Source organism: Lactuca virosa, chromosome 4, assembly GCF_052849685.1.
Source record: "Lactuca virosa cultivar CGN04683 chromosome 4, Lactuca_virosa_CGN04683_v6, whole genome shotgun sequence".
Lineage (NCBI taxonomy): Eukaryota > Viridiplantae > Streptophyta > Magnoliopsida > Asterales > Asteraceae > Lactuca > Lactuca virosa.
Window position 1 is genome coordinate 70,711,554 of NC_136429.1, and position 72,089 is coordinate 70,783,642.

The following is a 72,089-nucleotide window of genomic DNA, read 5'->3' on the forward strand; positions in this document are numbered from 1 at the left end:
AATTTCCTTCACATAAGAATTCGCAAGTTTATCCATATACCATTTCTCGTTAGCGGCTATGAAATGCGCACACTTAGTGAAGCGATCAACGACCACCCAAATCATGTCGTGACCGTTCCTTGTTCTGGGCAGTTTAGTCACAAAATCCATGGTAATGTCCTCCCATTTACCCATGTGTACTGGTAAAGGTTCTAAACTCCCATACGGTTTCTGATGTTGTGCCTTAACCCTAGCACAAGTTACACACTCAGCCACATACTTAGCAACATCGAGCTTCATCGTCAGCCACCAGCAATAGGGTTTTAGGTCCCTATACATTTTCGTACTGCCGGGATGAATCGAGTACATGGTTTTGTGAGCTTCTTCCATCAGAAGACCTCTTACTCCTCCCGTCTTAGGTACCCAAATCCTATCTTTGAATACCTTCAATCCTTGACCGTTTGTATCAAACACCAACGTTTTACCCAAACGTTCCTCCTTCCGGTCATTTTTCTCCAAAGCTTCCTCCTGAGCTTTCTTTATACTTTCCACAATTGTAGAGACAACTTCAATCTTCAGCGCTCTTGGCCTTCTCTTTTCAAGATTTACCTTCCGACTGAGAGCATCAGCAACAACATTTGCTTTACCAGGGTGGTAAAGTATCTCACAGTCGTAGTCCTTGAGTAGTTCCAGCCAGCGCCGCTGTCTCATGTTCAATTCCTTCTGATTAAAGAGATATTGAAGACTCTTATGATCAGTGAAAAGTTTACACTTAGTACCATAAAGATAATGCCTCCATATCTTTAAGGCGAATACTACCGCTGCTAACTCCAGATCATGAGTTGGGTAGTTCTTTTCATGCTCTTTCAACTGCCTCGATGCATACGCTATCACTTTATCCCTTTGGGTCAGAACACATCCTAACCCAACTCCAGAGGCATCACTATAGACTGCAAAGTCATCAACTCCTTTAGGTAACGAAAGAATCGGTGCTTCACACAATCTCTTCTTTAACTTCTCAAAAGCTTCCTTATGCTTCTCATTCCAAGCATAAGTAGCTCCTTTGTGGGTCAAAGCTGTTAATGGAGTAGCGATCGAAGAAAAGCCTTGGATAAATCGGCGATAATATCCGGCTAATCCTAAAAAGCTTCGAATCTCCGTGGGACTTTTTGGTTGTTCCCACTTCATCACAGCTTCAATCTTTGCTGGGTCAACCATTATCCCTTCTTGGTTAACCACATGACCCAAAAATTGGACTTCTTGAATCCAAAATTCACATTTGGAGAACTTTGCGTACAGCTTCTCCTTTTTCAGAACTTCTAGCACTTTACGCAGATGCTTCTCATGCTCCTGCTTGCTTTTCGAATAGATCAAGATATCACGGATCAAGGTATGGTTTACAAACCCTGTTCATCAAATCCATGAAAGTTGCTGGGGCATTGGTTAATCCGAACGACATAACCAAAAATTCATAGTGTCCATATCTTGTTCTGAACGCGGTCTTCTTGATATCCTGCTCCCTCACCTTTAGTTGATGGTACCCCGACCTAAGATCGATCTTCGAAAAATAGCTCGATCCTTGTAACTGATCGAACAAGTCATCGATCCTCGGCAACGGGTACTTGTTCTTTATCGTCGCTTTATTCAGCTCTCTGTAATCGATGCACATTCTCATGCTCCCGTCTTTCTTCTTTACAAATAACACAGGGGCTCCCAGGGTGATGAACTAGGTCGAATGAAACATTTGTCCAATAACTCCTGAAGTTGTGTCATAAGTTCTTTTATTTCGGTTGGTGCTAATCGATATGGTGCTTTGGCTATTGGCGTCGTTCCTGGTAACAAGTCGATACGAAACCCCACTTGTCGATCAGGGGGCAATCCGGGAAGATCTTCGGGAAAGACTTCCGGATAATCACACACCACTGGAATATTCTGCACCTCCTTCTTTTCCTTCTGAGCATCAATCACGGACACTAGATATGATGTACACCCCTTGGCCAAACACTTTCTGGCTTTCATTAAGGAAATGATTCCAGAATTTACTCTGCGTTTGTCTCCATACACCATAAACGACTCTTTCCCTGGCGGGTTTACTTTAACTATCTTCTTCCTACACATTATTTCGGCATCATTGGCACTAAGCCAATCCATTCCTAAAACTACGTCGAATCCATTTCACTCGATAGGCAATAATTCCTCGTGGAACTTATTCCCATCCAAGTCAATGATGATGTTTTTCATACGATGGCTAACAGGTACAAACTTGCCACTAGCAATTTCGACTAATAAAGCATTAACTAGTCTATCAACAAGCAAAGCTAGATTTCTACCAAATTCATGCGATATAAAGGAGTAATTGGCACTAGAATCAAACAAAATTTGGGCAGGCAATTCGTTTACGAGAAAGGTACCTGAAGCGACATCGGCTTCTTCTTTCGCAGCTTCGAGTGTCATCTGAAAGGATCTCGCCTTTGGATTTGGTGGCAGATTGGGTTTCGCTGCGTCCTTCTTCTTCGGGCAATCCCTCAAAATATGCCCTTCTTCATGGCACCCATGACAGACGTTATTAGTGAAGGTGCAATTATTGGCATAAATGCCCTGGCTTTCCACACTTGTAACAAGTGATTTCCACACTGCACTTCCCAGCATGTTTCTTCTTGCACCTATCACACCACTTGGCTTCGGCTCCTCCTCCGAATTTTCTCGAACCAGACTTCGAGAATTTGTTCTTTTTGTTGGAACCTAACGTTCCTTCAAACTTTCTCTTTTCGCCAACTTCAACCTTGATGGCGGCTCTCCCCTTGATCATATCTTCAACAGACTTGGCAGCCCAGATAGCTGCCTCCAAAGTAAGTACCTGACGTACTGGCACCGCATACTCCCATGGAAGTCCCTTTGCGTACCTGTCAATTTTCGCCAGCTCATCTGGGACAATACGCAAAGCAAACTCCATTTTGTATGTGAAGTTATTCGTATACTCGTCAACGGTCATACTCTCCTTCTTCAACGTTAGAAATTGGTTTTCTAACTCAAGTATGTTTTGGGCCGAGCAGAACTTGCGCTTAGAGTGCACCAAGAACTCTGCCCAAGTCATTTGCAATGGCTCATTAGGGCTTAGGGGTTTCCCCAATGTGTTCCACCAACGAGCAGCACTACCCCTGAACTGACGTACTGCAAAGGTAGTTTGTAACTTGCCTTGGCAATCACAAGTCATGAAAGCCAACTCCATTTCCGAGATCCAGTCCATAACTCCGACAGGATCTTCTTTTCCAGTGAAGGTCGATGGCTTGCAAGTCATAAAGTCCTTATACTTGCACCCATTTCTCTCCACTCTACCCTCGTGGTTATTCCTCCCAACCACAAGTGGTTCACTATGACCAACCGATCTGCTGTTGTTCCCTTCTTCAGATCGATCGTCATTTAGTTCACGTTGTTCAACAGGAACTGAAGGTTCATCCCTATTGTTCAGCAACATTTGCCTCAACTCCTCCATCTGATCAGCCAACATGGTCTGAATCATAGTTCGTACGCCAGCCATAGTGATGGGTTCTGGTGCAGCTCCTACTATAGGCAGCTGTTCCACCACTTGGGGTTGAGGTTGTTGGTTTGCATTTCCCGCTCCACTTCGAGTTCTTGCCATTACAATCTATATACCGAATAAGGCGAATTTAGGTCTTTATCCTTGTTAGACATGTCAATTCCCTTATCACTCCGAAACGTTTACATGTTAGTTCTAATCTCGTAATCATACGCTTAGAATCCTACACACATAAGGTTTCCAGATCCGGTCGGCAACAGACCATAGATCCGAACACATAATGGCATATATGGCAACATATAGCATTTAGCACATAAAGGCATTTTAGGCACCTTTCCTAAAATAAACTAGTGCTCATGTCTAAAATATGGTAGACACTCACCTTACAATCATCACTTAGCATTCTAAGTTCAAGTCTAGAAATTTTAAAATTTCTTAGTTCGCTTAAACTAATGCTCTGATACCAACTGTGACATCCCCTAATTTCTCGGCCAGAAAAGACCGATTTAATTTATGCTTTTTAAAATAAAATCAGAGAAATCTTTTCAAAAGATGTTGCGGAATTGGTCCCCAAACAACATATGATAAAAGTTTATCAAAACCCTTCTTTAAGAAGGTATATATTTTCCCATATATATATATATATATATATATATATATATATATATATATATATATATATATATATATATATATATATATATATATATATATCAAAACTCGGGATGTCATGTTCCGATACAGATCAAAAGCATAAACAAGACATTAGAAGCCTTTCAACAGTTATTTACAGCTACTGGCCTATAATCAAAAAATCTCTCATCATCCTCCGACTATGCTCGGGGTCCACTACCTGTAATCATAAAAAAACTGAGTGGGTCAGGCTTGGGAGCCTGGTGAGCATATAGGGTTTTCAACCCACAATAATAATAATTTATTAAGTTCACCAATCAACAATAACCCTGATTACCCATTCCCATTGTCCTCACTTTACGTCCCTAAACACCTAACACAAGGGACTTAGCCTAAGGAATATTATCGGGTTGGACACTACTGCTAAGGGGACTCCTCAACCATACATGTCCTAAAGGCAACCATGAGGGGGGGGGGGGGATTGGAGTACACCAATGAACATTTAGTTCATCAACACCTACAAGTTGCGAACTTGCTAGTGTACCACTGGACTGTCTAGAAAGGTCCGTGATCGTCATCTATACTCCGCTAGACGACTACAACGATAACACCAACAACAACACCGATACCGAGGCCTCTCATCATTTTTAACACCCACCGACTATTTTGTCTATCCATGTTTTACCCAACATATTTGTAGATAAAATACATATACAGTTTAAAACTTGTATAAAACATCAATTCAACACTCACCTCAAATAAACAATTAACATATTTACACATAACACGTATTTTAAGGTAAATACTTCATATCTATGTGTAAACTGAAAGTAACTACACACTCACATGATTTGATGATAATCAGACAGCAATTCGTTTCCTAAAACGTTCGTTTCTAATAAAACCGGGAGTTTTATTGAGAAACCGGGCTCTGCAAAAGTCGGGCTTCAAAACCGAAAAGATAAATTTTTCAGGCTTCATGGGCACTTCGTGGCGTATTCCGGGGCTTATAATTGATACCGGGGCTTCGGGGGATGATAATATGAAAGAAATATGGAGAAAGGGGCTAAAAATGACAAGTTTTCAAAATACCCCCGGGAGGTCTCGCACCCCCCTATTTATAGGGGCCGAAGCTCCTGATCCAACCGCTGAGAAGAGGCCACGCGTCGCTGATCCGGAGCTCACAGGGGATGGCTCGCACGAGGCTCGCACTTGCGAGGGCTTGCTCGCTTCTTGTGATTGGTCTGAAGCTTAGGTCCGAAGTCGGTTCTGGTAGTGGGGTCCGCAGGCGAGGGTACATAGGTGGCAGCACGTGTGAAGGCCTCGGTGGCAGTTGCTGATTGGACCGCGGACTCGTGACCCATGTGCGAGGCTCGGAGGCTAGGCGGTGCGAGGTTCGGTCCATGTGCGAGCTTCGGATTGGGCCTCCCTTCGGTCGAATCAAAATCCGACACGCAGCCACTATTCATGCGAGGATGACTCACCAATTTCGGACACGTGGCACCTTCTAAGCGAGGGTGACGTGGCAAATCGTGACTATGCGAATTTTCTCGGTTTTTGTGCAAAAACTTCTAAAACCCATAACTTTCGCATACGAGCTCCGTTTTTGACGTTCTTTATATGCATGGGTAGGTAAAATTACGCTCTACAACTTCCGTTTAGACTTCGTCGGCTAATTTTGACTTTAATTTTTATATTATTATTTTTAACAGACCGGGACAGGAAATCCGTTAAAAATTCATAACTTCTTCATCCGACGTCAGATTTGGGCGTTCTTTTTATTGAACTTCTCGGTTTAACGAACACTACGAGTTTCGTTTAGATCACTAAGGCTAAAAAGTAGTTTATCGTAAACTCACTTTTTACGACATTCAACACCGAGCCGGTTTTGTCGTGAAACTTCGACAGGTCATAACTTCTTCGTTATAACTCGGATTTCGGCATTCTTTATATATCCGTAATCCTTGTCACGACCACTACAACTTTCTTAATAGATATCGGCTTTATCTAAAATTTAATTTTTGACGCTCATTTTTATTCTTAATTAATTAACTCCTAGTAATTAAGCATAAAACACATAAAATTCACATAATTCCTTTTTCATTTCTTCAAAATGAGTTACAAAGGTTAACCTAGACTATCACCTTAATATTAATGCCTAGGCTAGAAACACGAGTGTTACAAAGATACCATGTAATAACATTTCAGAATATCTAGAATATTTTACTAGAACATACATTATAATAATTAGAATAGTTAAAATATAGTATAATAACAATCAAGAATATAAAAAATAAATATCAATCCAAAATATACATAGTATTCAACTAAAACATACATTATACTTCATATAAGAATTAGAATATCACATAAAAACATTCCAGAATATATAGATTTTAGTGAAATTATAAAAGTTCATGTTTTGCAAAGTGGAGATTCATCATGTATATAATCAGAATATGATTGTGTAGAATGAGCAATTTTTGTGATCATTTTAGTGTTTTGTTGTGATGAATATGAAACAAACTAACTTAAATTAACTACAAACATCAAATATTAGTAACATTCTAAAGCTTTACAACATACAAGAGATTCAATTAAATACCAAATCAAAAAATTAAAGTGATAATCCATTGATTAATATAAATCAAAATCATGTAAGAACATATGGAATACTAACATATCAACCCATATTATACAGATTTAGTACCAGGTCATGTCATTAATCAACAAATCTACTTCTAAAATCAAATCTATAATTCATCAAATAAGCAAATTCAATATTATTAAGACATTACAAGGAGATAAAACCTAATTTATCAATTATTGAAACCTAAAATACCTGCAATAGATGGAATTTCCTCATGTTCTGGATCTTTTAAGTCATCAGTGGAAGTTTTTTGTATGAAAACTTAGATCTGAAGCCTTTGATTGAGAATCAACTACTTCTGACGAATCATCACACAAACCAGAGCTAAAATTAGAATCAATTTTAGCAGAACGAGCCACGATTAATGCTCGATTAGAAAAAAAAATCTTCAAATTGGTGTACCCGAGCTTTGATTTGGTTGAATGAAATCGTAGTTTTTAGAATAAGAATCAGAAACAATTTCTTCGTGTTTTTCTTGAGAGATTGGAAACAAAGTTTAATCATGAACGAACTTTGAATCGATGAAAGCAAAATGTAATCACGATTCAAGATCAGAATATGAATCAGAACATTAAAAATCAAAATGATAGTGAATCATAATCAATTTTTAGGGTTTTAACGAGAAGAAATTAGAATATTTTAACTCAAAATCACTCATGTATATAAATTCAAGAAGAAGTTATAGTATTATACGTCACCTGGATTAACTCTGGATGCAAAATCTGAATCTGATTCTGAATGACCAATTTGTTGTAAAACCAAGCTTCGATTTCGTTTCATTCTGGAATGTTGATGCTCGAGAACTTGATTCGATTATATGATTAATCGGAAACAAATTTGTGAAGGAAGCAGAAGATGTCGATGATCGAGATTTGGATCAAATGGGTTTTAGTGTTCTTATCTAGGGTTTTTAGGAAGAATACCGAGTGTTTTTTGTGAGTTGAATGAAAAAGAATGTAAAATTCCATTCCTGCCCCTCCGTGTCTTATTCTAATCCCAAAGTTTCATTTATTTATAAAAATATCACCGCCTACTTTATGCTCATTATGGGTTAATCTGATTTAATATCAGTCTTTGATTATTCAAGATGAGTGGTCAAGATTTGGTCTCCCCGTCTGACAAAATATAGTGGTCTCACATTAACCTAACCCTATATATATATATATATATATATATATATATATAGAGAGAGAGAGAGAGAGAGAGAGAAAAGTTCAATAGAGAATCATTATTAATCAAGGAACCAATCCAAAGGGTCGAAATTTAAAGCGATCAACGGCAAAAGGAAGGGTTGTAGACTTTTACAATGGACACACATGCACCGAATTATAACAAAACCCACTTCCTTTTTTTCGTTTTAAATTTTTTTTACGCCGTGTTTTTTATCAAAAAAAAAAACGAGTATACCGTTGTTCACGATTTTTCGTCCTCTTTCCAAAAAGATCCATGATGATATATAAAAAACAAACTTTTTTTTTTCGAAAAAAACTCACTTCATTTTCTTTGTTGAAAAGTTAAGGTCTATTTTTTATAGAAAAAAATTAATAAATATATCAAAATTCATGATTTTTGTACTTTTTAAACATAGATTTATATTCATGTAAAAAAACGATATTTCAGTTCAGATTCACATTGTGAACCTGTTCAGATTCACATTGTGAACCTGTTCAGATTCAAATTCTGAACCTGTTCAAATGCACATTGTGAACCTTCTCATATTCATATCGTGCATAATAGTAAGTCAGATTCACAATGTGAATCTGAACTGATCGAGCTTTTTCACATTGTGAATGTTAAAAATTGAAATATTTACAGTTTAGATTCACAGTGTGAATCTACACTGATCGAGGTTTTTTTTTGTGAACCTTTTCAGATTCATAGTGTGCATAATAGCAAGTCAGATTCACAATGTGAATCTGATGTGATCGAGCTTTTTCACATTGTGAATGTTAAAAATTAAAATATTTACAGTTTAGATTCACAGTGTGAATCTACACTGATCGAGGTTTTTTTTTGGTCGGTGTCGATGTTTATTAATAGAGTACAAAAAATTAATATTTTTTGGTATAATTAGTTTTTTTTTGATAAAAATAAACTTAAATATTGAAAAAACTAACAAAATAAAGTGGGTTTTTTTCGAAAAAAAAATTCGTATTTTATATATCATCATGGATCTCTATGGAAAGAGAACGAAAAATCGAGAACAACGATATATTCGGTTTTTTTTCGATAAAAAATGTAACCTAAAAAAAGTTTTAAACGAAAAAAAAGAGGTGAGTTTTTTGGTAAGGATGTATATTTTTTGGTATAATCCAGTGTGTGTGCGTCCAATGTACAAGTGTACATCTATTTCCTTGGCCGTTGATCATTATGATTTCCGACGCTCACGATTGGTTCCTTGTTAATTATGGTTCTCTATTGAACCTCACCATATATATATATATATATATATATATATATATATATATATATATATATAGAAAGGATCATTTGAGAACCTATAGTTTCCCGAGAACCCGAGAAGTAAAGGTGGAGCGTTAGATCAAAAAAAAGAAGGGTCAAGATGCAAGGTGGCGTTTTGTAAATAAGTAGAAAACTAAAAGGCTGGGGGTATCATAATTAAATGAGTAAAGGGTATTATAGGAATCAAAAATATAATTAAAAATTATCCTAATCTTGCAACACATCTCCCTCAAAAACCCACAATCATTCGTCCTCCTCCTATTGACCTTGTTCTCCGATGCTTCTGTCTACAACCTTCTTCTCCGGTGGTGATGAACTACATTGTTTCCTCATCTCAACCTCCTCCATCGATGATTCGTTCATCGACTCTTTCGATTTCCCCCAAAATCAACATCACCTCATCTGACATTCAGATCTGGAACTAATTTCGTTCAAAAAATGAGATTGTTTTCAGCGATCGATTTCATTTTTCGGAATATTTTTGCCAATCGAATCTTAATCTTTCATTCTCTCAACTAGAATACAATGATCAAATCCTTATTTTCACGTCAAACGAACCCTCATTTTATATGTGATAAGCTTCTTATCAAAGATCACTCCCAACTTCCTCCTCCGATGATACACTCGTTAACTCCATTATCTCTCTTAATCAATCAATCAAAACAAGAGTTATTCATCTATCTAATTTCGAAATCGATTGTTGGAATCGATTTCCAGTTAATTAGCTAAGTTGTCACCATATATTTGGATCCAAAGTCCATCGTCGTTGATTTATTCGGTTAATCAGAAGAGAACGAAGATTGATTTCGAAAGACTACATAAAACTCTATTGCTCGTTTCCTCTGATGCCTATGATTATGTAAGTTTCATTTTTCTATTGATTTTAGTTAGTTGTTTCAGTCCAGGAAGAAGGTCAGATTTACATTCTATTTTATTTTATTAAACTGATAGTAATTATGAACTGATAATTTGTTTTTGATTTTTGATTTCTTCTATTTCTTATAACAAAAATAGCGATAATATTATGTAATGCTATTCTAGTTTCAGATTTATTGTACTATTCTATGATATAAGTTTAGATTTGTTGATTGGTTAATCCATTCCAGGTGTTTGTTAAAATGCATCAATGAAAAAGACTATAGAACGATTAGTTATGGTTATCTGTGTTGTAAACTAGATAATTTTACACAAATTTCTTTTCTTTTCTAAATTCAACTCCTACCTATTTTATGTGTTATTAACTTTGCTAATTCTTATAGATAAAGAGCTTCATTTGAAAAAAAATCATTGACTTAGACGCAATTTATAGGAGATAAAAGACATTGATTGATGTTTCAAGACTAAACATGTCACATAGGGATCATTCTTCTCATCAGAAAGTCATTGATCTGGTTAAAGAATACAATGTTCAACATAAGGATAATGTCATTACAATCATGCTCGACACCAAGGCACGTGTCCTCATATCACCAATTCCAATTTTTTGTCCCACCCACCCAATTAACTCAACTTTTTTCCCTAATCAACTGATGCCTTTTTGCAGGGACCTGAGGTCAAGAGTGGGGATTTGCCACAACCAGTTAACTTAACAAGTGGCCAAGAATTCACTTTCACAATAAAAAGAGGTGTTGGTACAACAGATTGTGTTAGTGTTAATTATGATGATTTTGTTAATGATGTAGAAGCTGGTGACATGCTTCTGGTTGAAGCTATGTTAACATGTCTATTCAACTCTAAGTACTTGTGATCTAGGAGATGTAATGGAGACTATTCAGAAATATAAAAACTCCAAGATTAGGTGTTCAGTTATTGGTCTCTCTGTAGAACTTTATATATGCAAGTATTTATGCCAAGAAACTGGAGGGATATATTATGTTGCTTTAGATGAGGTGAGGTCAAAAAAGTAATTTCAAATATTTCAGTCCAAAATACATGTAAGAAGTTAGGTAAATTACATTTTTGGTCCCTGAATATAGCTCTATAGCTGGTTTCTTCAGTTTTGGTCCTTTGTTGAGGTTTTTGAAATGTTTTTGCTTCTGTTTCAGGTAAACTCACTATATTTTGGAGCAATATTACATTTTCAGTCCATGATTTATTTTTTAAAAAATTTGGTCCAAAAAGTTTGCTCTTGCAGGTTTGATTCTTGTTCCAAGAAAAATAACTATATGTTTTGGGACCAAAAATTGGTATTTTTACTTGAAACAAGGACCAAAAGTGTTACAAGAACCTCAAATAAGGACCAAAAGTGGAAAAACAAGCTAGACTTTGGGACCAAAATTGTAATTTACTCAAATGACTACATTTCAGGACCAAAATTGCAAAAGTCTGCTAAAGTAAACGTTACAAGAACCTCAAATAAGGACCAAATTGCAAGAGAAAATCTTTTTAGGACCAAAATTGAAAAAAATAGGCTATATCTAATACCCAGGGACTAAAAATGTAATTTACTTGAAGTTATCTAACATGTATATTGTTTTACAGGGACATTTAAAAGAGCTAATTCTAGAGCATGCACCACCATCTCCCACCATAGCCGAATGTGCAATTGCTAATTTAATAAAAATGGGATTCCCATGAGGTCCATGAGGTGAGTAACTGACTGTGAGTCTTTTTTTATATATAAAAAAAATCATTTCAATTTTCAACCCCATTCAGTCCTATATTAAGTACTTAATCAGACACAATGTTTGTCTGGAACAGATGTTACATCCAAATTAGATAAAAACTCAAAGATTATAGTAGCTTGCTCTTTTGGAGGTACAATGAAATCTAGAAGCAAATATTATCCAATGTTATGGTGTTATTCAAGTAATGCAGTTGACTGGATCCTCCTTACGATCTAAACTATCAAGAGTGAGTTTTATATCTTTTAATACTTATTCATTTGAAGTTTATAAAAATGAATGATGTTGTAAATAAATTCCTTTTCTACAATTGGAGGGGACAAATTGGGTGGTTTCTGAACTTGCGATTGTAGTAGCACAAGATATAGCTCTTCTTGATCAATGTGAAGCTTTATTCACTTGTGCATCTTCTCTATAGGTAAATATTTATATTTTAAATTGTCAAAAAAGTTTAATAAAACTACAAAGGAACAACATTTACATATTAATATTAGCCCCACCACTTTTTAGTAAAGCATAATAGTAACATTTACATATTAATATTACCTATAAAATGTTGATTAACTTATACATGAATATGATAAAAATTGCAGCTCATTTGTTAATAAAATTATATTTTTTCTATTAGCTAATTAACCATATCTAATTTGTGGTAATTGCTTCTATATTAAGCTTCATGAATCACTTGTGATTTACATGTGAATCACTTGAATCACAAGTGATTCACATGTGAATCACTTGGATTTACATGTCAATCACTTGTGATTCACATGTCAATCACTTGTGACACATGTGAATCATTTGTGATTTACATGTGAATCGCATGTAATTCACATGTGAATCACATGTAAATCATATTAATTATTTATTTTTTCTAACCATATAGTTTATTTTAATTATATGTGATTCACATGTAAATCACATGTAATTCACAAGTAAATCACAAGTGATTCACATATGAATTACATGTGATTCACATGTAAATCACATGTGAATCACAAGTGAATCGCATATGAATTACATGTGATTAACATGTAATTCACATATAAATTACATGTTATTCACATGTAATTCACATCTAAATCACATGTAATTCATATGTGCATCGCCTGTGATTCATATGTTAATCACATGTAAATCACATATGTATTTTTTTGAGTGTTTTTGCATCAATCAATTTTTTATTTAAATTTCTTGTAGATTTGGAAGAAATTGTGGTGAATATTGAAGAAGTGAAAAATGATAAATTGAAGAAAATATGGAAATATCGACACGAATACATGAAAACGCTTTGAAATTTTGTATCATTTTTTATTTTTTATATTTTATTTTGTATCGAATAAAATACTTATTCTATTGTGTTTATAGATTAGTAAATAAAATGAGTTTTCTTATGATTTCCTTACAAATATTATAGTATATGAAAAATGATATATGCATTTGTAAAAATATGCATATATGTACCTAAAATGTTGATTTTTTCGGTTAAAAAATTATAATATATTTTTTAAATATTCCAGTTTTTTTTAATTTTATTGATTTTAAATGCTTTTAAAAAATTGCAGTTTTAAAAAAAAATATTTTTTTCAAAAATTCATGTTTTCTATAAAAAATAAAAAAATCTGCACTTTTTTTAAAAAAAATTGAAAATTACTATTTTTTTAAAAATCCGAAAATTTGATTTATTATGTAATTTTTTAGACATTTATATTAATATTTCCAATAACACAAAAAATTAAACATTAAATGAGATTGGTATCATTACGATCATGCCCTTAATGAATTAGTTTTGATCTAACGCTCCACTTTTAGTTCTCGGGTTCTCGGGAAACTATGAGTTCTCAACCGATCTTCTCCCTATATATATATATATATATATATATATATATATATATATATATATATATATATATATATATATATATATATATATATATAGAGCTAGGTTCAAATGTTTGCAGCAATTATTGTATGCATCTATGGACCAATAAGAATTTAAGAAAAAATAAATCATTAATAATAAATATAAGGGTATAATAGTAATCTATACTATAATTAATTATGGTAAATTGATAAAATCAAATAATATCCCCCTTTAAATTAGGTTATCAGTTTTAAAACCTCACCCCCACCAGATTAGGGTTTTACGCTCCCTCTTCATCTCATACGGTACCCACACACACATAAGACGATATAAAATCGAATTACAGAAATGAATAGTCTCCTCTTCAAAACTTCTTCCAAGAGACTCACTAATCTTGCTTCCATTACTACTTGCAACCCACTCAAACACCTTCTCGTTCCTTCATCCACACCACCCTCACCCGCAAATCGTAAAGAATCTCCTAGCCGGTCTCAAACTTCCCATCCAAAGTTTGGGTTTTTGAGGAGTTTTCATGGGTCACGATGGGCGGGTATCAGTGCTTCCGATGTGTCAACACAAGCTGCGGGATTTGCGGTTGCCGCCGATCACGCATACGACGGTGAAAGGGGTACGTCTTCTGATGGTCTCGAGATCTCTAAGCCTGGGATAAATCAAGAGATTGTCTCAGCTCTGGCGAAAAAGGGTATAACCAAGCTCTTTCCCATTCAGGTAAATGAACATTCAATACATGTTTTCTTTATCGTTTCTGTTTTTGTGTTTTAATATTTACATATTGTTGTTCATCAAGTTTCGTGTTTGATTGCTACCTAGCTTTCATATGTCTAATTGAAATTACAAATGGTAGTTGGTGTCAGTTTCTGATTCTTTATCGAAGTACAAATTGTCACTGCAAATGGAAGTTGGTGTCAAAAGGTACAACCTTTAGGGGGCGTTTGGACTAGGAGACTTCAAAGTTATAATCTTTATAATGCTTTTTTCTTATTTTTTGTTAACAAAAAGTTCTTTAATTATATTCGGCTAATGTATACATACATTTGAGTACAGTCAAAACTATGCATTGTATATACATAAATCATATGAAATTTCATTTGATTTCTACTGACAAACCAAACATGATCTTGAATTCTCAGAGGGCTGTGTTGGAGCCAACAATGTAGGGGCGTGACATGATTGGGCGTGCTAGAACTGGAACAAGAAAGACTCTTGCTAGAACTGGGTGATTGTTTTTTTTTAATAATCTGTTTTTTCAAAATGTCGCTTTCATTGCATGTAGAATCTCTCTGCAAAAATTGCAGGAAATAGCAGCACATATTACTCTTTTTACCAATACAAGCAAAGGTGGTTTTTTACACCTGGTGCTTTCATAAATCATCATTTTTCACAACAAAAAACTTGTGAGCCGAAGATGGTTTATATATTCTAATTGTTTTTTTTTCTTAGTCACCTTTTGTGTTAACATGATCTTTTCATGCATTTATATTTCAAATGTTTTGTTCGTTGGGTATATTCTTGATAATACAAATTCTTTAAGAATATTCAAAACCATTATGCAAGAATAGTTTATTCTATAAAAATATAATTACTGTATTCTGACAGAATTGTAGTTAATTATTTATATGTTTAATGTGCAGTTGTGTGAATTTGTGATAGAAACGGCTTGAAGACTTGATGGGAAAGGCTTGAAGAATGAATCAAAGAATGATCACACTCACTGTTTACGAATGTTGTTATTTTTTAAGAATTACACTTGTTATTCTTTTAGAATGTTGTTATTATTCAACGAATTATAATCATACAATGTAATTATTTGGTATATTATTACTTCAAGAATCGATTTTGTGTATTCTTTCAGAATGTATTTACTACTTTATGATTGACATTATGTCATTCTGACAGAATAAAATCGAAAATATATTTACTAGTTTATGCTTGGCATTCTGTCATTCTGACAGAATAAAATCGAAAAATATATTTACTAGTTTATGGTTGGCATTCTGTCATTCTGACAGAATAAAATCGGATTTTTAAATTTGAATTAATTTAAAATATTCAGATTTTTAAAAATAAAGGAATTAATTATCCCTAAAATCCGAAAATTTCCTTTTTTAATATAGGTTAATTGACTAAAATGCCCTTATGCTTAAATTTGTGTGATTATGTGGTACATGTTATCTTATTCTAATATCATAGACCCTCAGATCATGACCTTTGATTCTATTCCATCCGGTGGTTCAGATATGTGCATTCTGGCACACAATAGTTAGTAAAAACAAAATAACCTAAGCCTATATATATATATATATATATATATATATATATATATATATATATAGATATATAGATAGAGAGAGAGAGAGGGGTTCAATAGAGAACAAATATGAGTGGAGGAACCAAGGAACCTATTAAGATGGTTGGATCAAAAAATTAACAACCATTGGATTTGAGATGTAAAAGTATGAAAAACAATAGTGTCCAGTTGATTATAACCAAACACGTAACTTAAGGGGGCATTTTCGTCAACCTAAAACGTATTAACTCTCACTGTTAATTAACGACGTTAGTTCATCAGTTTCACATATCAGTGAAATCGATTTTACCCTCTCATTGAAAGCGATCTTTTACTTCACCGACGAACATCGATTTCTAACGAATCTCCGGCGACGATTCAGTCAATATCCACAGTGAATCTTCCCGAAAAGTTCGTCAAAATGAATCTAAAAGGTATATTTGACTGCTATTCATTTCCGATTATCTCATTTAATGCATTTTCAACATTATATTTTTTCGATTGATAAATTTCAAAACGACAAATCTAAACTATCTATTACATTATGTGTTCGATGAATCTGTGAATACACTATTTTATTAACAAAATCGTTTTAGACTGATTTGAAACCCTCGGATGATGAACTTTTAATAACTTGTATACATAACGAAAACCTAATGATTTAAACTTCTTAAAATATATACAGAAATCATGAATATCTATATTACAAACTGAAATTTCCTAAAACTTTGTGAATCTAACTCGAATATGAGTTTATTAAGTAAATCGAAACCCTAATTTCATGAATTTTTGAGAATTTGTATAATTACCAAAAACCTAATGATATAAATTTCTTCAAATCGATACAGAAATCATGAATATCTAAATTACAAACCGTAATTTCCTAAGAACTTTGTGAATCTAAGTGGTTTCTGAGTTTATTCATTAAACTGAAAAACTAATTTCACATTTTGAATTCACCGTGTGCTTTGTGATTTACATTTGATTATTTTGAAAGGATTCAATGTTTATGAGTATTACATTATTTGACAATTCACAAAGTGAATCATGATTATATATCAATTTAACATATCATTTATTCAAATTGTGAATTCACAGGGTGATTTATCATTTACATTTGATTTTTTCATCTTGTGAAATTTTATGATTCATCTATTTTTAATTGATATTGTATCTCTTAATGTGTTTCTCATTGTAAATTTATAAAGAGTTGCATTGAGAATGTTTTGATTCAAACTGAATTCACAATGTGAATAAATATTATGTTGAATTCATTTGTAATCCTGATTCACATTGTGAAAAATATGAATAAATCATAACTTTCATACCATGAAATTGATGTTTGAACTAATTTGTTAATCAAAAATAGGAAATGAAGAAAAGAACAATGAAAAAAAGGATAATAAGAAAAGAATGAAATTGACAAGAATTCTAAAAGATGTTCTACCTTCAACTACAAGTAAAAAAATTGAAGATATTCAAGATAAAAATAAAGGTTAGAACATTCGCATTCAGATTAAAATAACTAATTATCTAATCATATACTACACACTTATTAAAAAAAAATTGCAAGTTGATCAACAATTTTGTTTGTATTCACTATGAACAAAATAGTTGTAAAAATTCTCAATATGTGTATGTGTACATCACTCGGTGAACCTCAAACTCTTTTGCAGTTAAATGCATAAATTCACAATGTGAATCTTGGATGTATGTCTCACATTCACATAGATTCACAATGTGAATCTCTTAATTTTTTTTTTGCAAGTTGATCAACACTTTTGTTTGTATTCACTATGAACAAAATAGTTGTAAAAATTCACCATGTGTGTGTACATCACTTGGTGAACCTCAAACTGTCTTGCTGTTAAATGCATAAATTCACAATGTGAATCTTGGATGTATGTCTCACATTCACATAGATTCACAATGTGAATCTTTTAAAAATATATATATATATTTTTTGCAAGTTGATCAACACTTTTGTTTGTATTCACTATGAACAAAATAGTTGTAAAAATTCACCATGTGTACGTGTACATCACTTGGTGAACCTCAAACTCTTTTGCTGTTAAATGCATAAATTCACAATGTGAATCTTGGATCCATGTCTCACATTCACACAGATTCACAATGTGAATCTCTTAAAAAAAATTTTTTTTGCAAGTTGATCAACGCTTTTGTTTGTATTCACTATAAACAAAATAGTTGTAAAAATTCTCAATATGTGTATGTGTACATCACTTGGTGAACCTCAAACTCTTTTTCTGTTAAATGCATAAATTTACAATGTGAATCTTGGATGTATGTCTCACATTCACATAGATTCACAATGTGAATCTCTTAATTTTTTTTTTTTTTTGCAAGTTGATCAACACTTTTGTTTGTATTCACTATGAACAAAATAGTTGTAAAAATTCACCATGTGTATGTGTACATCACTTGGTGAACCTCAAACTCTTTTGCAGTTAAATGCATAAATTCACAATGTGAATCTTGGATCTATGTCTCACATTCACACAGATTCACAATGTGAATCTCTTTAAAACTTTTTTTTAGCAAGTTGATCAACGCTTTTGTTTGTATTCACTATGAACAAAATAGTTGTAAAAGTTCTCAATATGTATGTGTACATCACTTGGTGAACCTCAAACTCTTTTGCTGTTAAATGCATAAATTCACAATATGAATCTTGGATCTATGTCTCACATTCACACAGATTCACAATGCGAATCTCTTAATTTTTTTTTTGCAAGTTGATCAACACTTTTGTTTGTATTCACTATGAACAAAATAGTTGTAAAAATTCTCAATATGTGTATGTGTACATCACTTGGTGAACCTCAAACTTTTTTGCTGTTAAATGCATAAATTCACAATGTGAATCTTGGATGTATGTCTCACATTCACACAGATTCACAATGTGAATCTCTTAATTTTTTTTTTGCAAATTGATCAACACTTTTGTTTGTATTCACTATGAACAAAATAGTTGTAAAAATTCACCATGTGTATGTGTACATCACTTGGTGAACCTCAAACTGTTTTGTTGTTAAATGCATAAATTCACAATGTGAATTTCTAAAAAGTTTTTGCAATTTGATCATCACATGTTCAATTTTATATTGTTTAACATGTATTTCGTAATACTACTTATATTTTTGACATTGATATTAAAAATTTCACATTGTGTAGTTGAAGGTTCAAAAAAATATACCAAAAACCCAGCAAGGAGAACCGTGGTGGAAATAGTTAATAAATTAAGAAAAAATGAAGATGAAAAGACTATTGATGAAAATGTTGAAAAATAAAAAAGTTTAGAAGGTGATGAGATTCAAAAAAAGCAAACAAAAAAATTTGATGAAGCAAGATGAATATGTTTTGAAGACACTTGAAAAGAAAACAACACAATGTTAGTATTTATAAAATTATAATTTACTTTAATATATAAAATCAGTTATCTTTAATTTTTTTTAAATGAACAGAAATCATACGGAGTCCAAGATTACAAAAAACAAAAAAGAAAAAGTCGATGAAGCAAGACAAATCTGTTTTCAAGACACCTGAAAAGAAAACAACTCAAGGTTAGTATTTATAAAATTATAATTGAATTTGATATTATAAAATTAATTCTTATTAATTTTGTTAAAACATGAACATAAATCAGACAGAGTCCAAGACTTAAAATGATTGAATACAAAAAATCTGTGACTCCTATTAAAGTTGATGATAGCCTTGTAAAGAAAGAATCTGATGAAAAAGTAACAGGTTTGTTTATTACTATTCACATGTTTAATTTACAAAGTAATAAACAAATTCACATGTTTATTTATGTATTATATTATATTTTGCAAAACAAATTCATATGTGAATTTCTTGTATTGTTAGTTATTTTATAGTATATATGTTATATTATGAGAAGCTTATGAAAATTATTGACTAACAGGAAAAAGAAAAAGAAAAACAAAGACTTTCGAAGTAGTCAAAGAAAAAAAGGAAAAAGTACCAATAAATCCAAATGACAGAGTATCTTTGAGAACAAGAATGAGCCCAAAGAAGTTTTATGATATTGTTAAATCTTTAAACAAAGAACAGAAAAAAGTTGTTAGAGAAATGGGATTGGGATCTTTGCTGAGAATTGCAACCAATGGAATTTCTGGGAAATTTGCACGTTTTGTTGTGAATTCATTCAATCCATCAGATATGAAAATTCATCTACCTAATGCGAAGATAGACATAATACCAGAACTTGTTCATGATTTGCTTGGAATTCCTCTAGGTGGAAAAGATATATATAACACTGATCAATGTGAAGGAAAAGAATTAATGGATTGGAAGCAACAGTACAATTTCAAGGCTATGAGACCATCAGATGTTGAAGAGAGAATTAAAGAATCATCAGATTCAGGGATTATTTACAGAACAAACTTTTTATTACTGTTTGTTAATACCATCTATGAACAGAATAAGCCTGGAACTTGTAAGACAACAATATTGCCACATTTGTTAGGCAAAACACCTATGAGAGAAATTGACTGGTGTGGTTTTATAACCAATTGCTTGAAAATGTCAAAGATGACGTGGGATGAAACCGATAGAGGAAACTACTATTGTGGGCCACTTCTTGTATTATTGGTAAGGAAATTCTTATAATTAACACTTTTATTTATATTATTATAAGAAAACTAATTAATCATAATTTTGTTTACATAAACAGTTAGCTTATTTGGAGTTTATGAGGAATGATAAGAATGAAAAAAGACAAATACATGCACTACATTTTTGGGATTATGAAATGATGGTGAAAAGGGAAAAAGCTGAGTTAAAGAGTGGTGACTTTGGAACTTTGGAATGGAATGATGATGTTATAGAGAATGATGAAGAATCCGACACCGATGAAAATGAAGATATGGAACTCGATGTAAGTTAATAATCTATATATTTAAAAAAAATTGAAGTTATATTACAAATATATGTTATAAAATTGTAGTTAAGATGAAATTCATAAAGTGGTTCACATTGTGAATATAAAAGTGTATTTTATTACTTTCTCTATAATAAATTCACAAAGTGAATATGTAATTTATTAAAATGCATTAAAAATGTGATACCTCATCAATGCATTCATATTCTGGAACTATAATTTATTATAGAAGAAAGTTAAAAAATTCATTTTTATTGACATTTTTTATCTCATTTCTGTTAATTGGTATTTAAAGCGAAAAAAGAATTACAAAAAACTAGTGAATGATAAACTGAAGTTTGGAAAGTTAATTGAGTTTTCAACAACAAAATTCACAGAAAGCGATGAGTTGAAAGATATGAAGAAAGTCTTTGAACAAGAATTCATTTATAAAACTCAAAATGAAGATGAAGAAAAAAGCGATGAGAATTTGAATCAACATGAAAAAAGAATCAACCAATCATGGTAACACCAGGAAACTTGTACAATGATCCAATAGTGCATGAGATTGCTGATTCTATTCAATGTATTTTAAATTTTGATGATTATGATGATTTTGAAAATGTAAAAAGATTTAGAGAACAAAAAAATAAAAAAACAATAATAGATGATAAAAAAAATAAAAAAAATACTAGAAAATCATCAATGCCTAGTTTTTCACTTGGACTTGGTCTTGGTCTAACACAAGAGTTTCAGGAAGGAGATGAAAGCAGTGAAGATGAACACATGAAGAAAGAAATAAAAAAATGAAAAACTTGATGAAGGAGAAAGTTATGATTCAGAAGAAACAGAATGTGACAATAATATCTTGGGAATTGAAGATGATGAAGACAAAAAAAGAGAAGTAGGAAAAAGATTAAAAAAACCATCACTGAAGCTATATTCTCCTTATAATAAAAAAGAGGTTTGTGCATCAAAATTTGTAGATCCAGATGAAGTAAAAGTATCAGATAGAATTTTTTCCAGAATTGGTAATAGCAGGTAATAATTCATGTTATCTTTTATTTAAATACAATAGTACATAAATACAAATACAAATTAATTTTCTATTAACTGCTTTTTTGTTTTATTTGATTACAAATTAAGTGAGAAGGTATTTCAGACTAAGAGAGGTTATGTGCTTGGAAGAGGAATGATTGAAACAATGCAGGCATGATTATGGGTACATGCACATGTCATTGATGCTTGGACTGATATTTTGAACTATGAAGAAAAGCTTAAATCAAATTCTACAGTGAATCGTTATTTCTTTTATACATCAATGGTGGTAAGTTAATGTTGATAATATAATAAATAAAGTTTTCAATAGTTCTGAATAAGTAACAAAATAGTTGTAAAAGTTCACCATGTGTATGTGTATATCACTTGGTGAACCTCAAACTCTTTTGTTGTTAAATGCATAAATTCACAATGTGAATCTTGGATTCATGTCTCACATTCACACAGATTCACAATGTGAATCTCTTAATTTTTTTTTTGCAAGTTGATCAACACTTTTGTTTGTATTCACTATGAATAAAATAGTTGTAAAAATTCTCAATATGTGTATGTGTACATCACTTGGTGAACCTCAAACTCTTTTGCTGTTAAATGCATAAATTCACAATATGAATCTTGGATCTATGTCTCACAATCACACAGATTCACAATGTGAATCTCTTAATTTTTTTTTTTTTTTGCAAGTTGATCAACACTTTTGTTTGTATTCACTATGAACAAAATAGTTGTAAAAATTCTCAATATGTGTATGTGTACATCACTTGGTGAATCTCAAACTCTTTTGCTCTTAAATGCATAAATTCACAATATGAATCTTGGATGTATGTCTCACATTCACACAGATTCACAATGTGAATCTCTTAATTTTTTTTTTTTGCAGAAAATAAAATTCACACAGTGAATCCCATTATAATTCACAGTATGAATAATTTTAAATTTAAAATTTACCTTATTGTGAATTTAACAATTTACTCTTTAAAGTTTGATGTATATTTAATTTTTTTTGCAGAGACAGTTCATATTTGACAAATATATCCCTTTCAATGAAAGATTTGATAAATTTGAGTCAAATATCAAAGATGCAATGGAAAAGGACAAAGAACTTCTGACATTTGAAAAAGTTCATTTGGTAATAAACTGTTCTTTTTGTTGAATATATTACATATTTTAAACAAAGTTTAACAATTTAAATTATTAAACAGGTGTTTTTCCCAGTTCATCAAAAAAATCACTTTTACATCATCTGCATAAACTTAGAGGAACCAGCGGTTGATGTCATTGACAATAGGAATTCAGTTGCAAAGTTTCCTAGAGCTTATCGTGATGCACCTAATGAATTGGTAAGAATAATAAATTTACATTATAAATATAAGTATTAATATACTAATAATCTAAATAAAATAATAATTATAGAAAATGACAATTTCTTTTTTGCAGAAAATACTTTTTAGTAGGTACTTGATGAGGGTCAATCACAAATCAGCTTCAACTTTGGAGGGTGTTGGACCAGAAAGGGTGAACATGAATTGGCGCACGAGGGATAATCATGTTGACTGTGGAGTTTTTTTGCATGCGTCATATGGAGACATATATGGGAGATAAAACAGTAAATTGGACATGTGGGTTGCTAAAAAAATCAAAAAAACAACAAAGTGTGTTAAACGAGTTACGCATTAAGTATTTGACAAAGATACTATTGAGTGACACAAACACATACAAGTCAAAAATCATTGCACAAACAGCTAAGTTTGCAAAAAAGATTAATGAAGAAATAAAAGATTTGCTCGACAAGGGATGGGAAAAAAGGGGAGAAAGGATATAGTACTTCAAGGATTGGAAAAAGAAGTGTAAAACTTAAAACTTAGTTTTCTATTCATAATTAGTATAAGTTTAGATGCACTTTAATTTCTTTAAGAACATATACATGTTTTGTTATGTTACAATTTGATGTTAGTTTCTATATCAAATATAATGAACTTTACTAAATACTTAAAAGATGTTTATATTTTCATGTGAATGTCTACATGTATGTTATACAATTACATGTTTTATTAAAAATATGAAAATTTACATTGTTTATATGTTAACCTTGTGAAAATTTAATATGCCAGATTCATAATGTGAATTACAGTACATATTATAACATGTATATTTTATATGTGAGGTTAACAATGTGAATTATGGTACATATAGATCATTAGAACAATTAATAGTTGAGATTCACAATGTGAATTAAATTACATTAAGACAATCTTTAACATGAAAATTTTATATATGAGATTAAAATAATATACATAAATTAAATCATTAGCATGAAATTTTTATTAGAAAATATTCAAAAAACTAACAATAAAAAAATATCTTTAACCAAAACACTAAATTTGAAAAAAATATATATTCTATTATTAGAAATAAAGTCTAAAACAATGAATATCAAAATTAACAACAATATTTCAACATTTCTAACCATTGAATGATCATTACAAAAATCAAATCTTATTTTAGTAGTCTTAAAAAGAAAAAATTAGAAACAATCAGCCTTCTGTAACCTCAGATTCTAAATCAGACTTCTTTAACCTCAAAATGCAACTCCTAGCATTGTGATATGGTTTATGACATAAACCGCACAACCTAGAACCCTTTTTAGATTTCTCAATCACTTTCTCTCTAGTGCTCTTGATTCTTTTACCACTGGCCCATCCCTTGTTTCTGATCCCCTCTGGATTATGAATGTTGATAACATCAGGTACTGCAGCTCCAATAATTTTTTCAATGTGAACTGGTCTATTCGAAGATGCCCTTGATGAGGTACATAAAGGAATACCACTATCAACCTCCTGAAGTTGCTTTATATATTTAGCCAACTCATCCTCATTATTTGCTATCTTGTTAATGGACAAACAAAGAATAGCATACGCATCTTGAATCAAACATTCATTTTTACTGCCTTTATGAGGATATGAGTACTTTTTTCTCAACAATCCATCAGCTATGATATCTTTTCCCCATCTCCTCAAAATGAAATTTGATGGAATTTCATCATACTCTTTCATATTTAATATGAAAAACATATGACGACATAACAATCCTTCATGGACAAAAAGCATGCAGCTACAACTGATGCTAATGCTATCACCCCTTCTACTAAATACAACCTACAAAAATTATCATTAATAAACAAATTATTATGTGAATAAGAAATTCTATCTCATACCATTCGATAAAACTTATACAAATTAACATCAATTCACATTATTAATCAACAGGACATTAAAAATCATAATATTATAATATAAATATGTACTTCAAATCAAATTCACAAAAAAAAATACATATTCCATACTAATCTAAAAATTTATAACTCTATAAAAATTCACACTGTGAATTAGCAAAACATCCTACCTTCACAGTGTGAATTTTTAAACTACATTTTATATTTAATAAACTGTATTAGGACAAATAGACATACCTTGTAACGAGTATTAGGACAATGAGAAGGAAGACTATTTCGATAAAAATCATCAGAATCTTCATCCTCATTCACATTTTTATCAATCAACTTTTTTTTCTTCTTATCTCTCAAAACATAAACTTCGCTTTCATCTTCAATAACTACAGATTCTTGAACACAATAAAACACAGATTTGTATAACTCTTTCTGAATGTCCAAGAAAATATTATGTGTATAAATTTTCGATGCATACTTTTCAATAGCCAAAGGAGTCCTTAGCTTGGGGGTAGTAGTTGTGGACTGATAATCTAATAAAGATTGATGATGCATTTGCTTCTCCATTGCACTATCAAACGACATCATGAACTTCACCAAATTTGATTTATGATGCAAAAAATGTGAGAAAGCATAATTCAGACTCTCTGACTTGAAGTAGTTCGCATCAAACCAGAAAGTTCAAGATCTCTCATAAAAGCCGGAATCCATAAATCCCTTATTTTAAAAACAGACCTTAACCAGTCATTTTCTTTTAGATGAAACTTATCTAACATTATTGACCACGAACTTTCAAAATCTTGTGGAGAACATTGAAGATTCCATATAATATCAAAAACTGTCTTCTGGAAGTCTGGATGGTTATAAACATCAATAGGAATCTAAAAAAAAAGAAACACATAAGAATCATTACATATGTTGAATATTTGATGTAATTCATAGTAACATAACATTTGTTTAACATTATGAATTCACAGTGTGATTTATGATTTTGATTTGTTCCTTTCATTATATGCAAATTTACATTGTGAATTCACAATGTGCTTTATGATCTATATGGTTATAAACATATATAGGAATCAAGAAACAAATAATATACCTTTTCCTCAAGTTTTTGAGTGATGTGCCACATGCATAGTCTATGGTTCGATTCAGGAAAAACAAAATTAACAACTTTCTTCATTGATGAATCCTGATCTGTTACAATCATCATGGGTGGCTTGACAAATGCTTTACGAAACACTTCAAGCAACCACACATATGCATCTGCTGTCTCACGAGCTAGTAAACCAACAGCAAAAGTAACACAATGCTTGTGGTAGTCAACTCCAGTAAAAAGAACAAATACCATAGAATACCTGAATTTTTTTTGATAAGTATTATTAAAAAGAACAAATACCATAAAAAGAACAAATAAGGATTAGGAATTACTTGTTTGTCTGATAAGTAGCATCAAAAGATACTACATCTCCAAATTCCTTATAGTTAGCTTTCGAAGTATCATCAACCCAAAAAAGTCCAGTAAGATGATCATCAACATCTTTTTGGACCTCAAATGAAAAATTAGAGAAACACAATTTTTTGTTTGTCAATATATCCACAACCATTTGGGAATCTTTGACACCAATTTTAGAATTCAAATCTCTATGAAAATTTTTAAAGTCAACTGCAGTACCTCCACTAGAATCAAAGCCACCCTTCATACTACTCACCAAGTTATAAGCTTTTGAAGCACCAATGTTACAAGTACCAACCTTATGTATAAAGGATTCATCAAGAAAATCCATTGTCCTATTAATCCTTAATAAGTGCAACTGATCTTGAGCAACAAGTTCATGGTTGTGATCTTCAACAAACACATAAATCTAGAACATTAAAGAACATCGGAGATTCTTGAACTTTGAAACAGCAGGGCATCCGTTCTTCTTAGAAGAAGTTCTCCTTCCCTTAACATCTGAAAATTTCACATTAATATTTTCATTCTTGAATGACTCCGTGAAACCAGATCTACTACATGTCGAATATCTAATACGAATTGTGCCATCATTGTATCTTTTTTGACTTGACATATTCACATCAAAACCAGATTCTTTACCATAAGTCTTGTAAAAGTCAAGACCAATGTCCAACGAATCAAACAACAATCCTTTGAAAGGCTTCTTATGTATCAACTTATCATAAGGAACAAGCTTAAAAGTTTCAGTATTGTAGAACTCAAAATCAAAACTATAACAAGAATTACTGCTATTTGAATGATCAATATTCATACTTGAAGATGATTGATCATGAACTGCAAAACCAAACAAAACATCTATTTTATTACATTATATATAAAATGTGAAATTTATATTAAGAAAAAAAAACTTACGTGATTGTTCATTAATAGCTGAATGCAAATCTGAACAAGAATTCACAGAACTCATAATGAATCGTCGATGACCTGGAGTTTATATACAGATTAGAAATTTAGAATTGATAATTATACAAAAAATGAAACAAATAAACAAGATAATCACAAAAATTTTAAATATATGCACAAGATAAGATAAGATTCTCAAAATCGCTAAAAGTTTGGAAAAAACTTAAATGTCAGAAGATGCACAAGATATAATTTATTATCTAAATGTCGAATATGAATTACAGACGAATGATTACAAAAACGATCGAATGAAAAACAGTATACTCAACATACGACATAAAATTAGCAAATTAACAATAAAAACATAACAATTTGAAAATTAAACGGTAAAATCAAGAGAATTTTACAATCAGACGATTACAATAACAATGCATCGGAAGAAAAACGGTAAAATCAAAGTCCATAATTGACCTAATAATCATAAACGAAAGATAATACCTGATTATTAGCTGAAATCTGAAGAAAGTATTAGTAAATTGGATGAAAAAGGTTGAGATTTCGAACAACAGGCAAGATTTTGGATCGATTAGTGTAGTGTTAGAAGATGAAGGACAGTAACAGAAGACGCTGAAATCAGAAGACGCTAACGGAGACAAACAGGATGTTAAATGAGACGCTGAACTTACCAAAATGCCCCTCCGTGTTTTTTTGGTTAATTATGGATTAATGGCCAAGATTAAAACAAAATAGATGGTTAAGATGGGTTCCTTGGTTCTTTGATTCATATTGGTTCTCTATTGAACTATATATATATATATATATATATATATATATATATATATATATATATATATATATATATATAGCCTAGGTTATTCTATTCAAAGTAGTTATTGTGTTATTGTATGCATAAATGTGGGCCAATCAAATTTACTTATTTTAAGAAAGTGATTAATATATATTATTGAATTAAATATAATTGAAAATATCATCTTAATTAATTACAAGGGTAATTTAGTCAATTAATATAGATTTAATAAAGGAAAATTGCATTTTTTAAGGGATCATAGATTCTATTAATTTTAAAAATCCGATTTTACGTATTATAATTTTTTTAATTCGGACATTCTGACAGAATATGTTTATGAGTATATTCAAAAATAAAAATATTCTTGAACCATAAATAATAAAAATATTCTTGAACCTATTTCTTGATCATGAATTTAAAAACTTCTTGTAGAATAACAAATACTTGAACAATCAATTGGAGAATAAAAACAAAAAATACATTATTTCTTATAGAATACGGGTAACAATTGTTAAGAATTACATTTATTGTTAAGGAATAAAACTAAAAAACAATCAAAACGGGAAAGAAAACATCAAAATCTAACAACGACTAATACATTCTAAAAGAATAATGTGGTCCGTTTCAGTTTTGTGGTATGTTCTTCAAGCATCAACTTCTGTGATTCCAACAGAATTGGAATTCGTCTTTCTATTCCAACAGAATTGGAATTCATGATTCCATTCCAATAGAATTGGAATCTCACCAATACCATCCATTGAATCATCTACATAAACATACTTGATACCTTTTCAGAATTCAACCTTGTCAAGATCCTGCACTGTCCACATAAATGAAGTGTTAAATCAGGAAAAAAAAATTCGAATATTTAATTACCTCACCTCACATTATTCATATTGTAGTATAGATTCTACAAACAAATCCATTATCACATTACCAGTTATCAATTAAGCTTGCAAAAGGTAAACCCAATAAATCATATAACGTATTACTCAAAAAAAAGAATAAGGCTTCAAGTATATGAAGCTAAGAATTTCAGCGAACAATTCAAATTGAATGAACATTTTGAAAAATAACAAATAACAATCACTTACTTTTGCACTCCTAAATGATACATCTTTTCAGCATCAGTAAATGGATTTTGTTATACCAACATCTCTGGTAGCTAATTCGTGATAAGCCCTTTTTTGGAATCACGAATTCCAATTATGTTGGAATGGAATCCAGCTGCGCCACAAAATGATAAAAAGATTGTGAAGAACATGTGTTTGGGACCAGACTGTTGTTTGCATAAGTAACAGATAAATTCCTGAAGAAAAAAACCATCGTCAGCAGTAGAATAACCTCATTAAATGGACATATTAACTGGGTTCAGTTTGACACATAATGGACTACCAACTGCTATAAACATTGTAACATACAATTAGCAAATAAATTAGAGCGTTCTCACATAAACATAGAACCTCGGTCATTGTTGCAAGACGAATTAGCTACCGGAGATGTTGGTATAACAGAATCCAATTTCTGAAATCAAAAGACCACTAAGGTTGTTCTTGAACCCAAGAACACCAGTTGACGTATTTTAGTCCTTTCATCGAACACTTGGCGTGCAATCTTCCAAACTCCACCTCAAGACACAATTTTTTAGTGGAAGGACCTAATTTTCGATTGAAATCAGCAGACCAAATACAATTTAATAAAATCACAAAGAAGTAGACAGCAAGAATTTTGAACCTGGAAGGAAAGGCCTCTTAAGGGACTTGTTATCGTCTTCGCTGCTTTCGTAGGGAGCCCTTCCGTCGCATGTCGTCGCCATAGGAGGGAAGCTGGAGCTATCGAGGAGATGAATCGCGTAAACAGAGAAAGCAAAGCGAAGGGTGGGGAGAAATGGAGTGTCAAATTGAGGGGGTTTTGGTCGTCCACTAGAAATGTACCAGGGGGTTTTTTTGTAAAACAATTTTGACCTCAAATAAAACATGATATTGGAAAAAAATAATCGGATATACTTGAACATGAGCATTGTAGTTGGTTGGGCTTGTCAAGAGCTCCGTTTCTAGGGTTTGTAATTCGAGAGCAGCTTGAGCTTCGTCGTCCGACTCCTAGTCGGAATCGGAACTTGATGCAGACTGGAATAAAGGGGTAATGGCGGCTGGAGGGACAAGGGTGGGGGTGTCGATTTGTTCAATTTAGGGTTTTCAGAATCGGTTTTTAGATAAAAAGGGGAACGAGATTTAAACTGGAGAGATACCATGATTATAGGGATTATTTTTGGAAGTTATTAAACAAATGACTAAATTACCCTTATTTATTTATTTAATTATTTAATTTTTTATTTAATTTTGATTGGCCCACATTTATGCATACAATAACACAATACTTATTTTAAACACCTTAACCTATCTCTCTCTCTCTCTCTCTCTCTCTCTATATATATATATATATATATATATATATATATATATATATATATATATATATATATATATATAGGGTTGAGATCGATTGAGAACTCATAGTTTCCCGAGAACCGGAGAACTAAAAGTGGAGCGTTGGATCAAAAGTAATTCATTAAGGACATGATCGTCATCTTACCAATCTCATTTAATGTTTAATTTTTTTGTGCTATTTAAAATATTAATATAAATGTCTAAAAATTTACATCATAAATCAAATTTTCATATTTTTTTTAAAAAAAAATAGTATTTTTCGTTTTTTTAAAAAAAATGCAGATTTTTTAATTTTTTTTTATAGAAAACATGAATTTAAAAAAAAATTGAAAAAATATTTTTTTAAAATAACTGCAATTTTTTAAAAAAAAACAACATTTTTTTTCAAAAAAAAAATGCAATTTTTATAAAAAAAACTGCATTTTTTTAAAAAAGAACTGCAAATTTTTTTAAAAAACTGCAATTTTTTCAAAAAAAAAACTGTAAGTTTTTTGAAAGAAAGTTATATTTTTTTCAGAAAAAATTGTATTTAACAAAAAAACTGCAATTTTTTTTTTAAAAAACTGTATTTTTTAAAAAAAAAGTAAAGTTTTAGGTGCATATGTGCATATTTTTTAAATGCACATATGTACATTTCTTATACTATAATATTCGTAAGTAAATCACAACAAATCTCATATTTATTAATTAATCTATAAACATAATAATACAAGTATTTTATTCGATACAAAATAAAATATAAAAAATAAAAAAATGCTACAAATTTCAAAGCGTTTTCATGTATTCGTGTTAATATTTCCATATTTTCTTCAATTTATCATTTTTCACCTCTTCAATATTCACCACAATTTCTTCCAAATCTACAAGAAAATTAAAAAGAAATTGATTGATGCAAAAACATTCACAAAAATACATATGTGATTTACATGTGAATCACATGTAATTCATATCTGATTTACATGTGTATCACATGTAATTCATATGTGATTTACATGTGAATCATATGTAATTCATATGTGATTTACATGTGAATCACATAAGAATCACATTTAATTCATATGTAAATTACAATTCATATGTGAATTACATGTGAATCACATGTAATTCATATGTGAATTATATGTGATTTACATGTAAATCACGTGCAATTCATATGTGATTTACATGTGAATCACATGTAATTCATATGTGAATTACATGTGATTTACGTGTGAATCATATGTAATTCATATGTAATTTACATGTGAATCACATGTCATTCACATATGAATTACATGTGATTTACATGTGAATCAAATGTGATTCATATGTGAATTACATGTGAATTACATGTGATTTACATGTGAATCACATGTAATTCATATGTGATTTACATGTGAATCACATGTAATTACAACGTTAAACTTTTTATAAATTTAGCTAAGTAAAAAAGAAGCAACCATAGTTGTCCAGATTATAAGTGTTGAACTCATTATACAATGTTCTCTTCCAATCTCTCTCATATGGCTTAACATGAAGACAATCTTGTTATTGTGTGGACAAGATGAGGACAAATTTATAAAAAGTTAGGGACTTAATGGGAATTGGGAAAGACTCATTCGCCTCAAGTTTCATATTAAGTTATTCTTTATGCATTAAGTCAAACCAACCTATAAGAACTCGACGATTACAGATTCCAGTTCAAACAGATATCCATTTATCATTTGTGTCAACAATGTTAGAAATATCATCATTAGAAACTTCAAGAATAGGTACAGCAGTACCACATCCAACTAACTTGCAACCCTTTCCAACTACCCTGAAAAGAAAATGAGAACATGACGATTAGAGGCGAATATCAGTTGCACAATCTAATATTGAATATGCATAAGCTTTTGATTGGGCATCAATAAACAAATAAACAAAACATGCATTGCTTTCTTCTAAAATGCACTTCAATCTTAGACATCAATGAACACATAGTAAGAAAAAAAACTGACCAAATTTACCAATCACCTCATTTGTGATAGAGCACCCACAAGCTGTGCAACTAGGTCTAGAAGGAGCCCCCTCAAATTAGCCAACAAAGGATATTCAACCTGACTTACAACCCTGTAATGAGAAAATTTATCAAATAAACACAACACCACATGACATAATTCCAATTATGCCAGTTGAAATCAATGAGCACATCAACTAGATATCTTCAAGTGTCTGAAGATAACTTGCCCTTACCTGTCAGCATTGATCAACCAATCAAATAAAAAATGTTCAAGCCCACTCCATAGTTTTTCTGCAATTACAATAAGCATATCCTGTTTTAGAACAAAATGACCTCACTTACAAGGATTAAGGATAGACTAATGGTGGAACAGCCAAACCTTTTTCTGAAATTCAACACTGATTCTTTTATCATCTGCATTAGCTAACTGAGCAGCAAAGATGAAATCTACAAGTTCGTTCACAGGAGCATCTTCACCTATTAAGAATCATGAGAAGAAAAACAAATTGGTAAAATATATTTTGTATGATTTAAAATAAATACAAATTACAATACCAAGTTTGTTTATTGCAAACTTGACTTCCTCAATAGTGAAGTTCATCATTAGTAAGGAAGCCTTTTTGTCATCAATGCCATTGCAGCCTTCATCAAGATCCTGCATAGTAAGTATTTTTAGCAGATTGATAACAAACTCTGATGAAGATAAAAGTTTAAAACTAACAGATATAATGAACTTGTAGGTCATGTAAACAATAGTAATTATAATCCTAAAACTATAAATACTATCTACAAGTGAAGGCCCCAATCTATACATCTGAATCCATGAAAATAAGGATGATGATCTTACTGTGGTCCCAATTATTTGCATTAACAAAGTCAATTTCACTAAACATATAACAAATTCTCCATAAATATCTAAAGAAATGTTCCTACATACACCCCAAGCTGAACTATTTTAGATGAAACTGAAAAAAAAATACAAATGAAGGATTATAAGAGAGAATGCTAATCAAATTTCTTGACTGGCAAAGATGAAGCATAAAATGTCTAGCAAAATTGCAGAAAATAAATGAGATGTATAAGTTCTCCCGAGACACTCTCTTCCAACTAATCAACATCTATTTCATCAGTTAACATTGTATCAATGTCATAAGCGTTGACCTTCATTTGCAGATGAAAAATTCAAAATGAAATATCATAAAATCATTATTCATATCATGTTTTGCAACCCTTAAACATAGCAAAAGCAAACACATAAGCATCCTTGATTTATAGTTTTTACAAGGTTTGTAAACAGTTTGATAATCAGATTACTAATGGATCAGATACTTGAAAATGAAGAGAAAATTACGATCTTATTGAAAAATTGGAAACATTACCTTAGAATTTAGAATAGCACTGAGAATAGAACAAAGAGTTGCAACAGATGCTTTGTATCGGAGTCGAGCTTCATTGAGAGCTCCATTGATTTTATCGAAGATAATATCTGAAATCTCGATTCTATCGTATCTTCCAAATGTTTTTTTCCCTTCCATCGCCAACTCGTGTGTCGATTTCTAACTCGTGATGGTCGTGTTGCTAGTCTCGTCTATTGATTTCGAATCTTAACACGAAATTGAAATTGTGGATCAGAAAACAATTGCAAACCCTAATTTTTGCAATTGACTGAAACAGGAAGAGGTGAGGCGACGATAGGAGGAGAGAGATTTCTCATCGTCATGTTCTCTTTCAATCTCTCATCGATGTTATCCTGATCGAAGGAATCATCGTCGCAAAGGCGTAAAGACGTGTGTATGTGTGTGTGTGTTTGTGTGTGTGAGGGAGAAAGAGAAGTGGGGGAGAGACGATGAAGAATGCAATTAATCGATATGGTAACGATTACCGGAGGCGGCCATGGCTTTCAGATGGTGGCATTGGATTTCATCAAACGATCAGCGATGAAGTTGACGTGATGAAGGTGTAGGGAGAGGGACGGGATGAAGAGAGAGAGAGAGAGAGAGAGAGAGAGAGAGAGAGAGAGAGTTGTAGGGAGAGAGTCGACGTGATTAATCTAATAATGGGGTATCAATTACAGTTTCCCTAAATGCCCTTGATTTATTTTAATAAGATACCCCCGTCCCTTTTTATTTTCAGGTATTTACAAAAATGCCACAAAGCATTCTAACCCTTTATTATTTTAATCTAACGGTCATTGTTTAGTTCTCGGGTTCTCGGGAAACTTTGAGTTCTCAAATGATCATTGCTCTCTCTCTCTCTCTATATATATATATATATATATATATATATATATATATATATATATATATATATATATATATATATATATATATATATATATATATATATATATATATATATATATATATATATATATATATAGGAGGGTTCAATTGAGAAAAAAAAAGGTTGAGAATGGGGAAATTATTCTCAGCCACACATTTATTTTGCCGCAAAACATTTAGGCGTACCGTCGGAAATGGATAACGGATAAACATGTGTTTTCCAACCAAACATGTTTCCTTAAACTATGCTAATCATTACCTTAATATACATAAAAACATACTTTTTTTTGTTTTTTTTATTTTTAGAAAGCCATTTTTATCGAAAAAATATTTTAAATATATCAAAATTCATAATTTTTTATTCTCTATAAATAGACATCCATATTGATATAGTTTTAAGATAAAATAATTTTTTTTAGAGTTTCAGCTCTCGTTATTCATAAGTGAATAAAAATCTATCAAATTTTTATTACAGTACATTCGTTATTCACTTATGAATAAAACGTATGCTTAAATTTTTTTTTTATAGTTTAAGTATCGTTCATATATGAATATGACACGTAATAAAGTTTTTCTTACTTAAAATATATTTTTTTACATCATCTTTCGTCATATATTATATTTATATATGAATAAAATGTGTATTAGTTGTCGTCATATTTTATATTCATATATGAATAAAACATTTATCAGATTTTTGTTACAGTTAATTTGTTATTCATATATGAATAAGTAGTATAAATGATACTTAAACTGTAAAAAAATTAATTATATATTTTTATTCATAAGTGAATAACGAATGTACTGTAGCAAAAATCTGATGCATTTTTATTCACTTATGAATAACGATAGCTGAAAATATATAAAAAAAAAATTTATTTTATCTTAAAAGTATATCAATATGGATGTCTATTTGTAGAGAATAAAAAATCATGAATTTTGGTATATTTAAAATCATTTTTCGATAAAAATAGCTTCTTAAAAATTAAAAAAACGAAAAAAACTATGTTTTTGTATATATTAAGGTAATAATTATCATAGTTTAAGAAAACATGTTTTGTTGGAAACACATGTGTATTCTTTATCCATTTCCGCTGGTACAACGAAGGCTTTTGCGGCAAAAATAAATGAGTGGTTGAGAATGATTCCCTCATTCTCAACCTTTTTTATTTTTCTCAATTGAACTTACCTATATATATATATATATATATATATATATATATATATATATATATATATAATGTTATATAATGTTAGTTATTCATAAAAAAATATATATACTTCATGTTCACGCGGTTTTGATGACATTATATGCTAAATCAAACAATTATCGTGTATACCTTCTTCTACCCACAAAGTCCCAATAGCAACCCTCCATCAATGAAGCGGAGCTTTCAAGCTTTCATCCATGGCAAAGTAACCTTTTTTATCTCCATCTTCCTCTATTTCTATCACTACGATCAACTAACCGGTATGAGGATCTCATCATCTTCACGATCAACATCAACAACGAGCTTCTTCCTCTTCTCGTAACCAAGAAGCTTCTGGTATTTGAAGTTGTATTGTTTAGCTTCTTCCTCTTCTCGTCTCTTGTCGCTCTAGGTCTTAAACTCGCCATCAATCTGTTGAATAGCAAGGATGCTGATGAGGCTTTTAGGTTTTATTTCTGATGAAGATTCGAAATTTGGGGATTTTCTGTGTGTATTATCATGAGACAATTGATTTAAAGAGGAGAAGCTGTGTGATCAATTGAAGGAGACAAATAATTGAGTCAAGAACAAGGGGGCAAAGTGTGTCGTTTGGGGCTGACTGAAGGCCGAGGTTTTGAGATGAGGACCTAATCATTAGATTTCTTTGGACCGAGTCTGACGATGAACAAGCGAAATCAAACATAACTTCTGACTGAGGACCGAGTCCCTCCTTTTGACTGGGTTAGCATCAATATCAAACAGCCCCAGCCCCAGTTGAGTTTATTGAGATGTTGATCAATAAGTATGCGTCACTTGTATGAAACAGTTTTGCACTATATCTCTTGTAATAGCCAAGATCCAAATGTGTGGTTAGCATCTTAAACATTATATTAATATGAGGATTAATTATACATCTCATCCCTACTCTCTTAGTCTCTTACTAGTCATTTGGTAAAAACTTCCCCCAACAAAGTTAATTTCTCTGGATATGTCAAACATACCTTCATTGGCTTATTCTTCAACTGCATCCAATCCATCCACAAGAGCTACCAGTACGATGTCTTTCTCAGCTTCAGAGGTATAGACACTCGTAGGACCTTTGTTGGCCATCTATATAATGCTCTTGAACGCAACGGTATATACACATATATACAGGGACGATTATACACTCAAGAAAGGAAAAGAGATTATGAACGAGCTCTACAAGTCCATTGAAGACTCAAAAATCTTTATTATTGTTTTCTCAAAGAACTATGCATCTTCATCATGGTGCTTGAAAGAGCTTGTCAAGATTATGGAGTGCCAAAAAACGACTGTGCACTCTACTTATCCTGTGTTCTATGATGTGGAACCCTCTGAAGTTCGAAAACAAAGTGGGGCATATGGAGAAGCCTTAGCCATACATAAAGTGCAACAGGATGCTCTGAAATGGAGAGAGGCTCTAGAAGCAGCAGCTAGTTTAGCTGGGTGGGAGTTGAAGAACACTGCAAATGGGTATTTCTTTCACTATGTTGTAGATTTTTAGATCTATAAACATCTAAAGATTCTTTACACTTTGTTTGAAAAATATTTTTAACACTTTGTTTAATTATAAGAATAACCACTAACAGTAAATGATTAACATGTCTTATATACTAGATAAAATAACGAAAAACAATATAATCCATTTTAACCATAATCTCTAAGTCATCAAAACCCTATAAATCGCCTATTTCCTCTGTGTCTCTTCCATTCTTTTGTAAATTATCAAAATGTTACGATCCCACAGCCAAATATAGGTTAGGTTGGTGGTTTACAAGTCGAAGTGCTCCCTCCCCTTACAAACCGGTTTTTAGAGGTGAGTTCTAGGGCTTATGGCTTGATACATGCTATTATAGGATGGATTTGTATCTCTTGAATTCTGGAAAAATACTACTTTGGTCTTTTCTTCTCCTTCTTCCTTCTTCCTCCTCTTTTCCTGCAACGTGGTGGTTGGTGGGGTGATGACCACACCTCAAAGGGTGTTGTGTGAAGTAAGGGTGATGTGGAAAGAGAATCACACCTATTGTGTGCTTGCTTTATAGACCTGATAATATTGCCATATGAGTATGATAGACAGAAATTACAAGGTTCTCAATGAAAAACATAAAGGCTACAAAAAAGAAAGTGGAAAATAAATACTAACAAGGCAAAACCCGAATGAACTAAAGTCTAAAGGGTCCATAAACATATAGGCTAACACTGACAGCCTAAATTTGTTCAATATTCAAAGTGGTTCAGTTTTAGCATTCACAAACTTGAAAGGCAATATACAGTACATTTTAAACACTAGCTAGCAATCTTTATTAAATTGGTATCGAACAAACTAAAACACTAATCGGTAATCGGGTCAGCCTAACTACTCCAAATACTTAAAAATCAGGTGCCGGGTATTCTTCACTTGTTCGAGTGGGTCGGATCTTCAATTCTCAAGTCATATCGAACATAATTACTTTAGAAAAAGTTATTGAAATTTTTTGTAACTCATGTGAAATGTGTTGGTAATTAGGATTTAGCCCAAGCCTCTTAATGTTTAGATTAGACCACTTATGAATCCCTGTTTTTATAAGGTTTAACCCTCACTATTAATAAAAACAATCTATTATCTTACAAAATGACCTTTTCGTTTTTTATTTTTTATACATAGTTACAATTCATATGAATATTAGACTAAAGGGTCCCCACGTAACCCACAAAAGTCATATCACCTCCCTCAACCCCATCCATTTCCCATACATTCTTTGTGTCACACTGTCCATCACCACCATCCACCCTCATTGTCTACCACCACAACCATTTGTCTGTAACCCATTATTTTGTATTTTTTGCATAAATTATCAATATTGAACATCCTTCACGTCTAACCCATCTATCAGTATTGAACCACCATCCACTATCTTCAAGAACAAAAACATGGAGTTGCAAACTCTAACAAGAAACAAATACTAAATATGGGATCGTAAACAGATGATGTAAAATCAGCTTTCTTGCTAGTTGATAATGCTACCAAATGATGATTAGCATGAAACATCCGGTAAAAATTTGAATCTCAGACCGTCCTTTTTTTTTTTTTTTTTTTTTTTTGAATCTTAGACCATCTCTAGTCACATTTTATTTTTGGAGTGAAAATAGAGTTAATAGTGATTTATTTCCAATCATATTCTATTTTACACTCCATTTACACCAAAAAAAAATTATTCCAAGTATATTTACTCTCTCCAACCTTTTTAGATTATCATAAATACCCTTTAATTTTACAATGTTTTTATCAGTTTGTCTTAAATCTTTTTTTACAATAATTTTAAAACTTTATATTATCAAATAAATATAACCAAAAAATAAATCATATAAAAAGAAATACTCTGTTAAATAAATAATTTCATTCATAACTCAAATAGACAAATATAGATATTTAATAGAAATGTTATTGTGTTATAAATGATTAAAAAATATATAAAAAAAAAATTAAATACATTTAAGACAATTATCACCTTCAAAATATAACAATATAATTTAAATAACCTCAAAATATATAAACTCAATAATAAGAATAAATTAAATAAATTAGATATATACAGACTTAAACCTAGAAGTAGCTAAATATGACAACCGGAACTTACGATATGTTTATAGTGTATATGAATAGTGTTACGTAATTAATACTATACATAAATCTATTTATAGAGTGAAAGATAGAATTGAAGTGTAGTCTATTCGTTGCTAACCATTCTTAAATTTAACTTCAAGCATCCACGTTGGAAATGTCTTTTCATACCAAAAAAATTACAATGAGGATGACCATTATGAATAGTTAAGCTAAAGGATGTATTTGTATCCGTGTTATGAACATTTGAATCCGATCTTTCCTACTGTTCATGCACTCACTTAATTATGCTCTTGTGAGCTTCGATTAATAATTGCAACATGAGGATCATGCCTCAAAAGCATAGTCCAATTTCAGCATTCCAAGTTTTAGTTTAACAGTATCTCAGCATGATGCGAATTAGAGTTGATCACGGGTTCAATCCCACAACTAGGACTTAATTAAGTGATCGTTGGATTGATACAAGACAAAATTGCAAAAATGGTCCCTGTTGTTTGCAACTTTCTTTGGCTAAGGTCCAAAAAAGTTTTACCTTGAAAAAATGAGGGTTTTATTTTGGATTTGGTCCCTAAAAACTAACGGATGTTAGTTTTAGTCTGTTATTACATAAATGGTCCTAAGGCCTGCTACATATTATTCCAACAGCATGTCCTTCATCCTATAGAGGCGCATTTCTTGAAAGCCAACTGTTGATGACTTGGTGTCAGCTACCACAAATAACTGTCATTCTTGATATATTTTTTTTTACCTTTGGAGGGAACCAGGATATACAATTACATAAAATTATCAGGAATTTTAGTCTCTCTTTTGATTCGATTGATTGGATTATATACTATTAGATCATGTGACACCCAAAATTCATATTTTAACACTAACAGATGTCTGCAATATTCTTTCATTTTGTTTCTTTCCACGTTACTGTAGTATGTAAAAGGATCATCCATTCCATGGCATCTCATTTATTGTTTCTATCAAGTGATCTAATTCAATATCTTGTCTAACGAGGATACATGACTACATGTAATATATGTTTCAGTTATTGTTTCACAGAAGCGTGTATGTTATAGACATTTTTTTAAATGGTTATAAGATACACACTTGTTTTCTTTAAATGGACGTTCAAAAAAAGTCATTGTTCATGTGGGATCTTCAACAAGCTAACTGGATGAAGCTAAACTCATGAATATGATTGTTGAACATATATCACTTGAGTTACGTTCCATTCATTTGAAGGACAATGAAAAGTTGATAGGCATGCACCATCGGGTGCAGGATGTGGAGTCATCTTTAGAAACTGGTTTAAATGATGTTCGCATGATAGGGATAAAGGGGGATAGGAGGTGGTGGAAAGACAACTTTGGCTAGATCTATCTTTGATAAAGCATCTATTGAGTTTGATGGTATAAGCTTTGTTGAGAATGTGAGGGAAGTTTCTAAAGTAGTGTCTGGTTTGCAGTCTTTGCAAAAACAGGTCATTTCAGACGTATTAAAGGATCAAGACATCACTGTACATAGTGTGCATGATGGGATAAGCAAGATAAAAATGAAGTTGTGTGGTAAAAAGGTTCTTGTTGTTCTAGATGATGTAGATCATATAAGCCAGCTTGAGGCGTTAGCTGGTGCACCTAACTGGTTTGAGCCTGGAAGTCGAATTATTATTACAATTTACAACAAGAGATGAGCAATTGCTGGTGGCACATAAAGTAAAATTGGTTCATGAGGTCAAGCTATTAAATAATGCAGAAGCAATTACTCTCTTCGGTAGATATCAAATCTTCTGGTTCTAAACTTTGAGAAGCTAGTACACAAAGTTGTACATTATGCTGCTGGTCTTCCCTTAACAATCAAAGTATTGGGTTCTTTTCTCTGTGGTAAAGATGAGCTTGAATGGAAGGATGCACTAGAAAGACTCGAGAAAATTCCACTGATCAAGGAAACCTTGGAAAAGTTGGAGTCAAGCTATATCGGTCTAGAGGAGGATTACAATGAAATATGCATTGATGTTGCATGTGAATTAAAAAGCATGTTGAGCAAGGATTCAATGAGAACACTTAAAAGCAGTGGATTCCATGTAAAAAATGGTTTAAGAATTCTTTGAGCAAAAATCTCTCACAACTATGTCAAGTCTATGACACTATAGAAGAAATGAGCACGGATATTGTTGATCTATTGCACTCAGATGAGCCCAGCAGACTCAGCCAATCATGGATCTACGAGGAAATTGAAGATATACTCGATATCGATTTCGAATTGGTAAGCATAATGGTGTATTTGTACTATAGAAAACTTACACACTTCCCAAGTTTCATGGTCACTCTTTTGGATTATAGGGTACTGAAGTAACATCGGAAGAGGTTTGTCCTGAAATTGTTAAGAGAGGTCTTGGAAACGTAAAGGAAGCTGCATTATGGTTGTTTTCGTAGCAATTCCAGATTCGATCAAGTCAGCCATACTTTCCAAATGCTATATTATGTCTTTGTTGGATATTGTAATTATTTACTCAAATTCAAGCACACAATCCCATTGTACTTGGACTTTCAGCCAAATTATATACGAGTTTAAGGACCAGAACAAAAGGTAAAATAATGAATTATCGGCTGATAAATTGCAATTTACACATCTATTCCTTAGGTATTAATTACACCATCATAAGGTAATGTCATTTTTCATGCAAATTTCTTCCAGTTTAGACCAAAGGCAGTATCAGTCTTTTCTTTAGGAACTTTTTGAAGAATGTTGCTATGAAGATGGAGTTGTATTTGGTCTAAAGCCTTTGCAATTTTTTCTTCTTACCTTCTTCGGTCATGTCACCCATCTACAGTCTATCTATCTGTTGCTTCCAAAAGCATCTAATGCATCATAATAATCAGTTTGAGCCAATAATGCTCCTCCTATATATCTTGACTTGCCGTGTTGATAACTCAGTATAAAGATCTAGCAGCAGAAGACCATACTTCAATAAGGCCATAGAAATCGGTTATAACCTTTTGTAAGATTAAGAGAGAAATCGGTCGGTTTAAGGTTTGTGGGTTTCAAGAAAAAATCAATTTAGACCTTAAGAGGTCTAGAGTACGAAATCAGTTGAGACCTTTGCAATTGATTAAGACCTTTTCAGGTATAAGGTAGAAAATCGATTAGGGTTTTGCTTGTTTAGGAAAGATGGCTCTGATACCACCTATTATAAATATTACGTTAACAAGAAGCAATAAAACACATATATTTGGATGGAAATCCTTGGAAAAAAAATGGTTCTGATACCACTTATTATAAATATTATGATAACAAGTAAAGATCAGAATATGTAAACACAATTATATTAATCAAAATAGCTCTTTGATTATTGTGAGAAAATCACTCAAAACTCACGGTGTTTACAATGTTTTCCAATGATCATAGCTCGACCTAAAACAATGTATATATAATCCTAACTACCGGCTTGTAATTAGATTACAATTAGGAAACTAGAAACCGACTTGTTTATGATTTCCTAAAAACTAGGTTGCTATTGCTTGGTCTCCAAGTCCTACTCGACTTAGGATTCCAACAATCACCCCCGAATCTCTAAGTCCTTCTAGAGAATTCTTCAACCCCGATCCGGTTTTAGAACACGGACTCGTCGTTGTCGTCACGTTCTGAAAAATCACCTTCTTGTAATTTTTTGGAGTCGTTCCGGACATTCAGAAGCAAAGTGACCCGCTTTGTCATATCGAAAACAAATCACCTTAGATCGGTCTTTTTCCCTATTTTTCCGATTCTTGTCACAACAACAATTACAATTTTTGCAATTGTTGGAATTGGGTTGAGATAAATCAGAATTTGACTGTTTATTGGGCCGATTATTTTGAGAAACCCTATTATTCCCTTTGGGCCCGCCTGATCCACCTGACCCAGATAACCCACTAGATCCGGATCCACTTGACCCGCCAGTCTCATTAAACCCATTCGATTCACTCGTTCCTTTCCACTTTCCCTTTCCCTTCGTTCCCGACGAGATACCTCCACCATCGGCGAACAGGACTTCCGATCCTTCTCCACCGTCATCCGCTTCCTTTACCCTTTCCTCATAAGCTTTCAGGCGACCAACAACATCCTCGTATCCAACAGTTTTCAGGTCAAGAACTTGTTCGAGGGAGGCTACAATATGGATGAACTTCTTCGGTAAGGATTTAAGAAATTTCTTAACCATCTTCGATTCTTCAATTGTTTCGCCAAGTGCTGCTGATTGAGACGCAATTCCGGACAACTTTCTAGCAAAAGTATCGATCGATTCTGATTCCATCATCTTCATTCTGTCGAAGTCAGAGCTTAGGGTTTGAAGGCGAGCCTCCTTCACTCGATCAACCCCAACATGACGAGCTTTGATCGCATCCCAGAGGACTTTAGCTGATTCGACATCACCCAGTTGCATAATCAACGATTCTGGTATTGCTTGGTACAACAATCCGATTGCCAGGTAATTTTTTTCATCATTACCGTCTGTTCCTGGGTCAATCGATGTCCAAGCTTTGTGAATTCTGAGCACTACTTTCATCCTCAGTGCCCAGACGGTGTAATTAGTAGAAGTGAGCATGGGACATTGAATAGAAGTCGATCCGGTTTCTTTCACAGTCACCGGAGCAGGTCCTCCGTCGCCCCCTACATCAGCCATGTTGACCTAGCTTGTCAACAGGTTAGAAATTTTGGTCTCACAGCTTCTTGACTCAAGCTCTGATACCAATTAAAGATCAGAATATGTAAACACAGTTATATTAATCAAAATAGCTCTTTGATTATTGTGAGAAAATCACTCAAAACTCACGGTGTTTACATTGTTTTCCAATGATCATAGCTCGACCTAAAACAATGTATATATAATCCTAACTACCGGCTTGTAATTAGATTACAATTAGGAAACTAGAAACCGACTTGTTTATGATTTCCTAAAAACTAGGTTGCTATTGCTTGGTCTCCAAGTCCTACTCGACTTAGGATTCCAACAACAAGAAGCAATAAAACACTGATATTTGGGTGGAAGCCCTTGGGAAAAAAATACCACCTATATCAAATATTATAATAACAAGAAGCAGTAAAACACATATATTTGGTTGAGGGCCCTTGGAAAAAAATCATAAGACTTAAAAACATCCTCCGTTCGTCTTACACATATGGGACCATGTTATTTCTAAGTGCTTTATGGGTTTCTATCACTTCATTAATTAATTTTGATTGTTTAACTATTCAGGAAAATGAATTAGAAACAAGTCTAAGGTTTTAGCCAAAGTCATGAAGCTATGAGTACTGAACAAGATGACACTCAGGGCCATAGCCCAGGGCATCAACGAGTTTGGGGCATCAAATTTTCAATTGTTGTTATGGGTACGTACATTCACGAGAATGAGAATTGAGCGGCTAAAAAAAGGATATGCGTCATGTTGGTAATCTAACCATCGCACCCCTCTAAATTGAAATCGAGGAGTTGGACATAAGACGAGGAAATTAGAATATAAATGCATCTAATTTTGATTTAATGATATTGCTGGTATCCATCTCGGCTTATCCCTTGATCCCTAAATCAGACATCTGATTTTCTATTTCAACCGGCTATAAGCTTATTGATTTCATATTTCTGATATAGTTATGAGTTCTCGTTCTGATTTTTAATTCAATTGAATATGATATCAATGAAGCTTTAGGATTTCCGATTTTTGAGTTCTGAGTTCTCCTTCTCGGGTTTTGATGTTTTTATTGTGATTTTCCAGTTGATAGATTGCTTGATTTTCTTCCTCAAACGTTTTTGACAGTTCCTCTCTTTGGCGTATTGTTTGTAGGATTTATGTTTTGTTTTTCATAATTCGTTAGTAAATATTTCAAACATTCGAGCACTCTGATGTTTTAGTAGTTTATGACTTCTTTAATTTGTTTGTTTTACATTTCTTTGACATGATTGCCTTAGTATTTTGTTCTTATAACTTTTTTGGTAGACTACAAGTGTTATTATTTTGGTTTTTTGTTTTACATGACAAACTATTGTGTATAAAACGGAGCTCAACTACTTATGCTAGGATCATGTTCTTTACATTCATGTTAAAGTTAGCCCCAATGTAAAAGTACTTTTGAAAACAGGGGCAATTGTTTGGGTTGCTAATTGGATGGATTATCAGTAGTTCATTGCACTTTTGGGGGTTGCCGATGAAACTTGATTGTTGCTGACCTTATCATTTTTAATTTGAAAATTGGGGCTATATCATGGGATGATAAGACTGATATGTTTTGATGTTTCTGGAAAAGTCTTTAAAGTTCGTTGTTATTTTGAGGTGGCTCTACCAAGATCATTGTTATTTCTAGTGTATCTTATCCCACAAAGTTTCAATTTTTCATTGAGATTCTTGATATATGTTGATATTTTTGATGTTGTTGTTGGTTCCAATTTTAGTGATCAGAAGTTGCTCTAAATTGTCAAGATCTTCTACAATTGACATCATTCCACCCGTTGCATTTTGGGTGTGGTTTTGATTTCTAGCTTTCAAGTGTTTGTCTAGTGTTGGTGTAATTTTTGTTTCTTATAATATTTGCACTTCAGCTAGTTTTCGGTCTTTTTTGTCATTAGTTTTATTTCTGTGGTTCTAAAAAAATTTAAAAGTACTTTTGGCTTAAGTAAAAAGCATTACTTATAAGTAGTTTTCTATATAGAAATGTTTGTTGAATTGTTTTTTAAGAAATTCTATTCCATGGGGCAAATTTAAAGGGAAAATACCGCAAATAGACAAAAAAATGGGGGTCAATTTCGAAATTTAGTCATAAAAATAGGTTTTTCCGGCTATAGACATACATTCCGCGGAGGACCCTCCGCAGATCTCTGCGAAATGACGTCATCTCCGCAGACCACCCAAAAGTCTGATTTTTTAATGTTTAAAAGATTGTTCCGCGTAGGCCCTCTGCGGATACATTAACACCTCCGCGGAGTGAGTTGTTTGGCGTTCATAAATTCCTCCGCGGAGAAGGTGACGAGGAGCTCCGCGGAGAGATTAATGTCTCCGCGGAATGGGTGGTTGCAACGCATTTTAGACGGTTTTTTTGATACAAAGTGTTAATTGAGAACTGTAGTTGGCGTTTATATGCAAAACGCATTGATCCCACTAATGAATTTGAAATCAGGACTTTCAACAACGTGCACATATGTTCGTCATTACAGATACACCCTAATCATAAGCATGCTAATAAAAAAGTGATGGGTACTATATTGCATGAGATTATGGGAAAAACTCGTTCCAATGTTTGGAGACCTAATGAAATATCAAGGGATTTGAATGCTTTGCTGGAAATCAATGTAGATTACAAACAAGCTTGGCGTGCAAAACAATATGCTATGGAACTGTTGTTGGGATCCTCTGAAGAATGTTTTTCCAAACTTCCTATTTATTTTCACAATTTGAAGAGGCATAATCCCGGTACAGTGGCCTATATTCAAACAGATTCTGAAGATTGTTTCGAGTGTTGTTTTTATGCCATTGGGAGCACGGTAAATACAAAAAACTTGTTGTTATTTAATATATAATTTTTTAAAAAAAATTATAGAGTGTTTATGTGTTCCATTTTAATATATTGCAGATACGAGCGTTCAAACGTTTTTGTCGTAAAGTTATAATTATGGATGGTGCCCATTTGAAGGGTGATTTTAAGGGAACCATATTGCATGCAGTAACTATGGATGGGAACAACCAGATACTGCCCCTTGCGCACAGAATATGCAAAAAAAAGAGTGGTCTTACTTGGACATGGTTTCTTGAAAAGTTGTATGAATGTGTTGGTGATTGTCAAGAATTGACTTTTGTAACTGATAGGGCCGATGCAATTCGGGTTAGTATTAAAAATGTTTTCTCACATGCTCATCATGGCTTGTGTGCTTTTCATCTACTAGGAAACATAATACACAGGTTTGGGAAAAATGATAAAACAAAAGTGTTGTTTTGGAGGCTTGTGAAAGCTTACAAAAGAAATGTTTTTGAAGAATTGTGGTATAAATTTAGTTCTACTAGGCCGCAAGTAGCAGCGTATCTAAGTGAAATTCCCCGTGCTAAATGGACTAGAGCATATTCGTTGTCGAAACGGTACGATTACATGACCTCGAACAGTGCAGAGTCCATGAATGCTTTATCTGTAGATGCAAGGAAGATGCCTATAATACCCCTTCTTGAGTTCTTCCATCGTCTTTCATAGGAATGGTGTAACAAGCGTCGCATCGAAGGAGGTATGAATTTAATTTGGACTTTAATTAGGTCGAATAATAAGTTAATTATATATATCTTCTTTACAGGGAAACGTTCAACAGTGCTAACCGAGTGGGCTGAAAAAGTAGTTAGTAAAATTGAAGAGTGTACGACAGGATGGTCCGTTTCTGGTGTTTCAGATGCAATATATCAAGTGCATGATTTCAAACATGGTGGCATAGTTGATCTGAGGCAAGAGACTTGTACATGCAAATATTGGGAAGGAACTGGGTTGCCTTGTGGTCATGTCATAATGGTCTTGAAGCACTTGAAAAAAACTAACTTCGGACATCTGGCTATAGATGCTTACAAAATGGAAACGTACCGAAGTACGTATGAGGAGCCGGTTTACCCCCTTCCAGAACCGTATGATTTGGGAGATTCCTGTTGAGATGATGGTTGTTAAACCCCCGATAATGGATACACGTCAAGCTGGTAGACCGAGAAACAGAAATCGTATCCCGTCACAAGGTGAGGAACCTATAGTAAGAAGGTGTAGTAGATGTGATAGTACAACACATAATGCAGCGACTTGTCCGGCATTGGTCCCAAAGAAACAAAAAAAGGCTACAAAAAGTAGTGCGACATCAGGTAGTAACACAAAAGGGAAAGGGAAAGGGACAGAAGGGACTCAGGAGACGCTAGAGACGCACGGGACACAAGAGACGCGTTACTGACTTGTCAGTCCGCGTTACTGACTTGTCAGTCCGCGTTACCTATCTTTTTATATATAGTAAAGCACGTATCTATACGTCCGAATTAGAGGTAATGGATCATTTCACAAAATGGCATCCAATGTACCAACGTCTTCAAATGCAGCTAATCTGTCTAATGCGTCTGCTCCAACAAATGGTACATCTTCATGGACGACAACAGAGGTGTTGGTCCTAACATGATGTTGGATTACCGTTTACGAGGGTCTGCTGGTAATGGCTCCCCTTAATTGCCTTGTTGGTGATAAATGGTCCCGCTTAGTAGCTTTGTTCAACTATAAGGCGGGACAAGGACAAGAACGACTAAAACCCGATATTGTTAGTAAATGGATGGATTTAAAGACTAAAGTAACATGGTACAATCGATGCTACAATTATGAGAAAATGCGATGCTCTGATGCTGATGATGAAGAACTTCTTGAATACGTGAACGGATATTACCTGTGCCAGTTTGATGAAACTGAGTTCGAGTATACGGACGTTTGGAATCTGGTTAGAAATAAACTCTTTTTCATGTAGACGACTCTTTTATTCGTAATGTTCTATGTAATGTTTGTTAGTCGTTCATCTTTTATTTGTAATGTTTTCTGTAATGTTATTATGTTATTTCAAATGCTTGTTTTGTTTTTAATGTATCGTAATCAAGGTTGTAAAAATCGCTTAACGGTAGCTCGACGGTCGACTGGTGTTAAGGGATTAATCGGTCTTGGCGGGGATTAATCGAGGATTAATCGGGGACCATAGATTATTAATAAAATATTAAAATTAATTAAATATTAATATATGTTAAGAAAAACAAGTACTTCAAAATTAGAAAATAAGAAAAACTGTAATTTGGAAATACGAAAATTTGAACATTTTGGTATAATATTTGAAATTTTGAAAATTTAAAAATTTTGGAGTAAAAAAAAAGTTGGTTTTTTGAATTTTTTTGACTTTTTTTTGACTTTTTTTTGACTTTTTTCGACTTTTGTTGACCGATTAATCCCGCCAAGGCCGATTAATCCTGCCAAACCCGATTAATCCTAAATTTCCGATTAATGCCCTAATCCTCGACGGTTGGAGAACGCCAGACGATTAATCCACGATTAATCGCCGATTAATCCCGATTTCTACAATCATGATCGTAATATATGTTGGTGAATTATGTTTCAAAAAATATATGATACAAAAGTTGTTTATATTAAACAAAACTACTAAAAACAAGTATCTCATAATAATGTATACAAACTTCCAAACATCAAGTTATTTAGTATCCCAAATAATATTTGTCATCCTATTTCTGTAGAGAAATCCTGCATCTCTACATGGCTTATCACTCTTCACCGGTACCCCCGAAGCAATCATTTTCATATACATGCTTACGAGTACTCCACAATTCCCTCTATTAGTAATATATTCTTGTTGTGGCGCGTCTACAATATCAATAAACTCCATAACTGCGTTGTCTTTGTGTCCATCGGGGAAATCCTTCCGGTAGTCAATGACATCTAGCTCTTCGATTATACTATCCCCAAAACTTTTGAATTCTCCACCAGTCAAGTACGTTGTGAAGTAATTCATACATCGTGCTGAATCATAAATGTGTACTTTCCAAATATCTAAATGTAGCACTGCCAAAAACCAATGGGCATGAGGAACGTTTATGGGGAATAGAACCTGCAAACAAAAACAAATTTAATAGTCATTAATTCAGTTCCTATATAAAATAAATAATTAATAAACTTAACTAACCATATCCACATCCTTCCATTTAGGATGGCCTCCGACACCATTTGCTATATTCCTAAGAAAAAATGTTTTTCCGTTTTGCAAATTAAGTTCTTGAGGGAATATCGTCCACCTTGCGTTCGCCAGCCGTCTTTCCATGAGCAAGGCACTCCATATCGCAATATGTTGTACATTTTAAGATAAAAATGTTACAGTTTTTTATATAAATTATCGTCTAAAAATGTAGTTAAAAATTATATTTAACGAATGTTACCGAAGAAATTAACCACCCAGCGTCAGTAACTGCAAGTAACCTTGACCAAAACTCCACATCCAGTGTGAGCATATGCAGCCTATGTTTAGTGTTTAGGTTGGAAGAGATCGTATTCTATTCTCTCCAAAAACTCAACGTACTGGCACCTTCAACACTGTCCAGCAGGAGATGATTTGAAACATCATTACTCTCTTCATTCACAATGTCTTCATTTGCTTTTTCAGGACTCTTCACCACTTTTTTTTTTCTTTGCTTTGGTGATTTTCTTCAATTTTGGTGTGGATTGCAACTAAAAAATTAACATGTTAAATAATTATCAATACATTAATATTTTAAAAATATACCAAATTTAAAATATGAGTTTTGTACCACTGTGAACGGAGTCCGTTGATACCATGGAACACCCCTCTTTCGTTGCGGCCTAACAATAGGAGTCATTTCTTTTGTGTGATGTTCACCCACGTCCGATGACGGCTCAACATGCGTAGGTGTAGGCCCAAATTCTCCCTCCAAACCATGAGTACCTATATCATCATAGTCAAAATATATATCATGGTCATATTTTTCTTCATCCTCTTCATTTATCATCTCTTCCTCCTCCTCCACCTCTTCCTCCTCTCGAAACCCTCTGTCTGGTTCAACATTTGTGTCCGGTTCATCTTTTTTATGTAATACACGGTCTACTTTAGAACTTAAGTCAGCCACAACGCCTAGTAGACGCTTCACTAATGCCTTTGTGCTCGTCTTCTTCTTCTTTACCAATCTTGATGTGTCGTTTGACATATAATTTGTTTCTATTTCAAGATGTTGCGAGGAAGAAGCATTTGTGGCAGATTCAGTCGAAGATGTTTCTATTTCGGACTTGTACATCCTTCTTCGAGCAGGCGATGCAACATGAGGTGGACTATTTTGGACAAGACTATGTTGCCGTGGGGGAGACTCTACAGGGTTAAGAGTCTAATTGACATAACGAACATAAAACGGAAACATCAGCTCCTCCGGTTTTGCCACGACATTAATAGGTTGGTTGTTAGGCTGCAAAAATCAGATTGTTAGTTTAACATGAAAATACATTGGAATTTGTAAATATAGATGATTGTTAATATAAAAAGCATACCACAGACACGTTCATTATTCGACAACATTGAACCCACGATAACGGTGTTTTACTTCTCCACGCCCTCATCCGTGGCAATTCTGTCGGCGTGCGTATATAAAACTTGGTTGCCTCTGGGAACGTCTCCAAAATCCATATCTATGAAAAAAAAATGTAAGTATCGTTCTATTATACTATAAAAGTCATGATACAAACTTATTATATAATACAAAACGAAGTTCAAATTTTTATAGTATAAAAAACAAAACAATGATAACTATTTAAATGCATTAAAAGTAACCTTAAACGGAAGCATAAAACCGGGAACAGTATACTTGTGTACTTTCTTCGATTCGGGATTGGCCTGCTTCAATACTCTAAACTCTTCTATTTTCTTAAACATTCCACGCATCAAACGCGAAGTATATTTCCAGAAATACGTACCCCATGCAAACCTGCAATTTTCAATTTATTTATTATAATTAGTGCATTGCATACTACTGCGGGAATGCCTGTTTTAAATGTAATACTTGTTCCAATCATCTATATTATCAGCAAGCTTGTATACTGCTGCAGGAATGCCCGTTTTAACGTCCCGTCCGTGTAGACCCTTCAACATAAAAACAAGCTGGATAAGCATCACAACATCTTCATCTTGTAGTGCCAAATAATTCGGGGACATAATCAAGTCTTCTAAATCTTTCAGCCGCAAACGTGCATTAGAAATATCTGGGAACAACCGAGCACGGAGATTTGAATTTGACTGGCTCTTTTCGTTATGGAGTAAATCCACATAAGGACCAACTTTTAAACCACAAATGAGAATATATTCAGTTTCACCAAAATCCAACTGGATCCCCTCTATATCAAACAGAAACCTCCCTATTTCAAATATTTGTTGACACCTTACTTCGTGCAACATCATCATATGCACAAGTAAGGGATCACCATGTGGGATATGCATTCCTAAGAATATTCCAAAGGGGGAAGCTTCGAATAATACTCGTTGTGATTGTGTTAGGCGCGGAAAATAGTCTTTAATGATAGTCCCCACCACGCCTTTCAAAGTTAAATCCGCTTTTTGATTGAGATCTTCGTGCTACACAACAAAAAAAAATCTTATTTCATTTAAAACATTACTAATTGAAAATAAAAAACAAGGTTCCAAAATTAATTTTCTAATTCTGTTTATGAAATAAATAGCAACATAGTTTTTATATATAACTAAATAGTAAATACACAAAAGAAAAGGGCAGCAAAAGCAGAAAAAAAAATTGTGCAAAAACTATTTTTAATGTCATTCCGCGGAGGCCTCTCTGCGGAGTGACCTCTAGCCTCCGCGGAGACCTGCATTTCTTCGATTATAACATTCCGCGGAGGTAACTTATCACTCCGCGGAGCACCCTCTGCGGACTGACGTCCCCCTCCACGGAATGGATCATCCCAAAAATCGTTCCTGTGATTTGTAAACCTAAAACTTTTAAAACTGTATACATATTCAATGTAATAAAATGGGTTTTCCTCTAATTTGAATCATATTCGACATTTTCGACATTAATAATTAGATGGGAATGTGAGAAATACCCGGGAACCGTATCCATCGGCCATAACATCGGGGAATTCGCGGTCCATCGGTAACGGATTTCAAGTGCTATATACTCGATTTCGCCGGATTTGAAGTCGTTTGACAGCGTATTCCGCCGGAGTTGAAGTCGTCGCCGGATTTGAAGTCTTCGATGAACGACTATGCGAGGCGATGCGGAGTGACGAACACAAACGGGGACTAGTGGGGACCAAAAGAGGACCCCTTCGTTTTTCTAAAAAAAAGGGTTGAAATTACGAAATTACCCCCTCTACGCGGAGATCTCATGGTTCTGCGGAGGGTCCTCCGCGGAATGTATGTCTATAGCCGGAAAAATCTATTTTTATGACTAAATTTCGAAATTGACCCCCATTTTTTGTCTATTTGCGGTATTTTTCCAAATTTAAATCTTTTCGGCCGGGGCATCGAAAATCTATGGACCGGCCATGATGACACTAGTAACAATAAGTTCCCAAGTTGATGCACTCTATGAATAATCTTAAATCATGGAGTTATTATAATATTATTGCTTATTCTATTTTTAGGATGTACTAATATTTCCTTATATTTAGACGTGGCATTCATATAGGATTAGGGTTAGAATTGATCTTGATCTTATTTATCGCTTAGTTTTGCTTTGATTTGTTCTGAAACATATACCCATCAATTCTTGAAATTACATTTTCTTTCAAAGTTTTTTCATGGTATCATAGTCATCAACCTTCATCCAAGAATGGTATACTCTTTTTTAATCCCTAAAAATTATAATATCCGACATGGCATATACTTAGTTCAAGGAACTTGTGTGACCATTATTCAAATATAAAGCAAGGTAAACATTTATTCACCAAAAGGAAAAAACATTAGACCTCTCACATATTCTCTTCATAATTGTCCATTCTCACAAAAAACAATCATATTCTATTTCAGGTCATCTTTAATAATTTTAAAGTGAATGGGCTTAAACTAATGTAACAAGAAGAACGCTAAAACTATTTTAAAAATTAGATTACTTAAAAATAAATAAAATAAAATACACCCACAAGATTTCTAGACCTTCAAATGTTTACTTCTCTGTATAAGCTTTCTGAACTTCTGAAATATCCATCTCAGAACATTCTGAAATCAATCCATCTTCAACATCACTACTCATCATATCATCTTCTTGATCAATCCGAATAGTCTTCTCATCATCAGAATCACTCTCAAACAAATCATCATCCTCCAAATCATCAAAATCATCAAAAGTTTCAATCTTTTTCTTCCTTCCTCTATAACCAGTAAGACTCACAACTTTCTCCTTCCAAACAACCAGTGGACATTTCTCAATCAATTCAGAACCTTCATAAGCTTCTGTCAAGAACACACTAAATCTCTTCCCTCTTTCAGAAACATAAAAAATCCCAAAATGCTTCAACAAGATTCTCATAAGCTTCTGTGGCATCACAAATTCTCTTCTAAAATGAGTCAAATGATCAGTAACTAATCGTTTCTCATTCATAAAACTCAACACTTCATGCATTACTGCAATTGCTCGTTTATCAAACTCTACAGATCCAGCTTTAAGCTCTTTAGCATCTGCATAAGGAGAAAGATATTCCCTTTTTTGAAAATTCTCAATCTGCCCTTTATATCTATACACTTTCTTGTAATCAGGAGGGAATTTCATTGGAAATGGTAATGAAAGTACACCAGGGGTATAATCGTCCGCTTTTGTGATACCTAAAACTTTTTTCTCTACTTCAGTAACGCACCAGTTTGGGTTCCAAGAAACAAGCTTCAAGAACTCGATTTCATCTTCATTTTTAAAAACCCTAAAAATTTCAGGATATTTATGCACCCAATGTTTCCTAAAATCATAAGGCAAACCTAAATCCCTCCTAAAATGTGCGATTTTATCTAAAGGAAGAGTCTTTTCCACTGACATCATCAGCAGCCTTGTTACATGTTCAACAGCTTTCTCTTCATTTTCTGCTATTAATCTCTCTTCTTCTTCGATTAATTCTTCACCTTTTTTTGTTAATCCAACCCATGTTATACCCTTTTGATCCTTATACAACTCAAATAACTTTGGGGATTTTCGAATGAAGTCTGATATTTTGTGGGGTTTTGGCAAGTTTAGAGGGCGTCTGTGTTGATCAAGAGATCTTATGGGTATGATTTGTTCGGGTTCATGTTTTAGTAGTTCCAATAAAAACAAGATTTTGGATGCGATTTTGTGCTTTTCAACTGCAACTTCAAGGGCGTGGACTCGTTTCTTTTGGCTTCGATCTTGAACTCGTTTGCTTGTTGTCATCGATTGTAGATTTGAGGCTATGAAGTAAAGATTTTTCAATGATTTGGTGAAGTTGTTTGGAGGTTTGATGAGTTGATTTGCCATTGAGTTTGTGAGAATTGGAGTGTTGATCAAGTGTTTGTAGAAATGCCTGACTGAATCAACCTTATGCAACAAAGAGGTTTCTGTGCAATTGATTTGATTGAACTTGAATGAGTACACTGGCAATGTCCATTCTGAAAGAAACAAACTCAAACAGTTAAATGAGAGATTCTCGAAATGTGATACAAGAAAACAAGAAGATGGTTTTAGCCTTTTGAGTTATTTCAATTCAAACCAGATTTCAAATGTAATGAAATGGAAGCCTTTAGGCCTCTGAGTTATTGAATCAACAACTATCGAGTGTTGATGTAAATCAATACAATTCAATTCCAGTATCAAATGTGTGTGAAAGAATCTTACTAATACATTTGGTGTGTTTTTCATAGCATTATAAAGTTAAAAGGTAAGAGTTGAAAAGCAACCCGCATGTTCACTTGGGCATTTACACAAACAGATTGTGTGCATGTTTTTTTAGAGCTCCAGCAGACATGTGTCAATACGAAAAAGAAAACAGAGCATTATATAGAAATCACAACACTATGACTGTAACAGTGTTTGACATCAAAAACTTATATATAGTACACAAACAAGCATGAAAATTTGCATGAAAAAACAGAAGGCCTTATGTTTGGTAAACCGAACTGAAAGATTTGAGCTATGTAGACGTAGTTACTTTATGAAAAGAGTAAAAGAAACGTGGAGATAATTCTGGTCTTTGAAGGTGTCAGGGTTTTGGAAGTTGGAACCCTGAAAATGCAGATTATTATAAGTTAAAGCCGTGGAGATCTTCAACAAGACTGCAAGACGTGCCTGAGATAATTGATAACTTAGGTTTCCCCTGATTATATTTCTGATCGCTGCTGTGGGAAAAGAAGACGGCGGCGTCGGTGGCTACTGGAAGGAGGAGCGTGGCGCCGGTGGCGGGGAAGGAAAGAAGAGGGTGGCGATGGAGGCTGTTGTTGACGTCGCTGGAACGAGGGGAAAGGGAGAGTCAAAGTTTTTGTTAAGCGATTGTGTGGTCATGTTGACTGAGCGATTCAGAGACAAAAATACGCGAACCAAGCGCTCATGCCTCAATACCTAGCGCCATAAACGAAGCCAATATTCAGCCAACATTTTGGAACCTGAGAAGTTGGTTTAGGTTCATTTAAACTTTTCGAAATGTTATAAATAGTTATATAGTTCAATACATATCGATTGAAGGCAAACGGGCAACAAGCTGCGCCGCTAGCCTTTTCTGGGTGGCAAAACCAATTCTTTTGAAAACAACATTTGTAGATCTAGGAGATATGACATTAGAATGCATGACCCGTTGGACTCTATTGAGGAGCTCCCAGGGACGGACGCAGGAATACATGGTAGGTGTTGCCGGAATGAATAGGTGTTGCCGATACATGAAAAATAGGTAGAAAAAACTGAAAAATCGAAAAAAATTTCACTGCGGCAAGAAAAGTTAGGGGTTGTCGGTGCCACACCGGGAATCCCTTAGAACCGTCCTTGGGAGCTCCACCGCCTCTGGTGCGAGAAAACCAAATGTATCGAATGCAAAAGGTATAAACACATGTTGATTTTCTATACATGCATTCTCGTGCTTTACCACTTTGCACGCAGCGGCATGCCCAGCTGTGAAACCCCCGCTCCCCAAACCAACAAGAGGAGAGACCCCAGTAAGATCCACGCACGCATGCTTCCCTCTTATCCATCTAAAGACCAAAATGTCAGTCGGTCTAAGTGTGGACCTTCCATCATGCGGGTCCGTCAAAAAGTTCACTGACGCTTCTTTCTTCACAGAAATACCAGCACGCCGACAAACATCAAAGAGAACATCCCGAACCACATCATGTCTATACTTGAAACCAGGGAGCTCTCTACAATGAACCGCGTGTTCCCCAAAGGTATCCAAACATGCCTTGCGACAAACTGAGCATATCTCGTCAATTGGGAATATGAGAATATGAGGCGGTAACGAAGGATAGTTCGGTACTCCACAGGAGACATATGCTGACCAAGACCATCAATTGGGAATATGAATATAAATTTTTATTCGTTTAGTTAAATGAATAAACATGAACAATGACATTGTCAATTTAATTATGCTCATGAACATTTGTTTATATTGTTTATTTGTTTTTGTTCATTTAAATTCTTTTTATGTTCATATATATTCAATTGTGTTGGATTATAATAGAGTATATGAATTGAATTGTAATTATGTATTATAAATTGAACATATAAACGAATTTATACATAGGAGACATGAACTGAAACCTAACTTAACTCCTCACAATCGTCAGGAAGAGTGATACACGCGAGTAAGTATCTTAAGGACTAGGTAAAGCTTTGACATAGTCACTTTGTAACTGTTATTACCCCCTGCAAGCTCAAGTGGGTATCGAACTTGGAGCTTGGTGCGAAGTGTGGCAATGCGATCCTTGCTAAGTGGTTTGGTGAATATATCGGCAAGTTGATCATGAAATGTGACTAATACGAAGAGCTCAACAGTCGACTTGTTCTCTAACAAAGTGGTAATCAAGGGCAATGTGCTTGGATCTGGAGCTGATGATCGGGTTTTTACACATGAATGTGGCACCTACTTTGTCACAAAAATAATTGGAGACTGTGGAAGTTGGACATGAAGGTCTCATAGTAAGTGTTGTATCCATAGTATTTCTGATGTGGTATAGGCTAGAGCGCAATATTCCACCTCTGTACTGGAGCGAGCAACAACCCTTTGCTTGCGAGATGTCCAACTAATTAAGTTGAGGCCATGAAAAACTGCAAAGCCATATTGAGAACGGTTGTCGCCTTTGTCAAGATCCATCTGGAGTCAGAAATAGGCCATGAGAGAGAATGCCTTGTGTGGTTGACAGTGAAGGCAGTGTTGTATTGTGCCATTAAGGTAGCGTAAGATGCGCTTAACTTCTTGCCAATGAAGAGTGGTAGGAGCATGCATGAATTGACATACACGATTGACAGTGAATGTTATGTATGAGCGATTGAAAGTGAAGGCAGTGTTGTATTGTGCCATTAAGGTAGCGTAAGATGCACTTAACTTCTTGCCAATGAAGAGTGGTAGGAGCATGCATGAATTGACATACACGATTGACAGTGAATGTTATGTATGGGCGAGTGATAGTGGCATATTGTAAAGAACCAACTGTTTGTTTGTATAACCAGGGGTCGGAGAAGGGGTTCACCAATTTGTGTGAGAGGTACGGATGAATCTGTTGGGGTTGTGACTGGTTTGGCATCTATCATCTTGGTGCGAAGAAGAATATCACGAATGTATTGTTGTTGTTATAGTTGAAGTCCCTGTGTTGATTTGGAAATCTAAACACCTAGAAAATATGTGAGATTGCCAAGATCTTTTAATGCAAACGTGTGATTAAGATCTTGTATGAGTTTTTGAATGATTTGAGGATTGGTTCCTATGATGATTAGATCACCAATGTAAACCAACACATAGATGGCAGCAACAAGGGACAAGTGCACAAATAAGGAAGTGTCGGAGTGGCAAGCTCGAAAACCATGTTGAAGTAGGTGATGTTTGAGTTGGTTGAACCAAGCTCTCGGGGCTTGTTTGAGTCCGTATATAGCTTTATGAAGTTTACAAACTACATGAGGGTGAGACGGATTGGTAAAACCCCATGGTTGTTCCATGTAGACTTTTTTTGTTAATACACCATTGAGAAATGCATTGTTGATATCTAATTGTCTAATCGTCCAACCATGAGATAGAGTAATTGAAATAACCAAGCGGATGGTGGTTGGTTTGATTACGAGACTAAAGGTTTCAAAGAAATCAATGCATTCTTCTTGACTGAATCTTTTAGCCACGAGTCGATCCTTGTAACGTTCAATAGTGCCATCCAAATGCCTTTTGACCCTGAAAATCTTACAACCCACAATGTTGGCATTAGGTGGATGGGACACAAGTGTCCATATGTTATTACGCACTAAGGCGTCAAAATTCATTTTTCATTGCATTTAACCAAAAAGGGTCATTGAGGCCTTGAGGGATGTTTCTTGGTTCTGAGGTGGGAGGGGAGACTGTGATTGCGAGAAATGTTTTAGGTTTGAGAGAGTTTATGCGAGCACGAGTGATCATATTGTGTTTGTTATTTGCAGTAGGTCTAAAGATGTGTGAGGGTTGTTGTTTGGCTTGAGAGTTGTGTATAGGGCGACGATGAGATGGACATGATGGAGGAGACGAAGTAGAGGGAGATGAGATTGTAGGAGTTGAGTCACATGGTGTAACATTTAATGATGGTGTGGGTTGAGATATAGGAGGAGGGGATGGAGGAGAAAGTGGAGGTATAGAGAAGATTACTTGTAAAAGATTGAGTAAATTACACGAATGGTCCCTATGGTTTGGAGTAATTTGCGTGTTTGGTCCCTAACTTATTTTTTAAACTCAGAAAGTCCCTATTGTTTGTTTTTGTTACGCGCTTGGTCCCTACTGTTTGTTTTTGTTACGCGATTGGTCCTTGTCTTACCTAAAAAACTATTATTTAAATAGGAAAAAATGATAATATAGGTAAGGTAAGATGAGGGGGGTTGGGGTGTGTTTATTAAAATATTTTAAAAAATCAAGGGCAAATAGTTTTTTTAGGTAAGACAGGGACCAAGTATGTAACAAAAACAAACAGTAGGACCTTCCGAGTTAAAAAAATAAGTTAGGGACCAAACACGCAGATTAACTTAAACCATAGGGACCATTCGTGTAATTTACTCTAAAAGATTAGGTGAGGTAGGCGAGTTGTAAGATACAGTGGAGGGAGATGAGTGTGTCTGTGATGGGTTAGTAGCAAACGGGAAAACTTCTTCATTGAATATTACATGGCGAGAGATGTAGAGTCAAGATGTGGGGCGATGAAGGCATATATAACCTTTGTGAGAGGTGTTGTAGCCTAAGAATACATAAGGTGTAACACCCGTTGCCAGGTATTTCCATTTTCAACCCTTAATATTCAAAAATTTTGCAAATTAAGCCCATACGTTGGGCGTACATGGATTATATGTCGGACGTCAATTAGCAAAATAGTCGTGACCGAGGTCGAGTACGTTGGGCGTACACGTGAGTACGCCAGGCGTACTCGTGCTGTTCCCAAACCCTAAATTTTTAGGGTTGTATCCCTTATTTAAGCATCTTATTCCCCCTTGGACCTTCTTATGACCAGCCTCCATTCCTTTTATCCCTAATATCGAAACCCTAGCCCTTGAGAGTGAATTGTAACGTCCCAAAAATCAAGACCAAAATTTTCATTTTAATTCATTAGTAAAACCATAAGTTATCAAAACATTGTCATCAGAGTTCCATATCAAAAATTAGAGTAAAACATCCCAGGCTAAACATCATGATGTGTGCGATGCAGTCATCACGAGCTCTTCCCTCTGCTACCGGAAGTACCTGAAACCAAAACTGAAAATCGTAAGCACGAAGCTTAGTGAGTTCTCCAACCTACCACATACCATACACATAACCACATACTGGGCCCCCACCTGCTGCATCGGGACTTTCCCGGCATCGGGCCCCGCCCGACATCAGGCCCCGCCCGGCATCGAGCCCCGTTCGGTATACCGATCTGTTTCTCTTAGGCCTCGCATGTCTCCGGGCCCCGCCCGCTATACATATACAATCACATAAACATACTAGCACAATAAGCAAACATACTCTACTGTATTCCTGTTCTAAGGCCTCGCCTAACTTGGGCATCGCCCCTGTTCTGCTACTGATGAGTCGTGGAACCCCGTCCACACTCATGCTGATAGTGAGATACAGGCCCCCGCCTACACTCACTTCCCTCCTATTACGGACCTCGCACATACTCTACTAAATGATGAGATATGGAACCCCGTCCACACTCGGCTAGTGATGAGATACGGGACCTTGCCCACACTCACCTCCCTACCAGACACATACATGTATCACAAGGACAACAAGTATAATCTACTATGCAACATATAACATTCCTCGGGCTAACCCCGACATCGGACCCTAGTCCGGAAACATACTACCGACACATGCAAGAATCACAAAGACCTCTAGCATACTAACATACCTCAGGCCTCGCCCGACATCAGATCGTAATCCGAAACATATATCATAAAAATGCCTAGGGCTAACCCCCGGGTCTTCCTACTATACACAAACATAATGGGCCGGCATTGTGGTCGTAGACCCATGCACACAGTGAGGAGACTCACCTCGCACTGCTGAAATCCCACCGATAAACCTGTGGCTGCTAACTGGCAATTCCCCGAACTGCCGTTCCTTCGGCTCCTCGAGCTATCAGTACCAAAATAACACTAAGCCCAAAAACCAATAATCCTCCTTAGGGTAAAATGACCATTTTACCCCTAGTCCAACTTGGTCCATATCTAGGGCCCAAAACCACAACATGAAAGCCCAATTCAATAAAACATGTCTTAAGCCCAATAATGGCCAAATTTTCTAAATTAGGCCCAACTCCTCAAATGGACCTTTCCATCAAGCCCAACATGTGACCTAGTCCATTAACAGCCCATAAATATAATCCAATAGGCCCAAATAGCATAGTCCAAGAGAATGGCCCAAAAAGGCCCACTGACTTACGAACACAGGGCGTTCCCTTGTGGAACGTTGGGCGTTCCTCCTTGGTTCAGATCGCGAGCCCTAGTGGGAACACAACGCGTTCCCAAGACCTACGCAGGGCATTCGCGTCCAGCTTTCAAAAACGGGCCATTAAGCACTTAATGCTTAAGCCATGCTATCCAAACACATATCCAAGCTATTTAGGACCTCTAGAACCATAAAGTCACGAACTTGGTGACTTGAATGTCCCCCTTAAGTCCAAATCTCAAGGAATAGCAATCAACTTCCATAAAGATGGCCATAACTCTTGTATGAACCCATTAGGACCTTAAAGATGGCAACTTTCCTGCCTAAGGGACTCAAATAGCTTTATGGGTGGCAACCCTAAGTCCAGAAACATATTTGAACCATAAAAATCCATTATTGAAACCAAAAAGGGACAATATTCATGAAAACCTAGATCTATGATGTAGAAGCACCAAGATAAGAACTTTATACCTTCAGTAGGCTGGAAATGATGTAAAACCTATGGATCTACAAGCTCTCCTCAATCTCTTGCTTCTTCTCTAAAGACCTTCTTCTTCAAATCACCCAAATAGCACCAAAATGCTCAAGGTAAGCTCAAAATGCATGCAAGAGGCTTTGGGTTTCGTTCTTAGGGTTAGATAGGATGGAGGCTGAAGGAAATGAGGGTTGGAGGTGAGTTAAGGTGTTTAAATATGGTCCAAGACCCGAAAATTAGGGTTTAGTTTGCCCATACGAATGCAGCATGTTCCCTTGGGGAATGCAGGGCGTTCCCATATGCACCCGTGTCCATTTTCCTTTTGAACGCCATGCGTTCCTACTTGGTATGCCATGCGTACTCGGTTTTGGCCCAAAACCCTTCTAACTTCAAATGACCATAACTTCTTCGTTATAACTCCGATTTTGACGTTCTTTATATCCAAGGAAAGCTAATGAGAAGCCCTACGCTTCTATCAACTTTATTTAGCCTGAAAGCCAACCAAACTTAAATCCAAAATCCATAAAAGGCCCGAACCAACGCCTTTACCGATACCTTTGGGCTCCAAAATACAAACCGAATAATTGGATCATTCAAACTACATCATCCACCTCCAAATGAGCCCAAACTCAACTCTTCAATGGTTCTAACTCAAATAATACCCACTCCTTGATGACTACCCCGAAATGGGAACGATTCGAAATGGGGCGTTACATGAATCTTGAAGACTTTGAGTGATTTTTGAGTGTTCTTGGTGGTGAAGGAAGACCCCCTGGAAAGCCCCACGTTATGGCTGAAAGGATTAAGAGCTTAATGTTTTAAGCTGGTCTGTTCAGATCTCACGACGTGAGGTTTAGGACCTTCGCGTCGTGAGGGAGTTGGCCATCCCATCTACCTTGTTCGGATTAGGTCACGATATGACTCAAGGCCGGGTCGTAACGTGACAGGGACTGGAATCTTTTTGGATAAGTTGAGTTGACTCATTGAGTTAGGGCTGAGTCGAGTTGGTCCTCACGACGTGACCATGGTCTGGTCACGACATGAGAACCCGTTGTGGAGTTTGGACCGTAGATTTTTGGACCATGTTGGGCCTTAGGATTTTGATTTTATGACAACCGTCAAATTCTGGTCAAGTCAAAGTCAAATAAAGTCAACAAGTCAAACCGGTCAACTCTATTAACTCTTGTATACTAGGGTTTACGTTATGTAATTATTGTACAACTCGATATTTTAGTAAGAAGTCATCACTTGGAAAGTTCGTATGTGTAGGATTCTTGAGCCCTAATCAGGGTAAGTGATGTAGCAAAGTGATAAAACACTATTACATACCCTTCGGGGGTGTGTAAGACTCTTAAACCTGGCTTAACGGGGTTTACGGACCTTGCGTTACAAAGCCAAACACTCAAAAAGGTCACAAAAGAAGTCTCTCCCAAATCTCTCCAAGTATATGAAATATCTCCCAAATCTCTTTAAGTATGAAAAATCTCTCTAAGTATGTCAAATCTCTCCCAAATCTCTCTCAAAATCTCTCTCAACTTCTTATAATCACTCGGGGCATCCCGACCCTTCATTTAGTCGAAAACCGCTCGAAAATGGAACCTACTAAGAGACCGAACCTCTCTTAAGGAGCCGAACCTTCTTAGGAACCGAACCTCTCTTAAGGAGCCGAACCTTCTTAGGAACCGAAACCTCCCTTAAGGAACCGAAACCTCTTGAGAACCGAAACCACCTTCCTGAACCGAACCTACTAAGAGACCGAAACTCCACCTTCGGTCCGAGAATGCCACCTTCGGTCCGAGAATGCTACCTTCGGTTCCAAGATGCGAAACTGCTCAAGACCGAACCCTATTCTCGGTTCCCATCTACTTTCGGTTCTAATGGCTAGGACCGAACCTCCGATCCTGAACTTTGGAAATTCGCAACTTTTACCCGGTTTTCAATATTTTTAGCGTTTTGAGCCCGTTTTTCGTGATTTTAACGCGGGATTTTCACCCAAACTTATATTTTGACATATAAAGACCCCATATTTCCATAATCTAATCACATTTTGAGGGTAATAAATATCTAAGACTAAAAATATAGTGGGTAAGATATGGAGTGGAGTGTTGACTTATCCTTTGGGCAATGACACAAGTCACCTTCCCATACCCACTCCAAGACCATCCCCAGTTACTATTCCACCATACCTGGTCATTTCATTGTCCTTTTTCCCACTCTTTTCAGCCAAGTGTATCGACACAAGGATAGTAAGACCCTCATCTCTCCTCCCATTTCACTCACACTTCACCAAAAAGCAAAAACTCATTCTCTCTCTCTCTCTCTCTCTATCACTCTCTAATCTCGAAAAGTCCAAGGCTGATCACAAGCTCTTCATCTACTCCTAGTAAGTAATATCACTCCTCACATGATTATTTCTCCTTCTTTCTACTTACATCATCATATGTGTGTTAGATCTTCGAATCTTCAAGCATATTCTAAAGTGTTCTTGAGTTGAACACTTCCTTTCTTCATCATCCATCTTCTGAAACCAAACAAGGTGAGTTCATACCCCTATCTTTTCATGTTTTTCTTAAGTTTTAAGGGGAGGGTGGATACAAGTTAAAACACCAAGAACACAACTAATCAGCTTTCATCAAAGAAGTTTAACTCCATTCACGGACTGTTTTGAACATCTTAAACTTTTTAGTTTTCAAAACTGTATTAGGTGTAAATAATTTAGGTTTATACCTTTAAAATGACTACTTGCACACATTCATACGATTTTTCTACTAATTATGGTGATTTTTACAAAACTGCCTATCACTGTAGCTACGAATTCGGACCAGTCAGTGGATATGAACGTTTTCACACCAGTTAGCAACTTCTAAAAATCATAATAAAAATTATGAACAAACTAGACACATTTTCTAAACTCTCAGAGTTTACGGATCTAGTTTTCGGTTTCGTATGAATTTTCTGTGATTTTCCAAATCAGTGCAAAAATGGTAAAAACGAATTTACAGTTTACAACTTTCATAACACTTGTAACCTGTTGAGCAAAGTGTTAAACCTTGATGACTTCATATTTTGCATGTGTTTTCTGTTGTGATAAAATTATATAACAGAAAAATAGACATTAAGTTGTAAGAATCCTTATTATTACTAAATGAGACATAATAAACATAGTTATGTTTTTGCTATAAATCTACTTACACAGAAAAAGGTTCTTTTACATTACAAACACTTATGATAAGCTATGGTAAGTATAGTTTATGTTTCATACACATTACAAACAATTATGTTAAACTATAATAGGTATAGTTTATGTTTCATTAACCCGTCAATTTCATTACCAAGGGGTTTTCAGTTCAGTTCACGTAAATCTGTTAATGAATGAATTTGTGAGACATTCGCTTCGTGTTACCTTCAAAGTAACAAAGTCAAAAGTCCTATAAATTGTAACCAGAGTCTCTTGTAGGGAGAGCGTGATAGTTGTGTATAGATCTATATTGGGTCTGACAAACCCGCACCTGAGCTGCATGCAACAGCTAGACCGGCAGGTCTGAGGTGACAAGTGTCATTTAACTTGGGCCATATTTGGGCTTTGGGTGATCATTTTGGAATTTGGGCCTTTGGATTGTTGGTTTGGGCCTAGGCTTTGGGACAAGTTGGGTAAAGGGTAAAAAAGTCTTTTACCCTAGTTTGGACACTTAGTGTGGTTCGGGATCTGATTATTGATGGATGATTATTTTGGTGATTGATAGCGCGTGGATCTTAGCGGGTCAGCAGCTAGAGATTCTTTATGTGAGATTCGGCAGTGTGAGGTGAGTCTTCTCACCATATCCATGGGTCGAAGGCACCAATGTCGGCCCATTACTTGTTATGTGGAATGCTAGTTGTCTTTATGATACTTGCTTGGAAGACCCTGGGAGTAGCTCGTGGCATTTGCATGTAAGACCATGGGGGTTGCCTAAGGCACTTGGATGTCATTCCATGGGGGTAGCCCATGGCATTTCAAGGAAAGACCATGGGGGCAGCCCATGGCACTTGGATGTCAGACCATGGGGGTAGCCAATGACATTTCAAGGAAAAGACCACGGGGGTTGCCCATGGCAAATGTATGTGGTATTTCGGGGACACACTAAGCTTTGTGCTTACGGTTTTCAGTTTATGTTTCAGGTACTTCTGTTTTCAAAGGGAAGAGCTCGGGATGATTGTATGACATACACCACTCGATTATGTATTCTGTGATTTACTCTGATAATGATGATGTATTTATAAAAATTTGATTACCTTGGCTTTATGAAGATGATATGATTTAATGGTTTATTAATTCAAAAATGAAAAATTTTATGGTCTTATTTTTGGCACGTTACACCAAAACTCGAATGTTACAGTGAAGCTAGACCGAAGAGGAAGCCAAGTTTGAAGAAGTATTGGAGTTTTAGCAAAAAGCACGACCATGCTGAAAACACATGGCCATGCTAAAAACGCATGGTCTTATGGCAAGCACGTGAGCAGTTATTTGTTGGGATAAATAGAAGGAAATCACCATTTTTTAGAGACAGACGGTTTTGGGAGCAAACTTCTGGCGATTTTGGGTGATTTTTGAAAACTTTTGAAGGCTACAAATCATTGCAAACATTTTTTATTTTTATTTGTAAGCATTAAACAATTCCAATTCCATCTTTTTGTTGGTTGATTTGTTATTAGCCATGTGTGGCTAAGAAACCTTAATTTCTAGTTCTTGTTCAAAACATGTTGATTTCTTGACTTGAAGCATATTGTAACATCCCGATTCCCAGGTATGAGATTTATTATTCAAAAGACAAGTTTCCCTTGGAACTCGTCGAGTTGATGGCCTTAACTCGACGTGTTGAAGGCTTTTAGACCGCGCATCTTTTTGGACCGACTCGACGAGTTGGTGTGGAAAACTCGACGAGTTGGTGGCTGAATGAGAAACCCTAAATTTTAGGGTTTGCACCCTATATTACCTCCTTAAGTCCTTGAGGTTGATCTTTTATCAGCCCCCAAACCCTAATATCGGCCTTGTGAACCCTAATCTTCATTCCATCTCATATTGTGAGTTAGTGTGGCATTTTGGAGCAAAATAAGGAGGATTTTGAGAGAAGGAGGCAAGGGTCTAGCAAACTGAGCTCACATCTGCATTTTGGCACTCTTTGGACGATTGTAAGTATTCAAGATCCGATTTTTATCTATCTATGTAGCTAGATCTTGAGTTTGGTCCCTTGTCCTTCTTATTCTTGGATGTTGCAATGGATGGACTTCATAAAGTTTGCAACTTTATGAATCTCCAGGTCAAGATGGTCTTATAGTAGGTTAGATCTAGTCTTTTGAGAAGCCTTGATGCCATGCATGGATTTTAGGTCATATTTTCCCTTTTTGACCCATTTTGGGTTCAAGACATGCATTGGACATGCATGTCTATAAAGCACCAACCTTTGGGACGTTTTTGAAGCTAGAATCTCTTCTTGAAAGGTTGGGGGTCCATATTGATGGGTTTTGTATACTACAACATCCTATGGTGCACATACAACCCTAAATACCTTGGATCTATGTTTTCACTAATTATACATGCAAATGGTTTCCAAGGCATTAAACCTATAAATAGCATGCATTCTCATATACCAAATAAGATACTAGTTAGAGTAACATACCTTTTGTGTTGTAGCTTGATTCCATGGAGCTTAAGAGCCGAGTGCCCCAAGTGTGACACCTTAAATGGTTCACACAACACCAACAACAACTTGGAATAACTTGAGAGAAAAGTCCTTATGCTCAAATCGGCTAGCCCTCTCATATGAAACCTTAGGGCCGATTTATTGAGCCATGGGGTCCTTATATATTGTGGCTATTAGGGTTACACTATGTAACTCATGTCTTTCCATATTCTTCATGCTCCATGGGTTAAAACCTCCATGGAGTATCCATGGGTTACTCCATGGGTTTAGCCCAACATGAAGAACTATGGATCATAAGCCCACATATATAAGAATGAATGATTTACACAATCAATCCCCATATATTTAATTAGTGTCTTTTGATCACAGAATTAATTCCAAATTAATTCTTGATCAATAGTAATTAAATAATATGATTTCATATTAATATATTAGAACTTATAATATATTAATAAATCATAAATATCCTTTTCACAAAAGTCTATCCAAATCGTTCCGATGTCATGCAACCCAAATGGACCATGCCAAGCCGGGTCGAATACATACCATTAATAGTTATGGGCTTAGACATCTAATCCAACAGTCTCCCACTTGGATAAGTCTAAAACTATTATTGCGTATGACTCCAAAACCCGACTAGCAATCGTAGCTCTTAAAGCCGCTGTCGAACTCTGAACAAATCAATGACGCGTCCATTAGATAAGGGATCATATATTCCTCCATTCTAGATATCATATGGACTGAGACATGGATTATAATCATTCTCTATGTCCATCTGTTGTTTCCCGATTTCCGATTTATGACGACTGACTAATTGAACAAATCAAATCAGTCCAGGCCCGGCCGAGCATTTACGTTTGTCATCACTAAATCATCGAGGGGCCCATAGATATCGCTTTTATCCCTCCAAAGGTAAAAGGAATGGATAAACTTCGACTCATATGCTTGTTCTACTACTCGTTGAATCATACACAAAGGCACGTTTTATAACATCGAGTTACCAATGTGTTTTCGTACAATCAATGTATAACCAACTCATAGTCAACAACTCATATCTCTAGGTTTGAAGAATATAAGATATTATCGTCTCACGATCACTCGAGATAAAATCCATGAAGTGATACAAGTGAGCGTGGGTTTAATCCAATACTCAGAACTTATGAGCACTCATGAATGTTGTAGCAACTCTTGCTATGTCCAACACCTTAGACATCTACAAGCCAACTTCATGACAGTCTTGATTCATACCTACTTCCAACATATGACTGACTGTGGAGAATTTAAATAACTTAGTCATTCAAAAAGAATAACCTAGCTATTCTTGAAGTCAAAACATGCAAAGTGAAACACAAGAATAGTACTAATCATCTATGGTCCCAAGCACCTTTGAGAGTAAATAAAACACCTTTTATTTAAACACCATATTGATTACTCATTACTCATTGTATAATGTTTCAAATAATCAACTTTATACTTGAATCAAAACAATAGTCATGCCATGCTCCAAGCATGCACACTATGTTTTGTCCAAACAACAGTTATGCCATACTCCAAGTATGCACACTATGTTTGTCTATGATCCTTACTTTGTGAAATAGACCAATTGAACATGATTCCAATGATTCTCATTTCACAATCCCAAATCCTTATTGTAAATTTAAGAATTCCAAATTCCTGCCACTTACCGAAATCTGTTAGAGTCTAAACTTAAATGCATTGATCCTCTTGTAATGATTATGCACAAAGTCACAAAGACTTGTCAACATACATTACATATTATTCCAATGGAGATCAATTCTATGGAAACAAAGTCTCATGTTCTAAGTACATTGCTTTGAACATCCTTCTTGCATTAAGTTTTCCAATCTTACACAGATTTAAAGAATAACTTCCACCTATAGAAACATTTCCATATCCCCATTTTAACTATCACTTCTAAACAAGAGTTCCCTCTTTTCAGAATATGTCAATATGGTCCTTTCCAAAAATTTACACCATACTTCGAACTGTCCATGAGCAACCAGTCTTTGGTAAACCTCAGATTGTCCTCTACAATTGCTTAATCATTTTAATCATATCTAATTCTAGACCTTTTCCCCTCTTAATGCCCTAGGCATTTAGAAAATTTAGAAATGATAAATATTATAGCACATGTAATCGATCCTATACCTGAAGCATATGGGACACGATTCATGATGTCTCACATAAAGACATGAACCTAGATCAGTCTTTTGCTACAATATTTTTATTTTCCATGTTTTCATAATTCGACTATGAAGAGGGATGTCGTAATCATAATCGAATTTGAGAACGCAATATATATATATATATATATATATATATATATATATATATATATATATATATATCCCTGACTAAAGATGATTAAAATCTCAATCTAAGCTTTTAGAATTGAAATGAAGTATAATTTCATCTCCCTTAATTATAGCAAAACAACTTTTCCCAATTGAAAATTTTGTTTTCTATAATTAACATTGCTAACTTGCAACACTTATCATAATTATCTTGCTGCCACTAACATGATGATTATTAGCATAACACTTATGCTCCCACTAGCTTTGACATGTATCCAGAAATCAGATGGACTTCTAGAAATCAATACTTTATTGACTTTCTTACCAAAATTCATATTTCTTATATGAGATGCTTTGATAAGACTTTATCAAAATCATACACCTTTACTTAGATAGCTCACATGTGTGTCTAAACAGTTTTTAGAACTATGAAAAGGGATGCCGTAATCATAGTCTCAATTGTTTAGACCTTTGTCATTTCTCACAAGTTGATGTTAGTGTGCCGGTTAACCACACACGCTCCACTAACGACTTTGAGAATGCAAATATCACAATTGCTATCTACTTAAAATCTACTTAGTGAAAGCGTTTCCTCACCATCATTTTCATGAATCGGAGAGAGACCTTATGACACTTAGATTTTATGGTGTATGTGTTCCTATCCATTTGAATTTTTCAAAACCATAATCACAAGACAAGGTTAGCGACAAATCCAAACTCATATGGACTGAACTTGTGCAATCTTAACTTCTTGCCATCTGACAGCACAAGGATCTACCATTGCTTCCAAGTAGTTATGCAAACAACTAAGAACTCACAGAACTCACATGCATAGTCAACTTTTACCTGCAATGGGCACAAAGGTAAGAATATGTCAACACGATAGGTTACAAACCTCAAGTCGTGCACTAGTGATAAACTACAAGTTTTATTCTTCATTAGTTCTTGAAACTCTTTCAGGATCTTTAAGACTCCCACTGACCTCTTGACATTTAAGATTCTCTTGTCGAGAACCATTCTTTGACAAAGCAAATATTCAAGAGTTAGTTCGGATTCTTATCAAGACAAACACTTCACAGAATT

The 72,089-nt window shown here is 34.4% G+C and overlaps 4 protein-coding genes and 2 long non-coding RNA genes across 7 annotated transcripts; 2 read left to right on the top strand and 4 right to left on the bottom strand.

Moving 5' to 3' along the window:
- Positions 1-24,555: 24,555 nt before the first annotated feature.
- LOC145104607 (protein FAR1-RELATED SEQUENCE 2-like) lies at positions 24,556-25,832 on the bottom strand. The gene is made up of 2 exons (XM_079041825.1): positions 25,491-25,832; positions 24,556-25,176 (listed from the first exon to the last, which is right to left on the bottom strand). The coding sequence occupies exons 1-2, from the start codon at positions 25,830-25,832 to the stop codon at positions 24,556-24,558; spliced, it is 963 nt and encodes a 320-aa protein (XP_078897951.1).
- A 53-nt stretch (positions 25,833-25,885) lies between these two features.
- Positions 25,886-27,034, bottom strand: LOC145104608 (protein FAR1-RELATED SEQUENCE 5-like). The gene is made up of 3 exons (XM_079041826.1): positions 26,679-27,034; positions 26,347-26,605; positions 25,886-26,128 (listed from the first exon to the last, which is right to left on the bottom strand). Exons 1-3 carry the CDS (start codon positions 27,032-27,034, stop codon positions 25,886-25,888), a joined length of 858 nt encoding a protein of 285 aa, XP_078897952.1.
- A 4,657-nt stretch (positions 27,035-31,691) lies between these two features.
- Positions 31,692-33,488, bottom strand: LOC145168632 (uncharacterized). Its single transcript, XR_013741975.1, has 6 exons — positions 33,398-33,488; positions 33,222-33,319; positions 33,076-33,133; positions 32,841-32,952; positions 32,511-32,659; positions 31,692-31,721 (listed from the first exon to the last, which is right to left on the bottom strand). It is a non-coding gene; the product is annotated as an uncharacterized LOC145168632 (long non-coding RNA).
- An 8,124-nt stretch (positions 33,489-41,612) lies between these two features.
- Positions 41,613-42,522, top strand: LOC145105329 (uncharacterized). The gene is made up of 2 exons (XR_013707272.1): positions 41,613-42,189; positions 42,267-42,522. It is a non-coding gene; the product is annotated as an uncharacterized LOC145105329 (long non-coding RNA).
- Positions 42,523-47,143: 4,621 nt separating this feature from the next.
- LOC145104609 (uncharacterized) lies at positions 47,144-48,859 on the top strand. Its single transcript, XM_079041827.1, has 4 exons — positions 47,144-47,434; positions 47,524-48,121; positions 48,230-48,429; positions 48,485-48,859. The coding sequence occupies exons 1-4, from the start codon at positions 47,144-47,146 to the stop codon at positions 48,857-48,859; spliced, it is 1,464 nt and encodes a 487-aa protein (XP_078897953.1).
- Positions 48,860-54,429: 5,570 nt separating this feature from the next.
- On the bottom strand, positions 54,430-57,004 carry LOC145105337 (Ubiquitin carboxyl-terminal hydrolase family protein). Of its 2 annotated transcripts, none has more exons than XM_079042458.1 (2): positions 56,745-57,004; positions 54,430-56,068 (listed from the first exon to the last, which is right to left on the bottom strand). In XM_079042458.1, exon 2 carries the CDS (start codon positions 55,935-55,937, stop codon positions 54,624-54,626), a length of 1,314 nt encoding a protein of 437 aa, XP_078898584.1. In that variant the 5' UTR covers positions 55,938-56,068; positions 56,745-57,004; the 3' UTR covers positions 54,430-54,623. The 2 variants fall into 2 exon arrangements, with proteins under 2 accessions (XP_078898584.1, XP_078898583.1); XM_079042457.1 differs by having other exon boundaries at positions 56,608-57,004.
- Positions 57,005-72,089: the final 15,085 nt, after the last annotated feature.

Bases quoted from the DNA above. Each gene is read 5' to 3' on its own strand.
- LOC145105337 (XM_079042458.1), bottom strand. From the start codon at position 55,937: ATGGCAAATCAACTCATCAAACCTCCAAACAACTTCACCAAATCATTG.
- LOC145104609 (XM_079041827.1), top strand. From the start codon at position 47,144: ATGGGTACTATATTGCATGAGATTATGGGAAAAACTCGTTCCAATGTT. The intron at 47,435-47,523 runs GTAAATACAAAA...AATATATTGCAG, and splicing joins TTTATGCCATTGGGAGCACG to ATACGAGCGTTCAAACGTTT. The intron at 48,430-48,484 runs GTCATAATGGTC...ATCTGGCTATAG, and splicing joins CTGGGTTGCCTTGTGGTCAT to ATGCTTACAAAATGGAAACG.
- LOC145104607 (XM_079041825.1), bottom strand. From the start codon at position 25,832: ATGTCGTTTGATAGTGCAATGGAGAAGCAAATGCATCATCAATCTTTA. The intron at 25,177-25,490 runs GTATGTCTATTT...TAATTTTTGTAG, and splicing joins GTCCTAATACTCGTTACAAG to GTTGTATTTAGTAGAAGGGG.
- LOC145104608 (XM_079041826.1), bottom strand. From the start codon at position 27,034: ATGGATTTTCTTGATGAATCCTTTATACATAAGGTTGGTACTTGTAAC. The intron at 26,606-26,678 runs GTAATTCCTAAT...AAAAAAATTCAG, and splicing joins GCTACTTATCAGACAAACAA to GTATTCTATGGTATTTGTTC. The intron at 26,129-26,346 runs GTATATTATTTG...CTTTTTTTTTAG, and splicing joins CTCAAAAACTTGAGGAAAAG to ATTCCTATTGATGTTTATAA.